Source organism: Bombina bombina, chromosome 7 (assembly GCF_027579735.1).
Source record: "Bombina bombina isolate aBomBom1 chromosome 7, aBomBom1.pri, whole genome shotgun sequence".
NCBI classification, from domain to species: domain Eukaryota; kingdom Metazoa; phylum Chordata; class Amphibia; order Anura; family Bombinatoridae; genus Bombina; species Bombina bombina.
The window spans coordinates 145,826,080-145,898,168 of record NC_069505.1 but is presented as its reverse complement, the minus strand read 5'-3'; positions in this window follow the sequence as shown (position 1 = coordinate 145,898,168).

The following is a 72,089-nucleotide window of genomic DNA, read 5'->3' as shown; positions in this document are numbered from 1 at the left end:
TCAATTTTGCATACATTAGTAACATTGGTTTCCTCTGATATTCTATTTTAAGCCTTAGCTACTCTTGTTGAAAATTGTTTATCATCATCAGTGAGCGTGTCTACCCCTCTTTGTAGATTATCTATTTTAGGAATAAATAGGATAGAGATTTGTTTGACAATCGGATGTGTATCAAGGGCATTTGCCTCTAGTAAAACCTCTGCAGCATGTCCCTGACTAGAGGATTCCCTTCCTGTTTTTGTTCTGCAGTCACTATTTTTGCTATGACTTGCCATTGGGCTGTTGGTTAAATATTTCTCCATACACATATAAAACAATAATTCTCGAGTGACAGCTATGGCATCACATATATCAAGCCCAGCTAGGCACCCAGAACCAAATAATGTGGTTAGATTACGTGATTTTGTGAAACACCTCTCTCTCACTCCCTTTCTTGTGTAACTAGGTTAAATAAGCGGCAGTATATTATTATATCACAGATTAATCAGACAGAATATAAAGAGATAATACAAAGAAATTTCTATAACACTGCATGGGAGCACTTCAGGGTGTATTTGTTGCTGCACTTTGAATTATTAGTCCCAGTTGTATTACTGAGAAGAGGAGAAAATAAAAAATATCTTAGCTTTAATCAGCAAAGTTCAGTTTGTGTCCACTATAAGCTCTAAGAGCAAGCAAAGGAGACGATTTCTTAGAGTCTGGTTTTGCCAAAAAGGGTTCCTATACAATGTCCAGTATTCAATATTCTGGAGAGCCCATGATGATGTTACTTGTATAAACTACTACCAAGGCAGAGAAATTGGGAGGTATGAGCTTTTTTGGAATATGGCAGCGTGTTCAGTGTTGTCAATCAGCTATTGTACTACATTACAAGTCCTGCGATATCGATTCGTTCCATGCGGTAGATTTTACCAGGTACACAGCATGGCTTTTAGGCAGCCTATCGGATCCTATGCTGACAATCCAGGCTTTCAAGATGGCGCTTACGATTTTGCGCCCTTTTCTCTTTCTCTTCCTCTCCCTGCTGTCCCGCAGGACCCTGCAATCCGGTGTCTGAAGAATAGATCTCACCAGTCTGTAGAAAGGGTTAAAAAAGTATATACTGTTAATACTGATAAATATGTTTTAAAAGGGTTAAAAAGGGATATGATATCAGGGCCTGATGATATAGCAATAGCCTACTTTTCAGACTCAATTAAGCATACCATACCCCCTCAACATTTAATCCAGGGCCGATGCAACATTTTTCAGAGCTTCAGATGCCCTACTGAATGGAATGTCTTTTTGGTAGGAGTAATTAATGGCAAACAGTTTTGAACACCATATAGAAGGGACTCTAGAGTTCTAAGTACACTGACTTACTTTTGCTTAGGGTTGTAAATCAATAATACCAGCCCATCCACATATCCTCCTCGCCTCTATAGCATGCCTAGTACTACATAACTTATGGAGCACACTTTAACCCCATGGCTGTCAAAAAAGGGCTACATTACACTGCATTGGAATACATTGCAGCCCTCTCTGATAGCTAAGGGGTTAAACTGTTAAGATGTTATCTTTTAGCTATCGGCAATAGCAGTTATTTATTTTCAGTCCTTTATTTCTTCAACTGTATGTGTTGGTCCCCACGATTAATAGCATCAAGCTTCTCATTGTGACAGAACCAATAGCAGCAGGGAGCGGTAAAAAAAATAGGCAGTAAATCCAGATGCCAACAAAGTAAATGACTTAGGAAAGGTGAGAACTATCAAAAACAATTACACAGTGTATATGCAGAAAAGTACCTGTATAGACTTGCAGCCTATCACTATACATATAAATTGGGTAGTTTTAAATGTGACAACTGACTTCTTTATCTTGAAGGCTTCTCCTCACAGTTACTTATAGCCCTCAGTAACTTCACACATGTGGAAAGCCAAACAAGACACTCTATTTGGCTGTGTGTGATTCCAGGACCGCCCCCCCCCCCATGCCAATGTTACAGATTCAATGACAGCTACTGCAGATGATTTTGACCTCATGTGGTACAAGATTTCTAGTGTGCACTTTTTTTTAATGAATTAGAAGAAAATGTAATTACTTGGGTTGCCAGCTGGTTGTGTGCACTGAAAATTAAACTATGCATTTTCAAAAAAGAAAAAGGTAAATAGATGGGCTTTCCTTAGAAGGAACAGTGCTCCTGGTGGTCCAGCAGTGGTGCAGCCATTAAAACGACCCTGTATGGTATATGGAAAAGTGTTTGACTAGAAGTATACATGTGTATTTTTGTGTTTATGTGTTTATGCTTAGGCAAGTACTGTCCACTACATTAAAATTTAACACCCATAGGTTCTTCCTCTCCTCCCTTGTACATCTGATTTATTTCACCCAAAGGCTTTCACAAATGATGCAGACCACTGTTCCGTCTGTGTTAAATACCATTTTTTCATCTATATAATTTCTTGCCTCACACGATTGGTTCAACTGAATGTCAATCAAATATTTTTGCTGTACCAATTATTGTAAATAAAATGCTATTTTTTTACATTATTGTAGTCATTTATTGTAGTCTGTTATAAGTGCTTACTCATCAAATAAACATGTGATCCTCATACATTAGTAAATAGTACAATATCCTGGTCAAGACAAATGTTATTAAAAATGGTATTTATAATTTTTCAAGGTATATAAAAATAAAGTGATGATCAGTGCAAACAAAAAAATTATGAAATGGAAAGAAATGTGTGTAACAATTTATTATATCTGAAAACATAAATAAATAAAATGATAATGAAATGATGTTGTGTGTGTGTAAGTAAAAAGATGACTATAAAATAGGAAAGTGTAAGAAATATGAAAGCCATATATAAAATATTGTTTTTATGAGAAGATTGGGGTCACTATGTAAAATTGTATTTAATTCAGTCATAGGGGCCCGTTTATCAAGCTCTGTGTTTCTGGCGAGTCTTCAGTCGCCAGAAACACAAGTTATGGAGCTGCGGTCTAAAGACTGCTGCTCCATAACCCTGTCCGCCTGCTCTGATGAGGCAGACAGGAATCGCTGGAAATACGAGTACGATCGGGTTGATTGATACCCCCTGCTGGCGGCCAATTGGCCACAAGTCTTCAGGGGGCAGCGTTGCACCAGCAGCTCACAAGACATATGATAAATTGGCCCCATAGTATTTTTATTAACTCTCTAATTGATATATATTTTCTTTAAAAGAAACAGTAATAATTGTATTCTGTTCATTCAATTCTTCAGGATAAACAGTGTTAAGTAGATATATCCACGTACATTCTTCCCTCAGGTGGCCTTGCTCTAAATGTCCTCCTCTGATACCTAAGTAAATTTTCTGTTTCCTTGGCGCTTAAGAGATTTAGTATCAGAATGATGATATTGTAAAGAATGTGAAGCTATCAAAGATAACATTTTCCCATGTTGTTTATCTTTTGGTGCATTTTTAATATTTCTTATGTGTCTGGCCCTCGGGTTTCTACTAGACATCGCCTACATAAAATCACGGACATCGCCTACATAAAATCACAAACACAGGATAGTAAATCCATTACTCCTTCTGTAGAGCAACTGATGTAGTTCTTGATTTTATGTTCTTTCCCAAATCTATCTTGTATTTTATATGTCTTTGTAAAATAATTACAAGTAGGACAACTGCCAGAAGAATGAGATCCTGGAGTAACGGAAGTTTTAGTTTTCCCTATTGTAAAATGACTGCTGGTCATCATATCTTTCAGATTTCTGTATCCTATTTGTATTCTATTAGCTTTGATGGATTTCAAGTCAGTATCTGATTGTACAATATTTTAGTGTTGGTTAAGAATCTCTCTATAGATTTGTGGAGTGTATGTCAATATTGGTCGTGTTTGGTTGGCATAACTTATTGCTTTTTTTTATACAAAAGATTATGGGCTAGATTACAAGTGGAGTGCTAATTTAACGTGCGCCCATAAAGAGGCCAATTTGCCCGTTTAAGGGTGCACTTTAAATAACTAGCAATTAACCAGAGGTCAGACCTTTGGTTAATTAAAAAAATGTGCCCCAATAGCCCCCCCAAATAAAGGGTACCGTTTCTTTTATTAATATACATATATATATATATTTAATTTGCTGCCCAACACTGCGTGACTTACCCCTTGCCCTCACTAGGTTCTTTGTCGTGTCTCACGTCATGAGAACAAGGCTCCCATTCGAGCCTATGGAAGCTTGCTCTCATGAGCGCAAGGCTTCCATGCAATGCAAACAATGCAAACTTGTAATACCAGCGCAAATATCGCGCTGGCGAAAGTGCAAGTTTGCGCTCCACTTGTAATTTAGGCCTATGTCAGTTCTTAAAGTTCAAGGCTTTGCTCTCTTGATACCTCTCTTACTATAATTTCTCTCTACTAATCTGTAATTCTTTAGCCTAGCTTACTTCATCACTACAATAGTGTCGGATCCTAAGAAATTATCCCATTGGTATGGATTTTATAGTAACTGGTGCATGAGCACTATTTTTGTGCAATAGGCTATCTGTAGCAGTTTTTTTTTCTGTATATATCTGTAGATATTATGTCATCAAGTTCTTTTTTAATTAAAAGGTCTGAGAATTGGTTTAAGATTGTAAAAAAGTTATACTATCCAAACAGTGTCCAAGTAAAATCTTTGAAAAGTCCTTCCTCTCAGTATGAGTTGTACCCACTCTGATTCATGTCCGATGTACATTTCACTGGACCCAGCCAGCTTGAAAAATATCATTGAACCCTGGAAGCTAAAGTAAAATAAGAACATTAGGATATTCCTTTACATAAGAAACCTTTAGGACTGTATATCCTTTTTTTGTGCAAAGCGTATCTAGTAATACATTTAATTTATTGACATGACAGATCCTTGTAAAATATTAGTGGACTAGGAATAAGTGATAGTATAAGTACTTGGATAAACCCCTGGGTGAAACAAAGGTAATTTGATTTGAGTAAATTAATAAGAGTGTTCCCTTAATGATCAGTATTGTGCCCAGTTCTTTTTAATACATTTTAAATTACCTGTAAGAAGGATTCAATAGTTACATCTGTCTTTGAGGATGATACTACTAAATTGTGTAAGTTCACTAGGTCTGAGCAAGATATAATTGTTCTTCTTTACAAAAGTATGACTATTACTGAAATGGGAAATGAGATTGGGAATCAAAAGGACTGTGGCATTCTTGTAAACAACTAAAGTAGCGTTTAAAGGGACAGTCTACACCAGAATTGTTATTGTTTTAAAAGATAGATAATCCCTTTATTACCCATTTCCCAGTTTTGCATAACCAACACAGTTATATTAATATACTTTTAACCTCTGTGATTATCTTGTATCTAAGCCTCTGCAAACTGCCCCTTTACTTCAGCTCTTTTGACAGACTTGCAGTTTAGCCAATCAGTGCCTGCTCCCAGATAACTTCACGTGCACGAGCACAGTGTTATCTATATGAAATACATGAACTAACACCCTCTAGTGGTGAAAAACTGTTAAAATGCATTCTGAAAAGAGGTGGCCTTCAAGGTCTAAAAACTTAGCATATGAACCTCCTAGGTTAAGCTTTCAACTAAGAATACCAAGAGAACAAAGCAAATTTGGTGATAAAAGTAAATTGGAAAATTGTTTAAAATTACATGCTCTATCTGAATCATGAAAGTTTATTTTGGCCTAGACTGTCCCTTTAATATAAGGCAGCAGGTTCAAAAGCAAGTACAAGTTTAGTATGTAAAAAATGTACGTGGATGCAAGATAATGAAATAAAATAAAATGTATATCTCTTGTAAAGGTTCATAGAAAGGCTAAAATAAATTAATAAGCTTGGAAGAGAGGTCACCAACATTGAGGCTGTTGACTGTACAAAGAGGTTGTAGGATTACTTTATAGAACTATATTCAGGTCCGTATATAGAGTTGGCCAGAGCACTGGCAAAATGGTTTGTGTCACATTTTATGGCTAAAGGAAAATGGGATTTTATCTTGGGCATCCAAATGCTATTTTCCACTGTCAGAGTTAATCAAACTGTGGAACTTTTTGAATGAGGAGATAGTGAGTTGTAATACCATAAATAACTTTTTTTTTTTTTTTTTGTAAATAGTATTTTTATTGAGGTTGTGCGAAAACAGTACAACTTAAATTAAACAACACATCAGGAAAACAAATATGGATGTTACATTTCAATTTAACAATTTCTATATATGTTGAAAGATAAGATTCTCAATATGAAGTATCCTATTAGGAAAGAAAAAAAAAAAGAACAGAAAACTGGAACCTCGTTTTCTTAGTTAGCAATGTGAATGATCATATTTAAACCAATGAACTCAAATTAGTTGAGCAATTGACATGTTAAGTATAAACACAAATGAAAATACAGTTCTACTATGTAGGTAATATGGTAAGATAGATAAATATAGATAGGTAGGTTGCGGCATAGACAAGAGAAGCCGCGCAGTTAGACCTCCTAAAGTAGGAGGTTCATTATGGGGAGGTGGGGGGGGAGGTGGGAAGTTGGATGCGATGGATAGGGTATGCAGCGAAGGAGGCATTTAAATTGTAGAATATCACAGGTAGGGCAGGCACACCTCAAGTAATGACTCATCAAACATTTTAGGTGAATATCAAGGCTAGTATCCTGATGTCTGGTGGGAGAGTTCTAACAATACCAGTGGCATATTATGGATTTTAGATCTATTATTACCTAAATAGACAATCAAGACCTTAATGGGTTTAATTATGAGCATGAGAACGTAATAAACAGCCTGTGCTGTCGAACCGAGAGAAGGAGCTAATTATACGTTGGGCTGATATCATACTTGGTATATTGAGGCAAAAAATCTAAGCTTAGAGGTTGGGCACTAGATATGCAACTCAGTTAAAATAATGCGGGTAAGGGAATTATAGATAATACTAGTAGTGTAGGTCCAAAAGATAAGAGCTTTACTTATAAGGTATGTCTGAAACTATGGAGCTATATATTTATAAACTATGAATATCCCGCTGCCCCGGCCGCTGGCAGCAAGATGTCGTGCTTAGAAATCATAATTAAACTCCAAACATGTGTAGGAAGTATAATAAGCTGAAGACATATAGATGTTATAAGATAAAGTGCTTAAATGCTATTTATATAACAATGGGTGTAAATAATCAGAGAGGGGCCTGTAAGTGTAAAGTAGTGTCTATACATGATAAGTAGAGAGATGATGATCTGGCCCCATTCAAATATACATCAACCACATAATACAGCAGGCCCCAAGTAGCTGGCTTTATAGCACATTAGGCAACACCGGAGTAATATATTTAACTTATAGTGAGCTGCTACTTTGGGATGAAGTAGTTCAGCTTTGGCAGTCATAACTGGATTAGAAGCCTGTAAATGGGCTGGTATAACAGTGTGCTCAACTTCTGTTATGGGAAAGAGGTTTCTCTATAGTGTATGATATCTTAGTAACAGAGAAATAGAATGGCGTATAGCATGTATGGTGCAGCTTTAAATAAAATGGCATCAGCATAAATATAGTTATAGTTATCACACCTCAATGGTGAGGTGGTTCTAGAAATAACCCATGGGAGATCCCAGAGCATATTGTAGAGTAGGGGTTAACAAATTGCATATAGACATAAAGATATAAGCACTTAAAACAGTGAAGAGAAGATGAGTAATAAACAGTTCCATAGTGACGTTCTTTAAATTTACCCCACACCAGTGGCTAATGATATATAACAGTCTCATAGCGTGAATTACCATAGGGAGAGCAAACAAAGCAAACATTAAAGTAATAGGCAGATTGAATTGACATCTTCAACAATCCAGAGCAATGTTATGCAATACATATTACAGCCAGGGTTCTGACAGACAAAGAGAAATATGAGCACAAAAAAGGCACATCCTTACATAGAGCCGGCATTCTCCATGCTGGGAAAAAAAAAAAAAAAAAAAAAAGAGTGTCTTTTCATACCCTGTCACCACAAGTATTTCTCATGTAATATAGGCGAAAAGATAGTTAGCAAATACTGTGCCCTATTCTTAAAGCACGGTGTGGTGACAAGATCTACTATAATTTGGGCTGTTCATGGAATGTCTCCAGCACTGCTCCAGGAGCCGTGAACTTGTTTAGGGCTAGCTTATTCCCCATCAAGGAAATTCCCACTGGGATGGGCAACCACTACCATATGTGTAAACTCCCTCAGCTCATAGCTTACCACCAGGGTCCCAATATCTCAGCAGGTAGTGGGTTGCGCAGAGTAGTGCACCGTCTTGTAACGGAGCCGGTGAGTACTGTCCTAAGGCGTGGAGGAGAGCATGTGGAGTCACCAGAGCTGTAGTTGGAGTTGCGCTGTGTAACTTCAGGGACTCGCTACAATGGCCGTGTGCCAAGATTGGTGCGAGAGCTTCAGGTGGGATGACATTGGCTTGAGGGAGACCATCCAAAGCTGTGGTAGTATGTGCTGCCCTTCGAGTCGCCAGATAGACAAGATGGTCTGACTCTTTTGTTGTGTCATCTCCCCGGCCCATCGTAGCTGTGTTGCAGGCAGGGGGTAATCGCCGGGGCCCCTCAGCGACACCCCCCCTCTGTTCATGCAAGGCGGGCTCAGTGATGTCGGGCTGCCGGAATAGACAGCCGCCATCTCCACTACACACCGCATATAGATGTTCAGCCAGAGAAGCGTGGTGTTTGTTAAGCAAGAGCCTCAACTCCTTTAAAAAGCAGGCCGAGGTTCTCATAGTGCAAGCTGGAGAGGGAACTGTGAGAGATAAGTTTTCAGGTGCCACGCTAGATAGAAAGTTATAAGTCGAAAGGGTAGCGTTTTCAATATGGCGGCTCCCCCTCTCAGCTCCGCAGCACAGGTCAGCTATAGAAACTAGGTGCAGACTCACCGGGTCCCCACAAAGTGAATAAGAGCTAAGTAACAGTTCCTGGGTCCATCCACACAGATTTAGGTAGTAAAAAGAGACTGTGAGACACAAATAAACCTCAGAATTAGGATCTTGGGCCCGGGAGCTGCACCAAGACACGTCCTGCTAGCACTGCAGTTGGCTCCGCCCCCCACCATAAATAACTTTAAAGGGGCAGTAAAGTCAACATTCAGATGATTATGAAATTATGATTCAGATACAGCATGCCATTTAAAAAAAAATTTCCTTACTACTCCTATTATCAAATTTTCTTCATGCTCTTGGTATTCTTTGTTGAAGAACATACCTAGGTAGGCCTGGAGCAGCAATACACAGCTGATTGGTGGCTGCACATATATGTTTTTGTCATTGACTTACAAGATGTGTTCAGTTAGCTCCCGGTAGTGCATTGCTACTCCATCAACAAAGGACCCCCTCTGAGGACGCGTTCTTTGTGAAACGCGCGTCAGGGGTCCGTCAGGAGTAGCTTTGTCTCTCCTAGTTGTCCACTTTTAAACTGCTTACTATGGTTAAAATAATAGTCTGTTGATATACTCTTACTTTTTATTTCAGCCTAACAGTTATAATACTATTACAATTATAAGCATAATTTAGCCCTCGGATTGTAAGGGCTTAGTTTATTTAATTTCATTGTTAACTGCTGGCTGTTAGGTATTATTCCAGAATATTTTTGCGACACATTTATATTTAAGATTAACCAGGTTCAAGTGTTTTTAATTAATTTAGCCCTAGCTATTGTATGACTGACTATTCCTAGTTGTGACTGAGATTTTTTTATTTTTTAATAAAGATTACAATGTGTGAATTAAATGAAACCACTATGGAATAATATTTTTCTACTTATCCAAACTAATTTTTGTTAAGTTAAGAGATATTTCATTTCATGGAGCTAATCCTTCTGTACTCAATTCTACCTTTCTTTACAATTAGTTTAGCTAGTTGTTCTGTTCTGTTTGATTAGTCTCCACGACAGGTAATAATTCTAATGGCACGTTACGTAATTACTATATAAGCATAGCTATATTAAGATATTACCTGCTATTATATAACTCCGCTACCCCCAATCCCTGTATGTTCTAAAGTGTTGTAATGTGTTAAACATTTTATAATTTTATTGTTGTTTACATTTTAACTATTTGGACACAATCATTTGGAAAAGTTTATTTAATGATTTTTGTACAAAATTCACTATTGAAGTTTTTGTCGATTTTTGCAGATAAATCATTAGATAAACTTTTCTAAAGGATTTTGATTGACCCCATCAGCTCCAGATAAACAATCTACTACTGGGAGCTAGCTGACCACATCTTGTGAGCCAATGACAAAAGGCATATGTGTGTAACCACCAACCAATAACTAGCTTCCAGCAGTGAATTGCTGCTCTATCTAGGTATCTTTTCCAACAAAGAATATAAAGAGAATGAACTAAATTTGATAACAGAAGTCATTTGAAAGGTCTCCTAAAATTGTATTATGTTATAGCAATAAAAATGACAAAAAAAAACTCATACACGAATGTCAAGGGTTAATAAAGGAAGTTAGTTTAAGTAATTTATTCAGAGAATTATTGTGTTGAAAAAAAATCACAGCATGATAAAAAAAAGGAGCCCAGTGGTATTTTTCCTCAAGATATTTCATTTATGAAATCACTTTGATGTGGAAAACAATTGATACATCAGTAAGCTTCTTTATTAAAAGCTTAACTTAATATTCTGTCTTGTAGCTGTGAAAGAATGAATCAAATATCTCTCTCTATGTATTTGGTTGTTCAGTACTTTTAAAAAAAAAAAATAATCCTAGATTTGAAATTGCAAACAATTCAGGGATAGGCACGAGCCAAGGCTGTGGCGGACATTTTCTAAAGTAAAGACCTTTAGTGAAAGACACCAAGGTACATTTACAATTAAAACTATTATTTTATAGTGCTGAATTTTATTATACTGATGCAGATACCACTGATCCTATAACCAGCCCTTGTCTGGCTATAGGCATGTGCCAGTGTCACTACTGAGTCTTTGTATAGAGCTGGGTGTTATTATACAGATGCAGATACACATCCAGTATATCACTCAGGCTTTATTTATTCCATAACTTATCACCCAATATTGCTAGCAGTCTCTTGACAAGCCACTAATTTTATTCTCACTAAATATTTTTCCTTTCCTATTATTTAATCAGAAAGAAAAGATATACTAAGGTTATGATTCACAACCTTACTATATCTTTTCTTTCTATTTAAATACTACTTATAATAAATCTCAGGTGCTGGTTAAAGTGCTTTACCTTTGCATATAAAGCTCCAGGGACTGCTTGGGCAGTGGGCAAAGCGCCTGGATAGTGCACCAATAGCTTCAAACAAAGGACGCCTAGCCGCCCAGAAAATTAGAGTAGGTAGTGAGTAGTGAGAAGCTCCAAAAGCAGGTGCAGTAAATCTATTCTATATTTAATTATATTAGCGATAAATGAGTGGAAAACATACAATGAATTGAATTTACACAATAAAATTACAATAAAAATACAATAAAAATACCAAACTGGTGGATCCACCTGGCTAACAAGAATAAATAAATAGTAGGACTAGTAGGAGTTGGCCTATCTTGTCTATGGTCTATGATGAGACCCTGGAGTGGGCCTGTGACCTAATACGAGGCCACACACTACCGGTTATTCACATTGCCACACTCTACCAGATGTGAGCCAGCCTCGTATTAGGTCACAGGTCTACTCCAGGGTCTCATCATAGCGCCTTTGGCGCTTCTCACTACTCACTACCTAAAGCTCCAGGGACACAGTGGCAGCTTGCTTCTTGAATCTTCCCTCTCTCTCTGTCTCACTCAGAATCATTTTCTGGTACTAAGCAGCATCATGTGTGAGTGGCCACAACGCTGCAAAACGTGGCGCCACATGTGTTAAGGAGGAGTCAGGACCAGTATTCATCTGTCTTACTCCTCCCTCCCCACAGCAAAATGGGTGGCGGACACTGCAAGGGCCAGTCAAGGACCCCAGTGTCCGTGTACGGACACCTTGCCTATCCCTGAAACAATTCACCTGCTCTTTACCATTAAGTGATGCACTAATGATTTTGCTACCATGATTTTTAAACAAAAAAAAAAAAATTTCAATGTGCAGGTCTTTTGTGCATTTAGTTATATTGTAGGTATAGTATGAGAATAAAGCACTACAAATATAGTTTAAATCCCTTAAAAACTCTAAGAGAATAAAAACAAATTAATCACATAGGGGTCGATTCATTAAAGGGACATTAAACACTTTGAGATGGTAATATAAAATGATAAATTGTATATAATAAAACAACTCTGCAATATGCTTTCATAATTTATTTTGTCCTCTTTGCCTGCAATTCCATTCTGAAATTGTGAGCTTTTCAGTTCCTGTTATAAATGGAAGTGCAGAACACTGTTATATCCAGCACAACCATTGGCTGCACACTCTAGTTACCTATTTATAACTGACCCTAATTGGTCACAGCAGAGAAGGTAACACAAGTTACAACATGGCAGCTCCCAGTGTTTTATAGACACTAAAACGTTACACTTATTTTGTCACTTTTTAAACAACTAATGAAACTTTAAAAAATACATCTACATGTTACTCATGGAATAATCTTTTCTTTGAATGCATCATTCTATCTAGCATGTATTTGGTGTTTAATGTCCCTTTAAGCTCCGAATGGAGCATAATGCAGATGCTTACGCGCGAGTCTTCAGGCTCGCCGGAAACAGGGGTTATGGAGCAGCGGTCTTAAAACAGCTGCTCCTTAACTTGTACGCCTCCTCTGAGGCTGCGGACATCAATCCGCCCGATCACATATGATCGAGTTGATTGACACCCCCCAGCTAGCGTCTTATTGGCTGCGAATCTGCAGGGGGCGGCATTGCACAAGCAGTTCACCAGAACTGCTTGTGCAATGTTAAATGCCTACAGCTTATACTGTCGGCATTCAACAATGTCGGGCGGACATTATCCGATACAGCGAATCATGTCCGTCCGACAGTTAGTAAATCGGCCCCATAGGGCCCCCTATCTACCCCCGTAGTTTCCGGCTCTCTGGAAACACAAGTTAAGAAGCTAGTGGACGATTGGCTGCGAATGTGCAGGGGGTGGCATTGCACAAGCATTTCACTAGAAATGCTTATGCAATGTTAAATGCTGACAGGGTATGCTGTCAGCATTTAGCGATGTCAGGTGGACATGATTCGCTACAGCAAATCATGTCTGCCCGACATGTGATAAATTGGCCCATAAGGGTCTGATTTTCTAAAGCTATCGGGATGTAGAGGGTTCTAAAGGCTTTTGGGTTTCTCTAAGAATGCTCACCTGTATTTCTTTTTCCCTGGTGGAAATCTCTAAAGCCACTTTTTACCCTGAAAATAATGGGAGTATATTGCATTTTCGTATGTGAAGGAGATGTATAAATTACAAAAGAATTCAAAATGAATAATTAAGCATTCACACAAAAATATGCAGGAAACATTTATATTGCATCAAAAATCATAAAAAAATTGTTCCCCATAAATCATATTTTATCAAAAACATAAAAATTGTATTTAAATTACTCAGGAATAAATCATATTAAATTTGCACAGCATATTTCAGTACACTGGATGTGCAAAAAACACTTGTACAGTACTTACAAAGCGTAAATGTTGTTTTTATTGAATATTGGGCTAAACATGGATGTTCCATGGGCGTGGGGCTGTGGCGGTTTAGAATTTAATAAAGTAGGCAGTTTATTGTGATGGGGTTTCTGGCAGTTTAGGGGTTAAGTAGTGTAGAGGGTTATTGCAATGGAGCTTTGGCAGTTTAAGAGTTAATAGTGTATTTTTTTTTATTGTGATGGGGGTTGTGAAGTATTAGTGTAGCTGATTTTTTTGCAAAGGGGGCTGTGGCAGTTTAGGGATTAAGTACTGTAGCCGGTTTTTGTAACGGGGGGTTGTGGCGGTTAAATCTGGTGGGTTTTTGCGATAAGGTAGTGGCGGTTTAGGGGTTAAGTAGTGTAGCGGGTTTTTGAAATGGGGCTTGTGGCAGTTTAGGGGTTAAGTAGTGTAGAGGGTTTTTGAAATGGGGCTTGTGGCAGTTTAGGGGTTAAGTAGTGTAGTGGGTTTTTGCAATGGGGCTTGTGGCGGTTTAGTGTAGTGTATTTTTGCAATGAGGGTTTAGGAGTAAATTGCGTAGGTTAGGTTGTTTTTTTTAATTACTAAAAGAATACCAAATTATCAAATATTAATTAATTTCATCAACATGTTAATTTGTTATTCCTTATATCCATGCAGGTTGCTGTGTGATCATTTGGTTCTGTGCCAAATGAACAAATTAGGCAATACTCTGACGAATACAGATTTGTCCAAATAAGAATGCACATGTCTAGTGAGCACAAAATATAGAAGCGCTATCAATGCCACTCAACCAATGTTAACACATAATAGAGTTAATATTATTGTGCTCCACTTGTAATCTAGTCCTACACAGTTAAATAACTAAATAAATGGAAAAAAAAACCTTCATGTTAGCTTTTTACAGTAATGAAACAGAAGAGTAATAAAATGTATCTCAGAATTTTTTTTTAGGTGATTAAAAAAGGACTAATCAATAGATATAGTATTTTACACCTCAGAGATTTTCTGTAAAAAGTGCAAGCTTGCATTTGATAACCTTTGGAAATTAATCAGCACTATCTGATATTGGGTGACAGGGATCGTTTTTATCAATATAAATAACTCAAGTTGAAACCAATAACTTGCTATGGAATTTCAGATATGAGAACTGAATAATTAAAATTTGGTTAACATGTATGTTAATATATCTAGGAGAGGTGTCTTATTTTAATTTCCTTTATATAATATTGTAGTTTGATTGTATTAAAGGTGTTTAATAGAAGCAGTGCTCACAAACAAGGACACAACCTAAAATACATTTTCTAAAACTTAAAGGGACAGTCAAGTCACAAAAAAACTTTCATGATATACATATGGAATGTAATTTTAAACAACTTTTAAAACAACTCTTAGTTGAAAGATAATTCTTGGAGGTTCATATGCTAATGTCTTAGACCTTGAAGACTGCCTCTAATCTAAATGCATTTTGACCACTAAAGGGCATTAGTTCATGTGTTTCATATAGATAACATTGAGCTCATGCACACTAAGTTACCCTGGAGTGAGCACTGATTGGCTAAAATGCAAGTCTGTCAAAAGAACTGAAATAATGGGGCAGTTTTCAGAGACGTAGATACAAGATAATCACAGAGGTAAAAAGTCTATTTTTATAAGTTTTGGTTATGCAAAACTGGGGAATGGGTAATAAAGGGATTATTTTTCTTTTAAAACAAGAAAAATTCTGGTGTTGACTGTCCCTTTATTACCAGCATTGGGCTAGATTACGAGTGGTGTGCTAACTGTTGCACGTGAGCAAAAACAGATTTACCACAGCTCTTTGCACGCCTTTTACAAGATGAAAATAAATGCGTTGGCTTAAGAGCAAATTAATTTAACGCGCATCAGAGTAGATCAGAGCTCTGGTTAACTGTTATGAAAGACAAAAAGTTACACAAACACGTCAAAAATACATTTAAAACTACAGTCGCACTCATAATAACACTGTCAAATAAAAAATATTTTTTTTAAAATGCATAAAAAAGTTATAAGGGGTCAAAGAGGTTTCTGGTGTTAAGAAAAAAAAGGACTGCAAAGACACATAGAGATACATACATACACATGTCTAAATATGTGTTTATATGTGTGTACATATGTATTTATGTATTTATATGTGTATATACACCTATAAATGCAATAATATCCATGTACACACATATAGATATGTATATATATATATATATATATATATACATACAGTATATATACACATGTACATTGTACATTGGAGCCCTTTGCAGTTAAGTAGCTTTTTATGCAACTCTCATTTTTAATAAAGTGTTTAACTATGTATTTATTTTAAATATTTCACATTCCAATGTTCTTCACATAGGGGAATATTTTCTAAGTATTTTTAAGTAGATATTCCTATATATATCTGTTTATAGCTATACCTACACTGTGTGCAGAATTATTAGGCAAATGAGTATTTTGACCACATCATCCTCTTTATGCATGTTGTCTTACTCCAAGCTGTATAGGCTCGAAAGCCTACTACCAATTAAGCATATTAGGTGATGTGCATCTCTGTAATGAGAAGGGGTGCGGTCTAATGACATCAACACCCTATATCAGGTGTGCATAATTATTAGGCAACTTCCTTTCCTTTGGCAAAATGGGTCAAAAGAAGGACTTGACAGGCTCAGAAAAGTCAAAAATAGTGAGATATCTTGCAGAGGGATGCAGCACTCTTAAAATTGCAAAGCTTCTGAAGCGTGATCATCGAACAATCAAGCGTTTCATTCAAAATAGTCAACAGGGTCGCAAGAAGCGTGTGGAAAAACCAAGGCGCAAAATAACTGCCCATGAACTGAGAAAAGTCAAGCGTGCAGCTGCCAAGATGCCACTTACCACGAGTTTGGCCATATTTCAGAGCTGCAACATCACTGGAGTGCCCAAAAGCACAAGGTGTGTAATACTCAGAGACATGGCCAAGGTAAGAAAGGCTGAAAGACGACCACCACTGAACAAAACACACAAGCTGAAACGTCAAGACTGGGCCAAGAAATATCTCAAGACTGATTTTTCTAAGGTTTTATGGACTGATGAAATGAGAGTGAGTCTTGATGGGCCAGATGGATGGGCCCGTGGCTGGATTGGTAAAGGGCAGAGAGCTCCAGTCCGACTCAGACGCCAGCAAGGTGGAGGTGGAGTACTGGTTTGGGCTGGTATCATCAAAGATGAGCTTGTGGGGCCTTTTCGGGTTGAGGATGGAGTCAAGCTCAACTCCCAGTCCTACTGCCAGTTTTTGGAAGACACCTTCTTCAAGCAGTGGTACAGGAAGAAGTCTGCATCCTTCAAGAAAAACATGATTTTCATGCATGACAATGCTCCATCACACGCGTCCAAGTACTCCACAGCGTGGCTGGCAAGAAAGGGTATAAAAGAAGAAAATCTAATGACATGGCCTCCTTGTTCACCTGACCTGAACCCCATTGAGAACCTGTGGTCCATCATCAAATGTGAAATTTAAAAGGAGGGAAAACAGTACACCTCTCTGAACAGTGTCTGGGAGGCTGTGGTTGCTGCTGCACGCAATGTTGATGGTGAACAGATCAAAACACTGACAGAATCCATGGATGGCAGGCTTTTGAGTGTCCTTGCAAAGAAAGGTGGCTATATTGGTCACTGATTTGTTTTTGTTTTGGTTTTGAATGTCAGAAATGTATATTTGTGAATGTTGAGATGTTATATTGGTTTCACTGGTAAAAATAAATAATTGAAATGGGTATATATTAGTTTTTTGTTAAGTTGAATAATAATTATGCACAGTAATAGTCACCTGCACACACAGATATCCCCCTAAAATAGCTATAACTAAAAACAAACTAAAAACTACTTCCAAAACTATTCAGCTTTGATATTGAGTTTTTTGGGTTCATTGAGAACATGGTTGTTGTTCAATAATAAAATTAATCCTCAAAAATACAACTTGCCTAATAATTCTGCACTCCCTGTATATGTAATCATATTGATATAAAAGTATAGATATATATTTCCCCCAAAAATCATATATATTTAAGAATAAATAGGACATATTCTTCTATCACGATCAGAATTGTGCACGAGTAAAGGTATTAGGTTTTTCTCCACTTGTCATGTTCCATGAAGTCTATGGAGGAATTCATTAACATGATCACAATATTTGAAGTTAAGATTTTTGCATGCATCGAGTTAGTGTTTGTGTAAAAACTTTGTAAACTTTTTCAATTTGTAATACACGTGCAACCTGACACTTGCAAAAGACTTACTTGTAGTGGAATTAACACATGAGCAGAAGTGCAAAATATTGCTCCACAAGTAATCTAGATCATAATTATGAATATTAAAATGTATTAATAAATGTCAGTACAAAATGTTTAATAGAAATTACATATAAAATCCTATATATACATATACTCTTAAGGATGTATCATTATATAACAAAGCTCAATGTTCTTGGCTATAGAACTTAAAATAATTATTGCAACTATTTTAAACGGCCTGTTTGAAATACAGTAAAGCTGTCCTTATGAACTCTGGACACTTTATAGTTCTTTTTAACTTTATAGGTATTATTCCTCTTTGGAGCAGCTTCTTCTATTACCTCATCTGTGTATTGTGCACTCATTTGAAACCACCCTCCATGATGTCCTTCTGTGGGTATACAAGCTTCATACTATTTAGGAAGCCCCCTGCTCAATCCTCAAAGCCTCCAATGCTGTTGAACATTACCAGCGTACGAAGGAAATTTCACAAAGGAATATCAATCATTTTTGTACTTCCAATCTGTGTACCTTCCTCCACCTGCGTACAGTGTGTGTGTGATAACCAATAGGGGTAAAGCAGTCCTGTCAACGCGTTTCACCTGGCTGGGGTTTTATCAAGACATCATTTATTAAACTTTTTCTGGTTTAAAAAGTCCCTTCTGTGTTCACATTGGTCCCCTTCTGACAGAATTTTAAAAGTGAAAGCCAAATGTTTTGTTTAATGATTTAGCTATAGTATATGATTTTAAAAAAACTTTCCAGTTTACTTCTATTATCAAATTTTCTTAATTTTCTTGGTATCCTTTGTTGTAAGTATAGCCATGCAAAAATAGGAGCTAGCTAAAAGACATCTGGTGAACCAATAAAAGGCATTTATGTGCACCCACCAATCAGCAGCTATCCCCCAGTAATGCATCACTGCTGTTCCTTGCCTAACTAGTTATGATTACCCAGAGAATGAAGCAAATTCAATAATAGAAGTAAAGATGAATAAAATCATGTTTTGTGAATGAATTGTAAAAGAACATTTTGGGTTTCATGCCCCTTTAATTGTACAGAATACTAAGAGATATTAGTTAATTTGGTGCTTACAACTTTGTGAGAACAGTTTAGGGAAGGCCCTTTCCTGTTCCAGAATGACTTTTCCTGTATGCAAAAAGCAAGGTCAAGAAAGACATGGTTTGACAAGTTTTGCGTGAAGGAAATCAAGTGGCCTGCACAGAGCTCTGACCTCAAACCATTCATTAGGATGCATTGGAACTCAGATTGTAAGACAGACCTTCTCGTCCAAGATCAGTGCCTGACCTCACAAATGCTGTTTTTGCTAAATGGGTACAAATTCACACAGACACACTTCATAATCTTGTGAAATGCCATTCCAAAAGAGTGGCAGCAGTTATGGCTGCAAAGGATGGAGATGACAACTCCATATTAATTGGAATGGGATGTCCAGCAAGTTCATATAGGTTTGATGTTCATGTGTCCACATACTTTTGGCCATATGGTATAGTTATATAAATAAGTCATGGAACCCATCAAGTGGCTATTTGGGGATTAAACAAGTTTCATTTTGGAAACCTCTACTGCCAATGATTTTTTAGTCTTTCTCTGAACCTTTACCAAAGAGTTATATAAATATTATGCTATAATTCTCCTGTATCCATGCTTATGTTGTACTTGCTTTTCAACCTGCTGCCTGAAATTTAACTCTACTTTTAGTGTTTAGTTTATTGTTTACAAAACCCCCAAAATCCTTTAAAACCTCTGATTCACAATATCTTATTCCATTAAAGAAATAGGTAAGATTCTCATTTTTGTTTGTAAAATCTAAAACAGATCAATTATATTCTTCTCATATCTAGTCAACTTACACAATGTCATTGTATTATATGCAAAGATAGAGATGTAACTATCTAATAATTCTTATAGGTCAATTATACAAGCATTAAGAGAACTGGCTGGGCCCGATACTGATCATTAAGTATTATTTTATTCAATCTAAGTATGATCCTTTTACAACAATTCTTTGTTGTCTGCCTTTCATCCCTGGAGTTTATCCAAGTGTTAATACTATCACTTATTCATAATCCATTAATATTAAACAGACGTCTTTTCAATATCCAAATATATCATGTTTATCTATCATGGAAGCTAATTAGATTGATTAGATTATTACCCATAACACCATTCAAAAACTTTACGTTAATTAATGTTCATGGTTTTGAAATGGGATGTCCAACAAGTTCATGTAGGTTTGATGATCAGGTATGCACATACTTTTGGCTCTATAGTATATTTGTGTGTGTGTGTGTGTGTGTGTATACATTGACACAAAATCTGTTCGGTTTTCTACCCAGAAAATATATGTTCAAATAGTTTTGGCCAGACTAAAAATGGAACTCTACTCACTGCACAATGCTTGTGTTTGAATACCCCCTGATATGCTTTATCAACATTTGTAGATTATTTGGATGTCCTAGATTTGGATTTGGATTGGTAAACATTTGAAAATGTTCAAAAGTTTTAGAACACCTCAACGTTTCCACTCTTTTTTTTTTTATTGAAGCAGTGCAAGTCCAGTAATTAACATGAAATGTTATGTTGGAAACAGAGGTTACAGTAAAAGGTTAGGTTACAAAAACTGAAAACTACTGTATGTAGACTATTAAAATATAATAAAATATTAACTGAATTTAATATTCAAACATCAATATATATGTTAATTTTTTTCTATTGATGTTGAGTCTTCAAGTTTTTAAGAAACCACATAAAAATGCTAAAATTGATTTTTATATGCTTTTAAATGCAATGTTACCATGAATGGCCCCATTCTAATCTATCAAAATTCAATGCAAGATGTTTTTCATGGGAATTTGATGGATTTAATGATTAAGATGAAACATTGATTGTTTTTCATTGGCTTTTCAACTCAGAGCTATTCTAATCCATTATGAAACTCTAAAATAATAAATGTTACAAGGTTTTCACATGCATTTGCGGTATGATAAACCCACTATATCTTATAGGGACTAAAGACAAATGCGTGCTCCTGAGCATACCTATTGATCATTGATAATAGGAATAAGTTGGAAATTTGTTTAAAACTTAATTCTTTATCCAATCCACTTAAATTTAATTTTGATTTTACTGTCCCTTTAACCAATGTTACTGCAATCCATCACAAAATACTCTTCTAGCAGCTTTTAGCCGTATGTTTTAACTTTCTCTATTAATCTGCCTTGACCTTTTGAATTATTCGGCTTGTGCTGAGTCAGTTTGTGGCTGCTTATACATATTATTTTTCAAACATTACCATTAGTAAATAATTTGTTTAATATAACGTTTTAAATATTGCCAAGGTGCATTTTTAAGTCATGAGAATTACTCAAATTAAATACAATAATTAGAATTTGTATTTATGGTGGCAATGAATTGATTGAAAGCAAAACAAAATGTTAGGTATAAATTTACCTACAATTATATGAATCATTTGTTGTGAGTGTTATGAACTGATATTGAGTAAATAAAAAGCTTTTAAACCCCATAGGTGGTAATCATCAAAATTGAATTAATTATCTGCCATGTTTTATTTTTGCTTTAGCAGCAAATCCTTTTCTTCTAGAAGGTCTGTGAAAATTTCTTTTGAAAAGTCTTTGATGTTCCTGTTTTTTATATGCCATTTTTTGTTTAGAAGCAAAAAGTCTGGAAGTATTAAATTAAAGAAAAGTAAATAATAACAGTTGTTTTCATTCAAGACCCATCCCCATTCCGCAACTTGTCTGGATTCTGATGCAGAGCATTTGCAGTTCACTCTCTGCTGAAGTCTATGGAGCCAATTTACCAAAGTGCGAGCAGACATGATAAGATGTAGCATATCATGTCCGCCGCACATCGATAAATGCTGACAGCGACTGCTTGTGCAATGCCACCCCCTGCAGATTCGCAGTTGGCCTCTAGCAGGGGGTGTCAATCAGCCCGATAGTTTAGAATCCAGCGGATTGATGTCTGAAACCTCAGAGGCAGCAGAAAAGTTATGGAGCATCGGTCTTTAGACCTCTGCTTCATAACTACTGTTTCCGGCGAGCCTGAAGGCTCACATTGAAACAGGGCCATCTTGATAATTCGGCCCCTATGGGACAAATTTTATGGGAGGGTTTATAAACATGTATACTGGGGGTGCTAGGATCAAGTTCAGAGTAATATTTAAATACTTTACAGGCATGTGTCGACATATTCAAAACACATAATTTATCATGCATTAAACAATGTTTCATTGTTAAATGTCCATTTAATTTAGAAAGTTTTTTTTAATTTAGCTATTAAATTTTATATAGTAATTAAAGGTTTTTCTAGCCTGGATTAATATTCATTACAAATATTTAAATCCTCCTCTCTTTGCACATTTATTTCTAGATGATAATAACATTTTATTTTTAGCAGTAGACAAATGCATATCATTTATACTTGTTTCCTGAAATGCATAATAATTGTGCCAAAGTGTGATATCAAATAAAAAAGTCTAATTTATTAAATTAGACATGTTAAAATTGTATATTATGATAGTCGGCATGGTCTGTATACAATTTGCATAAATCTGTCATAGAGGTCACACAAGTCAAATTGAAAACATCAACAGTGTGTAATTGTTAGAGAAAGAAGCAATGGTCTGCATAAATAAGCATTAAAAAGAAAGGATAAATTAAAATGAAACCCAACATATAAATAAGGCGCTACTCCAACCTGTTAGAAAAGTGAACTTGTCTATTTTAGTTTAGATAATTGTAGTTTATTTAGTTAATTTATTGATAGGGTAGGTGTAATGGTAACTTAGGTTAGGATTTATTTTACAGGTAATTTGGTAATTATTTTAACTAGGTAGCTATTAAATAGTTATTAACTATTTAATAGCTATTGTACCTAGTTAAAATAAATACCAAGTTACCTGTAAGATAAATATAAACCCTAAAATAGATACAATGTAATTATTAATTATATTGTAGCTATCTTAGGGTTTATTTTATAGGTAAGTATTTAGATTTAATTAGGAATAATTTAGTTAATATTATTAATATTATTTAGATTTATTTTAATAATAATTACGTTAGGGGGTGTTAGGGTTAGACTTAGGTTTAGTGGTTAATATATTTAATATAGGTGGCGGCGGTGTAGGGGGTTAGATTAGGGGTTAATAATTTTAAAATAGGTGGCGGCGGTGTAAGGGGGTTAGATTAGGAGTTAATCATTTTAATATAGGTGGCAGCGGTGTAGGGGGATTAGATTAGGGGTTAATAATTTTAAAATAGGTGGCGGCGGTGTAGGGGGATCATATTAGGGGTTAATCATTTTAATGTAGGTGGCGGCGGGGTAGGGGCTCACATTAGGGGCTTAACATTTTAATGTAGCTTGCAGTGGGGTAGGGGCTCACATTAGGGGCTTAACATTTTAATGTAGCTGGCAGCGGTGTAGGGGGCTCAGATTAGGGGGTAATGCAGTTAATATAGGTGGCGGCGGGGTAGCTGTGTTAGATTAGGGGTTAATAATTTTAAAATAGGTGGCGGCGGTGTAGGGGGGTTAGATTAGGGGTTAATCATTGTAATATAGGTGGCGGCGGAGTAGGGGGATTATATTAGGGGTTAATAATTTTAAAATAGGTGGCGGCGGTATAAGGGGATCATATTAGGGGCTTAACATTTTAATGTAGCTGGCGGCGGGGTAGGGGCTCACATTAGGGCTTAACATTTTAATGTAGCTGGCGACGGGGTAGGGGCTCACATTAGGGGCTTAACATTTTCATGTAGCTGGCGGCGGTGTAGGGGGCTCAGATTAGGTGGTAATACAGTTAATATAGGTGGCGGCGGGGTAGGGGGCTCACATTAGGGGGTAATGTAGTTAAAATAGGTGGCGGCGGGGTAGGGTGCTCACATTAGGGGGTAATAATTTTAAAATAGGTGGCGGCGGTGTAGGGGGGTCAGATTAGGGGGTTAGACATTTAATGTAGCTGGCGGCGGGGTCCGGGAGCAGCGGTTTAGGGGTTAAAAACTTTATTAGGGGTTGCGGCAGGGGATTGCGGTTGACAGGTAGATAGACATTGCACATGCGTTAGGTGTTAGGTTTTATTTTGCAGCCAGTTTAGGGAGTTACGGGGCTCCAATACTCAGCGTAAGGCTTACTACGCCTGCAATTTGTGGCAAGGTGAAAATGGAGTAAGATTTCTCCATTTTCGCCACGTAAGTCCTTACGCAGTATAATGGATACCAAACTACGCGGGTTTGGTATACCTGTCTATGGGCCAAAAAACTATGGCCGAAGGCAGTAATATATGAGCGTAACTTCTATGTTACACCGTATATGTGATACCAAACCTGCGCAAAATTTGGCGTTGTCGGCTTTTGCGGGCTACGCTGCATATCGGGTCGGGCCCCTGATGATCAAAAACTTGCAGATATGGAGAGAAATCACACAAATCTTTGGGGGCTTTTTAGCATTATATTGCAATGTATGTGCCTCTGCTTAAGATTTAGAACACTATGGGCCAGATTACAAGTGGAGTGCTAATTAAAGGGACAGTAAAGTAAAAAAAAATCTTTCATGTTTTAAATAGGGCATGTAATTTTAAACAACTTTCCAATTTACTTTTATTACCAATTTTGCTTGGATCTCTTGGTATTCTTAGTTTAAAGCTAAATCTAGGAGGTTCATGTGTTAATTTCTTAGACCTTGAAGACTACCTCTAAAAATGCATGTCTGTCAAAAGAACTGAAATAAGGGGGCAGTTTGCAGAGGCTTAGATACAAGGTAATCACAGCGGTAAAAAGTATATTATTATAACTGTGTTGGTTATGCAAAATTGGGGAATGGGTAATAGAGGGATTATCTTCCTTTTTAAACAACAAAAATTCTGATGTTTACTGTCCATTTAATGTTCCTGCTTGAGCGTTAACTGCGATAGAAATTCAGCATTTTGCACCGACAAATGCAAAAAGCTGAAGTTAGAATATCACGTTCACTTATATCCTTTAGTAGTCAATGGAGCAAAAAAGTTGAAAAGAAACCTAACATCCTGCTTGAGTGCAAACCTGATGGCATATTCTCATGTGCACTAACCTGGCATGAAAATAAGAATATTAACAACCAGTGACCGCACCAACTTACAACTTAATTGAAATATGCTCATGCACGGGATAGAGTATGGCCCCTTACTCTAAACTCATATTAAATCAATAAATCCCAGCAAACAAGTCTTAGAATTTTTTCACAAAAAAATTTGTTTGTTTTTATTGTGTCTATTACTCCACAGAATGTGTCAATCACTATATAGAAGAGTATCAATGTTCATCCATTCTCATTCACACATACCCCAACCACCATGCAAATCCGCTCAATTCAACTGAAAAAACAACTAAAAAAATGTTATAGCACATTATCATATAACAGAAAAATAATAAAATGTTCCTTCTATGTATTATATCCTTAACACCCCCAAGGCGTCCCCAGGGGGTGATGACCAGCACCACCTGCACCAAAAATAGAAAAAAGAGAGAGAAAAAAATCTCTCACCCTTAGCCCAAAAATAGTTCTATAAGGATTAATGACAGTCTTTCCAAACAATGCAGCTTATATGATCAGATCATCCTAATGACACTATGTAGATAATCTTGATCAGCTCTACTTATGCTAACGATGCAACTTAACTGATAGAATTGTCCTTATGCTACAGAATATAGATGATTCTGATTGGCTCTGCTTGCGTGACTCACAAGGAAACATATATATGCATAACTCTAATTGCGTGACTCGCAAGGAACCATATATATGCATAACAATACTTTACTCCTTTATTGCAAACTTGCGATTTTGTTGCATTTCCACATTTGCACCTTTCACATGTGTGCTGCACGTATGTGTAATCCTCAAATCGGCTGCCGTGTGTTAGCCACAATATTTGATCGTAATTGGCTATGACAGAGGGAGATTTTACATCAATAATAGTCCAACCTCACACAATTCAGACTTCACTCACAGTGTACATAACTACCAGCTTTATGCAATTTGAATTTCATGGTCTATACCTCGACCTGATAGAAAGTTCCCACTCCTAATGCATGGCGTAGCTCGGACCTTTTAAAGTCTTGTGTATAGCTCATTCCAGCAATTGGTACAATGTAACAATGTTACCTGAGTCTTCGTCCGCTTGCTACCAATTACTACTATGAGACTTAACACAGCTGTCCTCTTTGAGTGTGGAAATGGAGCACATCAGATCCCTCCGGTCTCATACCTCTTTGTCATGCCCCGCTTCAGCAGTTCGAATCTGTGGCTCAATCAACACAGGATAATGGCAGGTGATGGCGTCTAGTGATTCTGACGCGCGTTTCGGGACTCCGCCCTTTCTCAAGGAATATGCAGGTGTGTGTGTGTGCAAGGTGCTATTTGAACGGTCACTGCTTAATTTCAATTGGATACTTGTATACACACCTTCTATTACATCACACAACATTCTCACGTAACATCCATACTGTTAGACTCATATTTTACATACAATCGCGGATTTGTATAAAGCCCACAAATATTTCACAATAAACATATTTATACGTCTAACTGTGTCTTGATCTGTATATAGCAAATCTACTTACTCGCAGGATATATTGTATCTTCCCACCACTACATTAACTCTCAGATCAAAATCCCATCCTGAAACCTGCAAAGAGCTGCATCATATATTAGTTATGAGCTGTATCTATATTTTCACAGAAACCAGGATACCTCAAAGTCACCCACATATATATATATATAACAGATTTGATGTCACCGCTTACTGGTTTATATAAAGGACAATGAAAGTCTCAATGGGATGCAATAATAAATAATATTTAAAGAAACAGTACATAGTAATTTAAGCATATGTAGATATCCCAATGATATATTGTGAATTATAAGACTTTGAGAGGTCTATATCTTCATATAAGAACAGAGAGTGAATAACTTGAATCCGCTGAAAAAGACCTCATAGGATTTAAGTCTGCATATATTGTATTCTTTCTTAGCCTAACTCACACTGAAAAAAAAACTATGTATGAATATGTTGTGCAGAGGAAATATATAGAGATACCTAGATATGTATTTCAGCCGTCGTCTTGCAGCCAATTATTCATTGGAAACTAATCTCTGAGCACCCCTCAAGAATGGAGATCCCAGCATGTTTATTTGCCAAAACAGATTTATTGATAATGCTTGCATATAGATTGCATTTGTATGAAACTTTCTCTTAAAATACCAGTATAGCATGGCTTACCATATCATAAAACTAAAAAAACTGAACATCTCCACGCCCGTGGTCTCAGAGAGAAATTCCCAATTAGTCTTAAATAAATAAAGTTTATGGAAAACACGAAATTGAAGAACACATCCACTCTAGAGGATACCCCCATATGCTGCCAAGAAGTGTATATCAGATATTAACCTATCTCATTGGACTCTATCTAACAGACTCTTTAAATAAAGTTGCCCCAAGATATGTTTCTATTGAGACCCCTAGGTACCATAGTGTCTAGTCTCCTGATCCATTGTGCCTCTTTCCTGAATAGTAATCTCTGTCTATCTCCTCCACGACATAATGGGGATACCCCATCCACTATCTGAAACCTAAGTTGGCTTTTATTATGTGATGCTCTCGTGAAATGATGTGCCATGGGACATCTTCATCATCCTTACCTATTGCTGCCTTGTGTTGACGTATCCTATCCTTGACCATTGACCTACATATGCAAGACACACGGACATTTAATCACATAGATTACAAATTTGGAATTACAGCAGAATCTGCCTTTAATAGGGATCCTCTTTCCTGAATGTGGATGAGTAATAGAATCTCCTTGTTGCATCGAATGACACAAAGTGCAATTCATGCAAGCAAAAGAACCTTTGTTCATCATTTCACTAGGTTTCCTTTTGGGGCCCCAATCTGCTCGAATCAATTCATCTCTTAAATTCCTATTTCTCCTATATGAAAAAAGTGGAGTATCATTAAATATATTGCCAACTTGGGTATCGTCCTTTAGAAGGTGCCAATGTTTTAAAATCATTTTTTTTTAGATTTCTACTATGGAAACCATAGTGGCAAACAAAAGGTAAAGAGAAGTTCTTTGGATTCACAGATTTTTTTCATTAGAAGACTCTTCCTTTCAATGTTTGCTACCTTATTAAGGTTTTCAACTAGAATTTCTGTTGGATATCCTATTTCTACAAACTTCTTTGCCATCTCATCCAATCTTTTTAGACAGATCAGAGGGTCATCTACAATTCTTTTTGTTCTCAACAGCTGGCCCAATGGTAAATTCTTAATCAAAGAGGGCGGGTGAAAGCTGTCATAGAGTAATGTATTGTTCCTGTCTGTTTCTTTCATAAATAGATCACTTCTCAGTCTGTTGTCTACAACTGATATCATAGTGTCTAGGAAGCTCACATGTTTTGTACTCGATTCCTTGGTAAATTTAAGGAATCATGGGAAGAGTTCAAACGGGATATAAATTGTGTCTATATATCTATACCAGCCTTTTACAAAGTCTCTATACCCCTGATCCCTGAACACAACATCTTCTTCAAATTTGCCGACAAAAAAGGTTCGCATAAGTAGGTGCTACATTTGAGTCCATTGCCGTTCCCTTTTTCTGGACATCGAAAGTATCCTCAAATAGAAAGAAATTGTCGTATAAGATGATCTCAAAGAGTTCTTTCATGAATCTTCTTTCACTCTGGGAATATAGACTATCCTTGTCCAAAAAATAGAAAATACTTTCGATGCCTAAATGATGAGGGATAGAGGTATAGAGGCTTGCAATATCCATAGTAACCAACAAATTGTTGGGGGGAATAACCTGAGATGCAATCTTACATAAAAAGTCTGTTGTGTCCTGTAGATAAGACTCTAGGTACCCCAGTAGAGGTCTAATCAATTGATCAAGGAATATGGCAATCAGTTGAAAAATTGATTCAGTTCCTGCTACGATAGGGCGTCCTGGAGGATCATGTAGTTTCTTGTGTATTTTTGGTAATACATAAAAAACGGGCAAAATGGGATTCTCCTTAATCAGAAATTTAGCTTGTCTTTTAGTAATAATATCAGAGGCTCTAGCATCTTCAACAGTCTTTTGTATTTTACTTTTTAATCTAGTGGTAGGGTCCCCAACCACTTTTACATAATTGTCCACATCCTGGAGCTGTCGTAATACCTCCATCTCCATCTCCATCATCTATATTCTCTAGCATAAGGACAATTCAATCAGTTAAATTGCATCATTTGCATAAGCAGAGCTGATCAAGATTATCTACATAGTGTCATTAGGATGATCTGATCATATAAGCTGCATTGTTTGGAAAGACTGTCATTAATCCTTATAGAACTATTTTTGGGCTAAGGGTGAGAGATTTTTTTCATTTTTTGAGTGTTTTTTCTCTCTCTTTTTTTCTATTTTTGGTGCAGGTGGTGCTGGTCATTACCCCCTGGGGACGCATTGGGGGTGTTAAGGATATAATACATAGAAGGAACATTTTATTATTTTTCTGTTATATGATAATGTGCTATAACATTTTTTTAGTTGTTTTTTTCAGTTGAATTGAGCGGATTTGCATGGTGGTTAGGGTATGTGTGAATGAGAATGGATGAACATTGATACTCTTCTATATAGTGATTGACACATGCTGTGGAGTAATAGACACAATAAAAACAAAAAAAAAAGTTTTGTGAAAAAATTCTAACGCTCGTTTGCTGGGATTTATTGATTTAATATGAAAATAAGAATATTTCACATTCTCATGTTCTTCACATTGCAGAATATCTTCTATTTATTCATAAATTTATACTTCTATATATATCTGATGGTGTTTTGGTTCAATATATATTTAAACCTACATACATAGGGGCCTATTTATCAAGCCGTCAACCGCAAATACGCTGGAATTCCGCAGCGTAATTGTGGCGAGCCTGATTCGCCTCATTTATCAAAGGCTACAGACCAGCAAATGTAGAATTTTGTGACGTAACATACGATCCGCCGGTATCAGTCCGACACAGATCGATGCTTACGTCACTACAAATGTTCCGAATGCATATTCGGCACTATCTGACTACTTTTGCTACTTATCAGATAACTACCAGGTATGCTCGCCACTATTGCAGCCCAGTGTACCTTGTTTTCAATCCGCCACCCTGGAGGCGGAGGATGCCATAGGAATCAATGGGAGTCTGAAAGCAGCGAAAGCTCATGTTTGCTGCTGCCTGATATCCCATTGATTACTATGGAAGAATAAAATTTATGTTTACACCTAACACCCTAACATGTACCCCGAGTCTAAACACCCCTAATCTGCAGCCCCCTACACTGCCGCCACCTACATTATACTTATTAACCCCTAATCTGCCACCCCTACACCGCTGCTACCTACATTATACTTATTAACCCCTAATCTGCCGCCCGACACAGCCACCACCTACATTATACTTATTAACCCCTAATCTGCCGCCCCGACACCGCCGCCACCTACATAAAAGTATTAACCCTAAACCGCCAGCCCTCCACATCGCCATAAACTAAATTAAGCTATTAACCTCTAAACCTAACAACCCACTAACTTAATATTAAATATTAACTCATCCCTATCTTATAATATATTTAAACTTACCTTTAGATTTAAATTAAATCTATATTAAATTATTAATTAATCTACCCTAACTATTAGACTAAAATTACATTAAACTATATTAAATTAATAATTAACCTACCCTAACTGTTAGACTAAAATTACATTAAACTATATTAAATTAATAATTAATCTAACCTAACTTTTAAACTAAAATTACATTAAACTACAAATTAAATTAACTAAATTATATATTTAAACACCTAACCCTACTCAAATAATTTAAATCTACACTAAAAAAATTACAAGGTTACAAAAAACTAAGTTACAAAAAATAAACACTAAGTTACAAAAAAGAAAAAAGGAATGATCAAAGCTTAAAACAAATTACACCTAATCTAAGGGCCCTATGAAAATAAAAAATCCCCCCCCCTCCAAAAAAAAAAACCCTAGCCTACAATAAACTACAAATAGCCCTTAAAGGGGCCTTTTTCAGGGCATTGCCTCAAAGTAATTAGCTCTTTTACCTGAAATAAAAAATACAAATACCCCCGCAACAGTAAAACCCACCACCCACACAAACAACCACCCCAAATAAAAACCTAACTAAAAAAACCTAAGCTCCCCATTGCCCTGAAAAGAGCATTTGGATGGACATTGCCCTTAAAAGGGCATTTAGCTCTACTGCAGGCCCAAGTCCTAATCTAAAACTAAAACCCAACCAATACACCCTTAAAATAATCCTAACACTAACCCCAGAAGATTTACTTACAGTTTTGAAGATCCGACATCCATCCTCCAAGAAGCCGGGAGAAGTCCTCAATGAAGCGGCTGAAGTCTTCATCCAAGCCCGCAGAAGTCTTCACCCAGACGACATCTTCTATCTTCATCCATACGGCACAGAGAGGCTCCATCTTCCAGACATCCGAGGCAGAGTATCCTCTTCCATGCACCTTGAGACCTAATAAAGTACCCAATAGATAGATAGATAGATAGATAGATAGATAAATGATAGATAGATAGATCAACGTCTTCTTCAGAATGAATGTTCCTTTAAATGACGTCATCCAGGATGGCGTCCCTTAGATTCCGATTGACTGATAGAATTCTATCAGCCAATCAGAATTATGGTTGAAAAAATCCTATTGGCTGTTGCAATCAACCAATAGGATTGAGCTTCCATCCTATTGGCTGATTGGATCAGCCAATAGGATGAAAGATCAATCCTATTGGCTGATTGCAACAGCTAATAGGATTTTTTCAACCTTAATTCCAATTGGCTTATAGAATTCTATCAGCCAATCGGAATCTAAGGGACGCCATCTTGGATGTCGTCATTTAAAGGAACCTTCATTCATCGGTAGTCGTCGGAAGGAAAAGGATGCTCCGCGTCGGATGTCTTGAAGATGGAGAAGATAGAAGATGCCGTATGGGTGAAGACTTCTGCGGGCTTGAATGAAGACTTCGGCCGCTTCGTTGAGGACTTCTCCCGGCTTCTTGGAGGATGGATGTCGGACCTTCAAAACCATAAGTAAATCTTCTGGGGTTAGTGTTAGGATTTTTTTAAGGGTTTATTGGGTGGGTTTTAGTTTTAGATTAGGACTTGGGCCTGCAATAGAGCTAAATGTCCTTTTCAGGGCAATGGGGAGATTAGGTTTTTTAGTTAGGTGTTTATTTGGAGGGGTTATTTGTGTGGGAGGTGGGTTTTACTGTTGGGGGGGTATTTGTATTTTTTATTTCAGGTAAAAGAGCTGATTACTTTGGGGCAAAGCCCCGCAAAAGGCCCTTTTAAGGGCTATTTGTAGTTTATTGTAGGCTAGGTTTTTTTTATTTTGGGGGGGCTTTTTTATTTTCATAGGGCCCTTAGATTAGGCGTAATTTGTTTAAAGCTTTGATAATTTCTTTTTTGTAACTTAGTGTTTATTTTTTTGTGTAACTTAGTGTTTGTTATTTTTTGTAACTTAGTTAGTTTTTTGTAACTTTGTAATTTGTTAGTGTAGAATTAAATTATTTGAGTAGGGTTAGATGTTTAAATATATAATATAGTTATTTTAATTTGTAATTTTATGTAATTTTAGTATAAAAGTTAGGTTAGATTAATTATTAATTTATTATAGTTTAATGTAATTTTATTATAATAGTTAGAATAGATTAATTATTAGTTTAATATAGTTTAATGTAATTTTATTATAATAGTTAGAATAGATTAATTATTAGTTTAATATAGTTTAATGTAATTTTAGTCTAATAGTTAGGGTAGATTAATTAGTAGTTTAATATAGTTTAATTTTAATATAAAGGTAAGTTTAAATTTATTCTAAGATGGGGATGAGTTAATATTTAATGTACAGTTAGTGGGTTGTTAGGTTTAGGGGTTAATAAGTTAATTTAGTTTATGGCAATGTGGGGGGGCTGGCGGTTTAAGGGTTAATACATTTATTTAGTTGTGGTGGGCTCCGGGAGCGGCGAGATAGGGGTTAATAAATTTATGTAGCTGGCGGCGGTATAGGGGGTGGCAGATTAGGGGTTAATAAGTATAATGTAGGTGGCGGTAGAGTTGGTGGTGGCAGATTAGGGGTTAATAAGTATAATGTAGGTGGCGGCGTAATAGGGGGCGGCAGATTAGGGGTTAATAAGTATAATGTAGGTGGTGGTAGGTTTCAGGTGCGGCGGTTTAGGGTTTAATAACTTTATTTAGTTGTGGTGGGGTCTGGGAGCAGAGGGATAGGGGTTAAACAGTTTAGTATAGTGTGGGTGCTTATTGACAGTATATAAATAAAGCTGTGAAAAAGCCGAAGAGCAGCGAGATCGATGACTGTTAGTTATCAACAGTCCGCTGCTCTTCGCCCCGTACTTTTTGACAGCTTTTTGTTAAATAAGGAGAGCGTATTCAGGTCAGCGGCAGCGAAGTTAGGCGTTGTCAGGTGAGCATATTGGTGCCGGCGAATGCAGCACAGTTGACGGCTTGATAAATAGTCCCCATAGAATGAAGGTGCACGGAGATAGTATAATATAGTTATAAAAATAAAAAAAAGAAAGTATAAATCCCAAAAGGGAACCAAAAAGACTATCCTAAACCGGCACTGATTATATCAATAAATATTTATTAATTAACCCACGAGCTTCTGGGTTTTTAGTTAGCCTTAAGATATCCTTAATTTACTGTAGTTTATGTACCATCCATAATGGTAAATCTATTGTGGTAAATTTTGGTATAATCAACAAATTGGGTAACATGGTAATTCAAGATTTAATCTAAGCGTGTGTGCTCAGACTTAAAAGCTCTGTATAAGCTGGAACTTGTAGGTATATATATGCATGTTACTGATATAGAATGTATATAAAATATGTGTGTCTGTGTTTATGTGTAACAAAGGTCTACATTCAATGGAAGGATGTGATTATTGACACAGGTAGATAAAAGTAACATCAAAGAGACAAGGTCTTTACATATGCAAAGTACTTCACCCTTTCCAAGAAAGTCAGTTTGTCCAAAGTAAAGAAAGATCTCAGAATATAAGCAGGACAGCTGAGAGGGATAAGGGGAGTTGGGTTGAAAGGTTGGTAGGTATACACACACTGACAATTTACACTCTAACGCTCTCTCTCTGGTAAAGAACTGAGTGTCTGAAAATCATTTAGCCTGGAATTACTATGAGTACAGTATAGTGGCTATATTTCTGTAGAACTACACATACAATATTTACCTGGGATTGTTGGTAAAGTGAATAGTGTACAAGTGTGTAGTGAGGTGACACTCGGGGTTATTACAAGTATTATACAGTGCAGAGGATATTATCCAGAGCATATCCAAAGTGGATTTATTGAATGTAATCCTGGTGGATTCGAGGGATAATTGTGCAACAGAACTGTTGAACGGACAGACAATAAACACAAAACTTGCAAGTAGCAATTGCTATAAATGAATTGAAGTTAACCTGAACCTTAGAAATAACCATACAAACAAGTTAATTTATATTGTATATAAAAATTTGTTTCTACTTTTTGGGGGGTTCTAATATAAAAGGGACTACCATTAGCATCCACTGACAGAGATAATAGAAACTCTGCTAAATACTCTCACAACCAAACATTAAACAGGATGCAAACTGATTATCTGACTATATATACAGCTAATAAAGTCGCAGGATAAACTACATTTATACAACAAATGTTAAACACAAAAATTGAGTTAATCACAAACTCTATGTTATAGATATATTGAGAATTAACAAAAAAGAGGATGAGAGATTCCTTATTCCTGCATTCCTTATTTATATAAGCTAAACATATTAGTGTGAAGCAAATTGAATACATTGCTATATATACAGCTTAACACACAAAGCAGACTTATTAAATGATGTACATAATAAATGCTGCCATATAGCTTCAACAAAAGCAAGCAAATAAGAAAAGCTGTTATACAACCCAAAGCAGCATTATAAATCACACTGATATAACAACCGCTTATACGGAAAAAACTGAACCCCCACATTATATGCAGTTGGAGTTAATAAATAAGAGGACCTGTGATACACAATAATGAGTACGGATCACTTACTGTACCCCATATTGTAAGAGATTCATCCAGATCTCCAATAAATAAAGGTTTGTCTAAAGTACATTCATCTTGCAAGGGTAACACACATATATACCAACTAATAATCGTAAAATGGAGCGACTTATGGTTGGTCGGTAGTTAACTCTATATACTTTTAAGCTGTTTGTAACAGAGTACACTTCAAATATTTAGAAGGGTATTGGATAAACAGCACAGATCCTAGTTGCTCCTCAAATCTATAAGAGGATACATACTACATATAAACTACAAAATGCACAATACCAATATATATTGTAAATCCTACCTTTACATATATAACAGCTTAAAACTCTCACTACATGTCATAAGAGTCACTATTTAGTCACACTAGTACGTACAAATACATGTTCCAAATCCTTGTTTCCAAACTTGACCCCTAAGCTAAAATTGATACAACGGTACAAACTACCACAGGATACTTAAGTGTATTTTTAAGTTGTATCTTAGTTCAACAAGTTCAAGAAAAGCTGTTGTGTAAATTATATACTAGATATTGAAAATATAAACCTAGAGTGCTAATTTGTGTATTCTTGCTAAGAGTAGGTCTCTTCATACTCTATCTCAGATTATATATTGTCCCAATACACTAGCACCCATACCCCCAACAGAACACTTGATTATTCTCTACCAAAGGGGTTATAATAGAGGTTTACTACCAACATATTAGTAGTGCCATTGGTTCTTTGGTGTAATTGCACTTCTATATATGTGTACATATGTATTTATGTAAAAGTAGACAATACCTGCACACTCTCTATTTAGAGGACTCAGCAACAGTTAATATGTGAAGTCCCTTTCAAACGCCACAACTAAAGAATTGTTTACAACAAGTAAGAGGAAATTGTTGCACAAAAATTTATGTTGATGCCAAAAGTCCTTAAAATTTTATTTTTCTTATAAAAATATATGCATACACACTAAAAAGCGCTCATAAATATATACATTTATACAATAAAATATATCTAAAAATAATGGGAAAAAAAGAAAAGTCCTGGTCACGGAATTATAACAAAGTGAAGGTGTGAGAGGCATCTCATCCTGAAGGGTCTTTACAACTCCTATAAGAAGAGCCTCTTGTGACAATATAGAAAATAGTGGAGTTTGGATTTTCTGTATCCATCCGGACTTACATACAGTAATCACTCTAGCATAAATTGCGATTACACCTGAGCAATCTCGTTTACTTTCAACTCGTATTACCAGCAGTAAACCTGACGAGCGCAAACACCCACGATAAACCCATTATCAGTCGAGCGCAAACTTGTAATCTGGCCATATACAGCTAGGTAAACAGCTCACAGGCAAAAATTTGGTTTTCAGAAATTATTTGATGGAACTCGCCTTACTGACGAGACTTCTTCATCTTCAATCATCTCGCCAGACCAGAGAGCTTTAGATTATCATGCCCTAAGTGAGACATATTACAATTTTAGATCATTAGACATAACAGTACTCCAGGGGTCACTAGACCACTGGATAGTGATGAAGAATAATTTTAATGGATCAGCACTCCTCTATGTATAATTAGCATGAGTTAAAACTCATAAATAAACAGCACTATTCTACATTTAAATGGCAGGAGCTAAATGTCAACTATATATGGATTTCAAGGTTTTAACTGTACTCTATCTGAATACACCAGGGGTGCATAAACCCAAATGGAATACAGTTGGCCAGATTCAAATAAGTTGGTAAGTTGAAATCATGTTCAAAATTAATTGAGGCTTGCGTTACCTCTTTTCTAGTGTTTCTTAGTTGATGTTTCTAAAATATGTAGCTGTGTCAAGTGCCCCAGTACATGATATCTAAGACAGCAAATAAGAACTGTAATTTCCCTTTACCCCTGAAAAACTTTGTAGCACTTTTGTACATGAGAAGGAATGTACAATGTTCTGGAAGTTGTAGGCTGCACCCTCGTGGTCCTTGGGGTGCACTAAGAGCAAGAGCTACCTTACAATCAGCATGCAAATGGTTTGTGATTTTTTCCCCCCAAGTGTTTTACAAATATATATCCCTGAAATTAGATATGGTTGAATTTGACCTTGTAAGTCCTACCCACTCTGCCTTAAAAGTTACATTTGAAATTGTATGCATTACACAGATACCACATCAAAAGTGGTTTAGGGATTAAATGCCTGGATTTCCCAAGAGCAAAAAATAAAAGAAGTATATATCTGTATAGCACCCATTTAATTAATCTAATTATTCAATTAACTTTAAATTCTGCATTTATATTGTTTGAAGAAAAGAACTTACTTCAGTTTTCAGGAAGATAAATTAATTTACGTTTAAATAATAGATTTTTTTTTTATCTGTATTCTTCTGTTTGTCTGTCTACCAAGTGTCCTGAGTGTCCTTTAGTATGTTCTTTTTAAATGAGATAAATAAATTAACAAAGCTCCTTCTTTTATTACGTGTATCTAATAAAGCCAATAACTGCTTACTGAAACTAATGACATCCTTACAATAATTGTTCATAAACAAACATAGATTTAAGCGCTCACTTAATCCTCCACCTCATTTCCATTTTACAACTGCAACAATGTATCCAGTTCTCCGACACAATGGTGTATTCGGTCTTACTACACAATGAAGAGTGGTTGTGTATACTGGCCCAATAGTGTAAATGCTGCCGACAGGGTCACCATTAAAAAAGACACAAGTATACCAAGATCCATAAGTACCAGTGCATAATGCACAGAAAAATGGCTACTTGAGTAGGTTTCAACATATATTAAAAAATCTTTAAAAACAAAAGCAAACACAGTGACAAACCACATAAAAACAAAGTATTGAAGGGAAGCAGGGGAGCTGAGAGTCCAACGCAGATGCGTTTTGTGCGCTTGTGCACTGCTTGATTCTCAGTCTCAGACACTGTATATACTGATAATAAAAAGACATATGCATATTTTACAAATTTTGTAAACCAGTTCTATTATGTTTCCCTACCATGGACGGTGAGGAATAATTCATAACAATTGTAGATCTAAACTAATTTAATAATGATACTTAAACATTGCTCAAATATATAGTGACTAACAGTATTAAGATTTTAGCATATCAAGATACGAGTCACACAAAGAGATCCAAATATCTTTGTATATTAGGACCAAATGGGGCAACAGTTTGTAGAGAGAAGATGCAATATACCTCCCTCTTATTCAATATATCTTCTCTATTACCCCCTCTCTTCCAAACAGGAATATGATCAATACTTTGCACCATAAAAAAAGTCACATCAGAATCATGACATTATTTAAAATGTCTTGTTACTGGAATCCAGGTCTTCTATGGAGCTCACATGTTCCAAAAATGTATCCTTTAAAGGGCCATGATGCCCAAATGTTGAAACACTTGAAAGTGATGCAGCATAGCTGAAAAAAGAGGACTAGAAAATATCACCTGAACATCTCTATGTAAAAAAAGAAAGATATTTTACCTCTATATGTCCTAAGTATTCAAACCCCATTGCAAAGGACTTTAAGCAGCAAATCTGTATGTCTGTCCTGGGACAGGCAAGGGCATGAGCTTCGTGCACACTCATGTTATTTCCCTATTCAGTTTAACAAAGTTTACTATGAAATCTCATGAGAGTTAAGTCAAATCTCATGAGATCACAGTAAAAGAGTTGATGACCTCAGCACTGTTGATGCTGATTGGCTGCAGTTAATTTCTCCATTATTATTTTTTACCTGCAGCTTGACAACAGCTGAAGTATATTTGTTTACAAAGAACTTACTCTGGTGAGCTGAGGAAATTTTAAGGTAAAATATCTTCCTTGAGATGCTCAGGTGATATTTTCCTGTCAGCTTTTTTCAGTTATACTGCATTAGTTTCAAGTGATTTTGCATATGAGTATTATGTCCCTTTAAGGATCTTTTGGTTCTCCCAAAGTATTATTTTTGGCACCTCCTACAGGTCAATAAGTATAATTTTACTTGAGTAGCCCTTTTTCTGTGCATTATGTGCTGGTACTTGTGGATCTTGGCAATCGATTTCCATACCTTCAAACTTTGTAGATGATGGGAGTGTTTGACAAAGAGACAAATATTCTTCAGTGACTGATATAGTTTAAGATCTTTACTGCAGAGCATCAACTTAATAGTGTCTCTCTTAAGTGTTTAATTGTTCTATAGGTATATCTGCCGGAAAATCATATTCTGAGCTGGTCCAGAGTAAAACCTCCTGGCTTATATGTGTTCATAAAAAAGGTATAAATCTGTTTTGACATGTTACATTGTTGTTTCTAAGGTTAGGTTCAGTGTCACCTGAGGATTTTGGTTGTCCTGCATAATGTAGTTAGAACTTTAGTACAAGATGTTTGCAAGATTTTTAATTAAATAGTCTGTTTCATATTACTGACTGCTTGGATTAGATGTGGAATACTTCATTTTAATGCATATAAACATTCAATAGTCATCATTTGTAGTGTGTACCTATGAAATTTGTTATAGAAATAATAGAACAACATCTTGTGGACTTATTTCTTCTTTTTTGTTTTACTCAACAGGATACCTGATGGATAATGCATCTCCTGTATCCAAAAGAAAGCCACATCAAACACTGACGCCTAGATTTAGAGTTCTGTGTTAGCCATCAAAACCAGCGTTAGGGGCTCCTAACGCTGGTTTTGGCCGCCCGCTGGTATTTAGAGTCAGTTAGGAAAGGGTCTAACGCTCACTTTCCAGCCGCAACTTTTCCATACCGCAGATTCCCCTACGCCATTTACGTATCCTATCTTTTCAATGGGATCTTTCTAACGCTGGTATTTAGAGTCTTGGCTGAAGTGAGCGTTAGAACTCTAACGACAAGACTCCAGCCGCAGCAAAAAGCCAGGAGTTAAGAGCTTTCTGGGCTAACGCCGGTTCATAAAGCTCTTAACTACTGTGCTCTAAAGTACACTAACACCCATAAACTACCTATGTACTCCTAAACAGAGGTCCCCCCACATCGCCGCCACCCTAATACATTTTTTTAACCCCTAATCTGCCGACCGCACAACGCCGCAACCTACATTATCCCTATGTACCCCTAATCTACTGCCCCTAACACCGCCGACCCCTATATTATATTTATTAACCCCTAATCTGCTGCCCCCAATGTCGCCGCCACCTACCTACAATTATTAACCCCTAATCTGCTGACCGGACCTCATTGCTACTATAATAAAGTTATTAATCCCTAATTGGCCTCACTCCCGCCTCAATAACCCTATAATAAATAGTATTAACCTCTAATTTGCCCTCCCTAACATTGCTGACACCTAACTTCAAGTATTAACCCCTAATATGCCGACCGGACCTCACCGCTACTCAAATAAGTTTATTAACCCCTAAAGCTAAGTCTAACCCAAAAACTAACACCCCCCTAAGTTAAATATAATTTAAATCTAACGAAATAAATTAACTCTTATTAAATAAATTATTCCTATTTAAAGCTAAATACTTACCTGTAAAAAAAACCCTAATATAGGTACAATATAAATTATAATTTTAGGATTAATATTTATTTTACAGGTAACATTGTATTTATTTTAACCAGGTACAATAGCTATTAAATAGTTAATAACTATTTAATTGCTACCTAGTTAAAATAATTACAAAATTACCTGTAAAATAAATCCTAACCTAAGTTACAATTAAACCTAACACTACACTATCAATAAATTAATTAAATAATATACCTACAATTATCTACAATTAAACCTAACACTACACTATCAATAAATTAATTACATAAAATACCTACAAATAAATACAATTAAATAAACTAACTAAAGTACAAAAAATAAAAAAAGAACTAAGTTACAAAAAATAAAAAAATAATTTACAAACATTAGAAAAATATTACATCAATTTTAAGCTAATTACACCTACTCTAAGCCCCCTAATAAAATAACAAAGCCCCCCAAAATAAAAAAATGCACTACCCTATTCTAAAATAAAAATAGAAAAGCTCTTTTACTTTACCAGCCCTTAAAAGGGCCTTTTGCGGGGCATGCCCCAAAGAATACTGCTCTTTTGCCTGTAAAAAAAAACATACAATACCCCCCAACATTACAACCCACCACCCACATACCCCTAATCTAACCCAAACCCCCCTTAAATAAACCTAACACTAAGCCCCTGAAGATCTTCCTACCTTGTCTTCACCACGCCGGGTATCACCGATCAGTCCAGAAGAGGCTCCGAAATCTTCATCCAAGCCCAAGCGGGGGCTGAAGAGGTCCATCATCGGGCTGAAGTCTTGATCCAAGCGGGTGCTGAAGAGGTCCATCATCGGGCTGAAGTCTTGATCCAAGCGGGCGCTGAAGAGGGCCATCATCGGGCTGAAGTCTTAATCCATGCGGGAGCTGAAGAGGTCCATCATTGGGCTGAAGTCTTGATCCAAGCGGGCACTGAAGAGGTCCATCATCGGGCTGAAGTCTTCTATCAAGCGGCATCTTCAATCTTCCGGATCCATCTTCATCCCGCCGACGTGGAACATCCATCCTGGCCGACGACTTCCCGGTGAATGACGGTTCCTTTAAGGGACTTCATCCAAGATGGCGTCCCTCGAATTCCTATTGGCTGATAGGATTCTATCAGCCAATCGGAATTAAGGTAGGAAAATTCTGATTGGCTGATGGAATCAGCCAATCAGATTCAAGTTCAATCCGATTGGCTGATCCAATCAGCCAATCAGATTGAGCTTGCATTTTATTGGCTGATCGGAATCCTACCTTAATTCCGATTGGCTGATAGAATCCTATCAGCCAATCGGAATTCGAGGGACGCCATCTTGGATGACGTCCCTTAAAGGAAACGTCATTCGCTGGGAAGTCGTCGGCCAGGATGGATGTTCCGCGTCGGCGGGATGAAGATGGATCCGGAAGAAAGAAGTTTGAAGATGCCGCTTGATAGAAGACTTCAGCCCGATGATGGACCGCTTCAGCACCCGCTTGGATCAAGACTTCAGCCCGATGATGGACCTCTTCAGCGCCTGCTTGGATCAAGACTTCAGCCCGATGATGGACCTCTTCAGCCCCCGCCTGGGCTTGGATGAAGATTTCGGAGCCTCTTCTGGACTGATCGGTGATACCCGGCGTGGTGAAGACAAGGTAGGAAGATCTTCAGGGGCTTAGTGTTAGGTTTATTTAAGGGGGGTTTTGGTTAGTATAGGTGTATGTGGGTGGTGGGTTGTAATGTTGGGGGGGTATTGTATGTTTTTTTTTACAGGCAAAAGAGCAGAATTCTTTGGGGCATGCCCTGCAAAAGGCCCTTTTAAGGGCTGGTAAGGTAAAAGAGCTTTTCTAATTTTATTTTAGAATAGGGTAGGGCATCTTTTTATTTTGGGGGGCTTTGTTATTTTATTAGGGGGCTTAGAGTAGGTGTAATTAGCTTAAAATTGTTGTAATATTTTTTATTTTTTGTAACTTAGTTCTTTTTTTATTTTTTGTACTTTAGTTAGTTTATTTAATTGTATTTATTTGTAGGTATTTGTATGTAATTAATTTATTGATAGTGTAGTGTTAGGTTTAATTGTAACTTAGGTTAGGATTTATTTTACAGGTAATTTTGTAATTATTTTAACTAGGTAGCTATTAAATAGTTATTAACAATTTAATAGCTATTGTACCTGGTTAAAATAAATACAACATTACCTGTAAAATAAATATTAATCCTAAAATAGCTACAATATAATTATAATTTATATTGTAGCTATATTAGGGTTTATTTTACAGGTAAGTATTTAGCTTTAAATAGGATTAATTTATTTAATAAAAGTTAATTTATTTCGTTAGATAAAAATTATATTTTATTTAGGGGGGGTGTTAGGGTTAGGGTTAGACTTAGCTTTAGGGGTTTATACATTTATTAGAGTAGCGGTGAGGTCCGGTCGGCAGATTAGGGGTTACTACTTGAAGTTAGGTGTCAGCGATGTTAGGGAGGGCAGATTAGTGGTTAATACTATTCATTATAGGGTTATTGAGGCGGGAGTGAGGCGGATTAGGGGTTAATAACTTTATTATAGTAGCGGTGAGGTCCGGTCGGCAGATTAGGGGTTAATAATTGTAGGTAGTTGGCGGCGACGTTGGGATCGGCAGATTAGGGGTTAATAAATATAATATAGGGGTCGGCGGTGTTAGGGGCAGCAGATTAGGGGTACATAGGTATAATGTAGGTTGCGGCGGTGTACGGAGCGGCAGATTAGGGGTTAATAATAATATGCAGGGGTCAGCGATAGCGGGGGCAGCAGATTAGGGGTTAATAAGTGTAAGGTTAGGGGTGTTTAGACTCGGGGTACATGTTAGGGTGTTAGGTGCAGACTTAGAGAGTGTTTCCCCATAGGAAACAATGGGGCTGCGTTAGGAGCTGAACGCTGCTTTTTTGCAGGTGTTAGGTTTTTTTTTCAGCTCAAACTGCCCCATTGTTTCCTATGGGGGAATCGTGCACGAGAGCGTTTTTGAAGCTGGCCGCGTCCGTAAGCACCGCTGGTATTGAGAGTTGCAGTGGCGGTAAATATGCCTGTATGCTCCCTTTTTGGAGCCTAAAGCAGCCCTTCTGTGAACTCTAAATACCAGCGGTATTTAAAAGGTGCGGGGGAAAAAATACACGCGTAGCTAACACACCCCTTTGGCCGCAGAACTCTATATCTAGCGGTGAGTTTCTTAGTTTTCCATCCCACTAATTGAAGGTAATCACAACAGGAGATCTAATACCTGTTATCAAAGTTAACCTGGTTACAATGTCATTTAATTTCATAAAGAGACAGTAAACACATTGGGCCAGATAACGAGTGGAGCGCTATTTTTTGCATGTGAACAATATTCTCATCAGGCAATCCTTCTATCCAGGGGAATGGTCTCTCCCTCCCGAGGTGTTTGCAGAGATATGCAGCAAGTGGGGGACGCCGGAGATAGATCTCATGGTGTCCCGTCTCAATACCAAGCTCTAAATGGATCAGTTGTCTATTACTTACTTTTAGGCACACCGCAACTGGTTGCCGTGGCAACGGGCTGCGCCTGCACAGTGGTGTGGCTAGGATGCCATGGCACTTCCGGTTTTGCGGCTAAGGTGAATTGGTGATGGTATAAAGGAGTCAGGTTTGTGTTTTTTTCTTTGTATGGTCTGAAGTCGGGGATAATATCCCCGAAGCGTCACTGTTATGAAATAAATTTGATTGCCATTTTATAAGACCTGGCGAGTGCTTTCTACATTTGTTGTTTTATATATATATATATATATATATATATACTGTATATATATATATATGCTGCTCATATATATATATATATATATATATATATATGGCACTTTGACATTTGCGATCAAAGGGGGAAATGTAATGAGCAGCTTATTCTATTAGTACAGATTGCTAACAGCGCTCCCCTACTTCCTTCTAGCTCCTGGGTAATAGGGTATCTAGCCTACCCTGAGGGAAAGTTATTGGTACAAATAATAATGGTCCAAGAGCGCCTGTAAGTAGGCTAAGGAAGATATTATCAGATTCAATAAATTCAAATTTATTACAAATCATAAAACATATAACATAATTGTGAATAACATGGATCCATGTATACTATATACATCTAAAAACAATAAAAACAGTTGTTGATTATATCTTGCATACACTTGTCAAATATAACATTCAAACAGTTAAAATGATCACCAAAAGGGGGTATAGTTCCTAAGAGGTCTCCAAAAAATTATGGAGATAAACAAGTGGAAGTCATAGGAAGATCTTATAAACAATGAAAAATCCTTGATGACTAACCCAAAATTGTGCTTGGTTCAAAAAGTTCAGTGATAACGTCCAGTGAAATTATCTTAGTGATGTTATAAAAGAAAAATTTAAAATATAAAAATATAAAAATACTGAAAAATAGAAAAAATTTAAAAAATTGTGGTCAAGAAAGTCAGTGGTATGTGTAATCCAAATAAGTGGTCAGGTAATGGTAATTGTTAAAGGGTGCTCCTCCTAGTAATGGTGTTAAAAGGTGCTCCTCCTAGTAAAAGTGTTGAAAAGTAAATCTCAAGTGTCTTCGTGTAGGTGATGATGGTTTTTGATTAAATAACTGTGCTTTTCTTTTCAGTGATATCCTTAATGGTACCTGAAAATTAAAGAAATAACATAGTGCAATAACGCTTCACAACTTAAATAATATTAAAATAATGCTCACCAGTTTGTCAACGCGTTTCGGCCTCTTTATAGGCCTTTTTCAAGACTATATTGTGGTGAGTAATGGTGGCTCTATTTATGTGTGTAGGTAACCAATGGGTTGCTCTCATTTTGGCGCTAAAAATCACTTTGGCGCCAAAAATCTCTGTTCCTAACCCGGAAGTGTTTTTAACTATACACTTCCGTTTGTTGCTGTATTCCTGTTTAATATCGGTCTTTAATGTATTAGATTGGATTGGTTGTACCCAATAGGTCAATTTCGTAGGGATATTTATGTGAACCAATTTGTTTAAGGTCTATTTCTAATTGTCGTTTCGTGTTTGTGCATGTAAGCGTAAAACTGGAAGTCAACCGTTTGTTTACTTCGGCGTGTCATTGTTTAAAACCGGAAGTCACGTGGTATATGTTTACTTCCGGTTTCGATTACTTCCGGTTTCGGTTTCTTTGTTGTATGATCGATAGCGGTAAATATCTCTTGGGTGATCATATTTCGTAAGAGATATATGGACAGACAAATATATGAATGTGAGAAAATTATAAATGGCATAAAGGTTTAAAAAGTGTAAAAATAAAATAAAAAATATAAAAATATATTAAATATTCAAACCCTATTAACATTGAGATGAAAAATGGTATCCCGCAAGAGATACATAAATAAGCCAATAAAAAAATTATAAATTCCTTAAAAATAAGTCAATAAAAGAATTGTAAATTCCTTAAAAGTGTGTTATAAAACGAATTGTTTGCATGACATAAATTATTAAGACATAAAAGTACATAGCAATGCAACAATTATAACCTTTACATAAAACTGCGTTAATTATTAGCGCAGCGTAAAAATACATAAAAATACAAATACATAATAATACAAATTCATAAAAAATGCATCAAATGTAACTTTTGCATAAAAATGCATCAAATATAACCTTTAACAACGGGGTGTTTTAAATCTTTCCTAAAAGACTGCATAAACTCTAAAATAGGTAATTGGACTATCTCATAACAGAACACAATAAAATACATACATAAATTCATAAAAATGGATATTGCACCTAATATGTATCTGGGGGACTAAATGAAGTCGTATTAAAACAGGACTGGGTGCATGAGTAATTAACACTTAGCTATGGAAAGCTAGTATGATAATACATGCAAAACTTAACTAAGTGTGTCTGAGTCTCAGGTTTTTTTTGTACTTAATAGATGTGAGAGGTCCTCTCTGTTATTCAAACCTCTGGGGTGTAAGCAGTCTATATCAAAAATCCATTTGGATTCAGTAGTCAATAGGCGTCTCTCATAGTCACCCCCCCTCCAGTTGGGTATTACTCTTTGTATGCCTATATAATTGAAGTCTTTGTGACTAGCTCTATGATGGTTTGAAAAATGTCTATAAAGTGCTGTCTCCGTGCTCTCATGTTCGATCTTTAATAAATGTTCTCTGATACGATCCTTGAGGGTTCTGGACGTTTGACCTATGTATTGGAGTCCGCAACTGCACCATATTAAATAGACAACCCCTCTGTCACTACATCTTATAAGATCATTGATCCTATATTTCACCTTCGAGTTGAAAGAGGTGAATTCTTTAGTTGTAACACCCCTTTTACAAGCTTTGCAGGTTGGACACGGGAAAAACCCTTTGATCTCTCTGCCAAATACATCTCTTGTCCTATTGGATATTCTCTTAGGTATACTGGGGGACAGTTTGTTCTTAAGATTATCAGTCTTCCTATATATGAAGATTGGTCGTGTCTTCAATTTATCTCCTATTATGTCATCATTTTTGAGGAGTGACCAATGTTTCTCTATAATCTTTTCGACAATATGCCTATTTTCGTTGTATTGTGTTATGAATGGAATAGTGAGTGGATAGTCTTCAGAATGGCTGGTCACTTTCTTAGGTTTGTATGCCAAGAGATCTTTCCGATTCTTCTTCCTCACTTCTTCCATAGTTAGAGTTAAGGATTCTTCATCATAACCTCTTTCTAAAAATTTAGAATATCCAATAGGACAAGAGATGTATTTGGCAGAGAGATCAAAGGGTTTTTCCCGTGTCCAACCTGCAAAGCTTGTAAAAGGGGTGTTAAAACTAAAGAATTCACCTCTTTCAACTCGAAGGTGAAATATAGGATCAATGATCTTATAAGATGTAGTGACAGAGGGGTTGTCTATCTAATATGGTGCAGTTGCGGACTCCAATACATAGGTCAAACGTCCAGAACCCTCAAGGATCGTATCAGAGAACATTTATTAAAGATCGAACATGAGAGCACGGAGACAGCACTTTATAGACATTTTTCAAACCATCATAGAGCTAGTCACAAAGACTTCAATTATATAGGCATACAAAGAGTAATACCCAACTGGAGGGGGGTGACTATGAGAGACACCTATTGACTACTGAATCCAAATGGATTTTTGATATAGACTGCTTACACCCCAGAGGTTTGAATAACAGAGAGGACCTCTCACATCTATTAAGTACAAAAAAACCCTGAGATTCAGACACACTTAGTTAAGTTTTGCATGTATTATCATACTAGCTTTCCATAGCTAAGTGTTAATTACTCATGCACCCAGTCCTGTTTTAATACAACTTCATTTAGTCCCCCAGATACATATTAGGTGCAATATCCATTTTTATAAAGTTATGTATGTATTTTATTGTGTTCTGTTATGAGATAGTCCAATTACCTATTTTATAGTTTATGCAGTCTTTTAGGAAAGATTTAAAACACCCCATTGTTAAAGGTTATATTTGATGCATTTTTATGCAAAAGTTACATTTGATGCATTTTTTATGAATTTGTATTATTATGTATTTGTATTTTTATGTATTTTTACGCTGCGCTAATAATTAACGCAGTTTTATGTAAAGGTTATAATTGTTGCATTGTTATGTACTTTTATGTCTTAATAATTTATGTCATGCAAACAATTTGTTTTATAACACACTTTTAAGGAATTTACAATTCTTTTATTGGCTTATTTTTAAGGAATTTATAATTTTTTTATTGGCTTATTTATGTATCTCTTGCGGGATACCATTTTTCATCTCAATGTTAATAGGGTTTGAATATTTAATATATTTTTATATTTTTATATTTTTTATTTTATTTTTACACTTTTTAAACCTTTATGCCATTTATAATTTTCTCACATTCATATATTTGTCTGTCCATATATCTCTTACGAAATATGATCACCCAAGAGATATTTACCGCTATCGATCATACAACAAAGAAACCGAAACCGGAAGTAATCGAAACCGGAAGTAAACATATACCACGTGACTTCCGGTTTTAAACAATGACACGCCAAAGTAAACAAATGGTTGACTTCCGGTTTTACGCTTACATGCACAAACACGAAACGACAATTAGAAATAGACCTTAAACAAATTGGTTCACATAAATATCCCTACGAAATTGACCTATTGGGTACAACCAATCCAATCTAATACATTAAAGACTGATATTAAACAGGAATACAGCAACAAACGGAAGTGTATAGTTAAAAACACTTCCGGGTTAGGAACAGAGATTTTTGGCGCCAAATTGATTTTTAGCGCCAAAATGAGAGCAACCCATTGGTTACCTACACACATAAATAGAGCCACCATTACTCACCACAATATAGTCTTGAAAAAGGCCTATAAAGAGGCTGAAACGCGTTGACAAACTGGTGAGCATTATTTTAATATTATTTAAGTTGTGAAGCGTTATTGCACTATGTTATTTCTTTAATTTTCAGGTACCATTAAGGATATCACTGAAAAGAAAAGCACAGTTATTTAATCAAAAACCATCATCACCTACACGAAGACACTTGAGATTTACTTTTCAACACTTTTACTAGGAGGAGCACCTTTTAACACTATTACTAGGAGGAGCACCCTTTAACAATTACCATTACCTGACCACTTATTTGGATTACACATACCACTGACTTTCTTGACCACAATTTTTTAAATTTTTTCTATTTTTCAGTATTTTTATATTTTTATATTTTTAATTTTTCTTTTATAACATCACTAAGATAATTTCACTGGACGTTATCACTGAACTTTTTGAACCAAGCACAATTTTGGGTTAGTCATCAAGGATTTTTCATTGTTTATAAGATCTTCCTATGACTTCCACTTGTTTATCTCCATAATTTTTTGGAGACCTCTTAGGAACTATACCCCCTTTTGGTGATCATTTTAACTGTTTGAATGTTATATTTGACAAGTGTTTGCAAGATATAATCGACAACTGTTTTTATTGTTTTCAGCTTATTCTATTAACTTTTCCTTCTAAATCTCTCTATTATTCCTTATTTAACCAAACTTATTTTTTTACATTGTATCCTTACTGAATTCTTCTCCTGATATTAAAGGGTGAATTATTTTCCTTTCTTTTACATCTGTAATTTTCCAACTATTCACTCCTGACCTAATAAGTGATGTATCTGTAACAACTTACTTCTAACCTAATAAGTATGTATCAGTACAACTTAAGTTTTGGCTTTTTCCATACATTGTTTTCTAAACATCTTAAACTCAAGGTAAAATCCAAGGCTTCCCTGTTCAGTATTAACTTCTCAACCCAATTAGCCAACTAGACTCTGGCCATATTCCAAGAAAGCATATCTCCTTAATTTTAACATGGAGAACCTGTTTTGTTAGCAACCACTAATCACGTGAGATTTATTAGCCAATTATTATCTGCCAATTAGCTCTCTGCTTTGTAAGAAACTGTAAGAGTATAAAAATGCATGTACATGAAAATAGGCTAGTTCTGTGTTGCTGTGTTTATGTTGGGACACTGTTTGCAACAGTTTAATAAAGAACACCTCTCCTGAAGTGAGCCCTTGTTTGCTGAATACCTGGTCTGTTGCCTCTAATTACTTCACCTGATACGAACGCCCTCGCGACAGTGTGAAGGGGTTAAATTGTAGTGAAAACATTTTAGTTTGATATGTATTAGCTACAAACAGAGCTTTTATCAGTCCAAGGTGTTCTCATGTTACATTCACTCTCCCCTGTTAAATTTTGTATTCTAAAGAACCTCATTACTTTCTATGGAAGGTATCTTTCATCTCTCTGGGACTTCCATGTTCCACCCTTTTTCTTATAGAATTTAGTGAGTTCAGCCCCAGTGACGTCTACACTATCATTTCTCTACAATGTAGAGAATATTTGATCATTGGGCCTATAGAAAGTAATGAAACGCTCTGAGAAAACAGACAATTTCTTTTTCAGTTTTATTTTAAATAGAAGAAATATAAATCACAATGTCATTTTTAAAAGATATATATAAACATAAAAATGATTACCCGAGCTTGTTAAAGTTACACAGAAACTGTCAAAGCAAAATAGGAACTCGCAAAATCACAATTCTACATGGACTGCTGTATACAGAATCTATATGCATTCAAATATAAAACAGAAAGTGCAATGTTAAAATGTAATAAAACCTAATCTGAAGTCTAAGAATGCAGGAAATGCCCCTTGGAGAAGTATAGCAAAATCCGCATTTTAGAATCTCATGAGGAATTTTGCAGTGTTGGAGGATCATATTAGATAATCTCATCTGAGCAGAGAGCTTTATATAATCTGGCATGTTATATCTCCATTCCCATTGTATGATCTCCTTTCACTAACTCACTCTTCCTCCTCACGCTCTATCTGCCTTTCATCCCCTCTCTTGCTCGCCCTCTCTCTCCCAAAACATATATTTTTTTTTTTATAAAATTCTGGATTAGTAAAATACAGTTGTAATATGTATAATATCATGCAAATTATTTTCTGTTTGTATATGTAATTGTGTATCTAACAGAAAAATCTATCTTTTAAAAATACTATTTTTTTTCTCTTGAGCTCTAGACCGTATGTCTCTCCTTCTAGTATATATAAAAACAAAATATCCAAAATGTAAAGCATGTTCAGAAATTCAAATCCCCTGGGTACTCAAAACGTGTATCGAGAAACCCAATAGTGGGTATATTCAGGTCCCAACAGTATCCGTATGAGTTTAGGACCAAAAGTCAATGTTGTGAAAGTCACTCTGGGTAGTTCCAAGCACACTGTCCCAAGTTAAAGTCCCAAAGTATACCCCGCTTCTGCCTAATAGTCACGGGTGACCGGGCGTGTGTAGCCACTGTATTAAGTCTGCGATCAACTCTTACCCTCCACTAATCTGGTGGGGTGCCTGGGCACACTTCTGTACTTCACCTCGGATTGGCGATGAAAGCCTTCCGGGGGGGGGGGGGTGCAGTCTGTGTGTCCTTCTCGGCGTGCAACAGAGAGATCCGGCGTGGAGATGTTTCCTTGATGCGTCACCCGTGACTTTGCAAGGCTAGCCCAAGTGGTATGTCGTAGGGGGATCTGTAGGGACAGGAATCCGGCTCAGAATCCCAGGTGAAACTAGCAAGTGAGTGGAGCTATTATGCGGTATGCCCAACCGCTATGAAACAAAAAGTCATAAAGAAATGAACCAACTCAAACGTAGATTCTGCTGAAGGTAAACGATTTTTATTGTACAATCCAACAATGGTTAGGTAACAAGGTCACAGTTGAAAATTCCTGACGCGTTTCGTGCATGCATAGATGCGCTTCTTCTGAGACTTTCCTTTTATATTGTATTATTACTGGCTTTAATAATTCTACTGTTTTAGGTTCCTGGCATTGGAATTTTACTAGATATATCCAAAAATAAAACAAAACAAAAAACAAAACATAAAATACACTAAAACAGCCACTGAGTAATTTAATTTGAGAATACTCTGAGTGATACATTTATTAATTAAATCACACACACAGACACACACAAAATAAGTAATCATAGAACTCTAAAAGTGTTATAACATAAAGAAACTTCACACTGTAACACATAAGAAAGCCAAGTGAAACTATTTCAAATCCCTATAGAAATATACTCACAAACTGGGATCTATAAACCTCTCATAATATTTTTCAAAAGCAGAAGCATTCTGGAAGAAAATTAAACTACAACAAACAGGAATTTGGTGCATTGTTCTCATAAAGAACACATTTTAAAGTTGATGAAAACAATCATATGTTATAATAAAAAAGAGTCTCCTTACAGTAAAAATAAACTACAAAAATGTAGCAAAAATAGAAAGTTGAGTTGATAACTTTGAAACAATTTTTAAAAAATAAAAAACAAGATAAAACAATCCTTAGGGATTTAATTGGCCATATGGGTTGTTTCTGCTATCACCATATAGGATAACTTAACTTCACATTTATTTTGCTCTACTAGAAAATAAAAAAGGGTGGTATTGCACAGTGTATGCATTGTATAAATAGAAAAGTGTATAAGATAGCAGATATTACACACATTGCACCAATCAGCAAATGCTACCCAGGGTGCTGAGCCAAAAATAGGCTGGCCACAAAGCTTACATTTCTGCTTTTTCAAATAAAGATACCAAGAGAATGTAGAAAAATTGATAATATAAGTAAATTAGAAAGTTGCTTAAAATTGCATGTTTTATCTGAATCATAAAAGAAAAAAAATGGTTTTCATATCCCTTAAAATATAATTATTGCATAAATAGGACTCCAATACACTTATACATATGTCTATATATGTACACATATGTATTGATGTGTTTATATGTGTATACATTTCAGTAAATACATATATATATATATACACACATATAAATGCATATACAGTATATATACACACACACACACATATATATATATATATATATATATATATATGTGTGTGTGTGTGTGTGTGTGTAAGTATCTCTACGTTAAAGCCCTTCACCTGAGATGTCATATCTTTGACCATTTATAACTTTTTATGCAATGCAATTTAGTAGATGGTATTATTATGAGTGTAACTGTACTTTGTAATGTATTTTTGATGTATTTTGTGACACTTTTTTGTTTCACAGTTAACCAGAGCCCTGTGGTTGCGCTATCCCAACACACGTTAACTTCAATTGAGCTCAAGCAATGGCGTTTACTTTCAACTTGTAATACGAGCGCTACATACGACATGCGCAAACAGCGACGATAAACCCGATATCGCTCGCTCTAACTGTAAGTGCGTCACTCGTTATCCGGGCCTTAATGTCTCATTTCTACATTGAAAATGGTTAACTCATTTATTAATAAAATCACATATATTTGGATTTTCCACATTTAAAAACACTTTTTTATTTAAAAAGATGTTAGTGACTCTAAGGAGCCTAATGCTTGTATGCTGACAACAGTTGCTCTTTGAGTTTTTGGAGACTCCTATCTGGACCCTTACTGATAACACTACTTTTGGATTGTGTACAACCACAACACATGTTTTTCAATCGCTGCCTCCTATGGAAGACAAAACCTATGTTACCAGTTATTATTTTTCAGTTTCATCATTGTACCTCTATCTTATGCTGAAATGGAAAAACGTCTTTTTTGAAACTTGAATCCAAAGTAGTATTTCCTATTATTACATTTCTGAGAATTCAACATGCTCAGTGAATTTAGAGAAGACATCTGAGTGTTATCATTTGTGCATTTTTAACCCCAGTATTTGCCCTTTATAAGACATACCACACATAAGATGTAACATTCCACCTTTCAGTTATAAGTGCAAGATTTCTTACTAAATTGTCTTGGGTGAGCTTTTTTGTTATTAAATCTACAGGTACAGTCATTTAATTGATCATTTACAGATTCAGTTCTTCCAAATTTAAAATATTCACTACGCTAAAAAAAAGCAAAGCAAAATAAATGTAAAAATCAGCAACATGTACAAATCAGAATTTAACAGAAAGAAATTTCAGTAATGAAACATATTTCAATAACCGTACATTAAGAATGAATTGTAATGGGCTATGTATGTATCGTATACCCCCCTCACCCCCTCTCTCTGAGAAAGCATTTCTCACTAGGAGCCATATATCAACTTTGCATTGCAGACAACCAGGAATGGTCCCAAGTATTCTGGCTTAGGTGGTAATAGTTTTTATTTTACAAATTATCACAGTTCCAGGATATTTCTGAATAAAATGATTTTTTTAAATTAATGTCAGCTATATACAACGGCAGGCAAGAGTAATGCAACCTCATTATGGGACAACAGTGGGGGGGGGGGGGTACAAAAATTTGCATCATGAAGTAGAACAAGTTCTAGTTTCATGTATTTCAGCCGTTTCTATTTTGTATAATTTTGTATTGATAGGAACAGGTTTTAGGGCTAGATTTATCAAAGCCATTCTCCTTTAATCCCGCCCAAAATAGCGCATACGACCTGATCATCATATTCATCACAGCACTCTGCCCCTATAATTGTGCAAATCTGAAAGAAACTTCTTCGCACTCTGCTTGCATTCACCTAGGCGCACAGGCGCGCTCCCGCAACAATATGCATTAGTAATAGGCATAAATTTAAAAGCCCGACCTACAAATACGCCCAGTTTCTTATTTATCATTGCTTTGCGCCGATAGGGAACTGCAATTTCGGCTTCAATTGCATGTTGTATATTTCGACATACAGAGTGAGGCAAAAACCATTATAACACATGCTTTTACATCTTGTGATGCAGTACTTTCTTCTTTTACCTAATTTTTCAAAGGCTCAGTGCCCAGAAGAGACTGTTATTGCCAGAAATTTGCGCTTCCATTGGCGCTTATATGTACCAACAGTTTTATATATATATATCAATATATTGATATATTTATTTTTGCAATCTTAAATTATCAACATATGGCAAAAACAGCACAGAAACATTATATAATATAAATATAAGCTAAATATTAACTTAAAAAAAACGTTTTTTTTTAATAACCAAAACATGGCGGCGTAAATATTTATATGGATGTACTGTTATAAATAGGGAGTAAATAGGGAGTAAATGCTGTTTCCGACAGGCGAAATTTATCATTATTACACCCCAGCTCGCCTGCGCAAAGTTACGTCTATTTTTTTTTTAAATTCAGGCGCACATGTGCGCTTCTCCGGAGGCGAGCTGGGGCGCAGTTACAAGCGAGGCACATACAGAGCTTGCCTAGCCTTTGATAAATCTAGCCCTTAGTATGCAATGTATTTAATTATCAGTTTTGGCTGTGAGTTACCCACACACTGCACATGTTGCATTTTTAGCAGATAAAGCACTTTGTAGATACATTTTGAAACTACATGAAACTTTACTTGTTTTAGTATATGTGCTCCATCCTCTGTCCAAAATAATAAACAAACCTCCAAAATACTTTTCCATAAAATGTTATCTATTTTTTTTATTTATCCAGTTGTGCAGCTTATTTGTACACCTGGAAGCTAGTATTTGCTATAGAGATTTGTCATCAACACAAGAAAATTAGTCTGGTGGTTACTGCAAGTTAATTGTTATTAATATCACAATTACCTGGTTATATCTCCTATTTTTAATAAGGAGACATATGTTTTTCTATGGTGAGGAGGTACTAAAGAAGTCTGTAATAGCTAGCCAGATATCTAAAATAGGACCAGATGTATAAAGTATTTGTATTTGTTATGACAACCAACTTGCAGCTGGGAGGGCACATGACTATTTTATATGAAAAAAGGGTTTTCCTCTTTCAAATAAGAAGTCTCAAGTCCTTCTATGTGTGGGGAAGAGATTGTGCTCCACATGAATATAGTTCTATTAGGGGATCACTTTTGCTTTGGTGATAAACACTTGAGAATGTGACTTCTTTTTTGAGAGGACATCTCCTTTTTTCAAAAGAGAGGTAATGTGCCTCATAATATGTGCAAATGCTGGTACTGGAAGTTGGACTCCAGAGCAGCTTAAAAGTAATTTAATAATCTGTTGATTGCAATTCATATGGAAATTCAGTTACAACCTAAATGAACATGAAATTTCTTATTTAATAAAGGACAATCAATTTTTCATACAAGGGACAATTTATTTATGTGGTGTATACTCTACAGGGAATAGGGGCTATTTTGAAGAAAATATCCCTTCATGCAGTGAATACATGAGCTATGTAATCAACACTTTTTTTTTTAAATTGCATGCCAATAAAAGAAAAAAGGCCAAGGGTGAATTTTACACAGGGAGAGTTACCTATCAGGAGCCCTATTTCACCCCTAAGAAACTTCATTGCATGTGGTGGTCAAGTAAATCAGAAAGAGTGATAGGGGCTTCAGTATATTCCCCTCTCCAGCGACCTCTGGGGCAGGTGATCGCTGTTTATCATAGTAATCAACTGTATCCTAAGGAAGCACATTCACAAACATTAACAATATATGGAACACATTAGACAACCTTTACAAATAATATGTATATATCATTAGCCCCATAGCAAGAACTGCATGCAAATAGACAACATGTCATGAACTACAATAATTTTAAACTAAAAAAAAATATGTTTTCATAGCTTAAGTAACCCCGGATCAATTTTACTCATAAAAAATATATTTTCTAACGTCACAAACCATATGGAATTTTAAACTACAGAAAATAGCTTCATAAATGGAAACCAGGAAATCATTTCCCAAGATCTGAGCTTTTGCTTTTTTTTTTTTTTATATTGGGTAAGATTTCCTTTGTTGGTCCACTTCCCGTATTTATCATTACACACACAAGTGTGCAAGGCTGCCCTGCAAGGGCTCAAATGCAGCATACGCTGCATAGTACATTAAGCCCATAACATTTTTAAATTCTATTATAATATAATATACACATAATTTTTTTACTTGTTATTATTATTATTATTATTATTATTATTATTATACTTTATTTATGAAGAGCCAACATATTCCATGTTCCAGAGGGTAGATGCTGCATGACAGAAGTCATGCAGTCTATAATGAGAAGAGTTGATAGTCGTGGATGCAAGGATCAGGTCATTGTTGTATCTCAGTGAGTGGGCTGGAGTATACTTGTTTATTAGAGAGGATAGGTAGAGGGGAGCAGCGTTGTGAGAGCTTTGTATGTAAGGTTGAGAATTTTGAATTTAATTCTGCTGTGAATGGGAGCCAATGAAGGTACTCACAGAGAGGTGCAGCAGATACAGAGCAACGGGAAAGGTGGATCAGCCTGGCAGAGGCATTCAGTATGGATTGAAGGAGGGAGAGTTGGGAAAGAGGAAGGCCAGTAAGTAGGTTATTGCAGTAGTCAAGTTGGGAAATAACAAGGGAGTGGATTATTTGCTTTGTGATTTTGCTTTATGGTGTTAGCGCTCAGAAAAGGGTGAATCTTGGAAATATTGAGTAGATGGTTGCAGCAAGATGTAGAAAGCAATTGGATATGGGAGACAAAGGACAGATTTGAGTCTAGTGTACCTCTGAGGCAGCGGACTTGGGGCAATAGGGAAATGGTTATGCCGTCAACAGGGATAGCGAAGTCACAAGTCCGCGATGAGCTTGAGGAGGGGGGGATAAGAAGGAGCTCAGTCTTAAACATGTTAATCTTTAGGTGGTGAGAGGCAATCCAGGAAGAAATACCAAATAAGCAGTCACTGACATGATAAAGAACAGAGGGAGAGAGAGCAAGGGTGGAGAGGTAGATCTGGGTGTCATCAGAATAGAGGTGATATTTGAAGCCATACCTGTTGATAAGTTTAACCAGCGAAGAAGTATAAATGGAGAAGAGTAGAGGACCCAGAACAGATCCTTGAGGTACTCCAACAGACAGAGGCATTGGAGAGGAGGAGTCACCGGCAAATGACAAAGAAAAAGACCTGTGAGAAAGATAGGAGTGAATCCAGGAAAGAGGAGTGTCACAGAGGCCAAAAGAGCTAAGGGTATGTAGGAGGAGAGGGTGGTCAACTGTGTTGAATTCAGCTGAGAGGTCAAGTAAGATGAATATAGAGTAGTGGCCAATATTTTTAGCAGATCGTTAGTAACCTTGGTAAGGGCAGTCTCAGTTGAGTGTTTGGGGTGGAATCCAAATTGCAGGGGTTCAAGCAAGGAGTTGATGGACAGGAAGTGGATTAGGCGATTGTAAACTAGTTTTTCAAGGAGTTTTGATGTTAGTGGAAGCAGTGATATGGGGCGTTAGCTTTTAGGAGAATTAGGGTATAGGGAGGGTTTTCCGAGTATGGGAGTGACTTTTGCTTGTTTGAAAGAAGATGGGAATGAGCTGGTAGAGAGAGATAGGTTGAAGATGTGAGTAAGAGCAGGAGTGAGGGTGGAAGACAGGGAGGGTATTAGATGGGAAGGGATAGGGTCAAGCGGCAGGTAGTGAGGCATAAGGAATATAGTAAGGAAGAAACTTCATTCTCAGTGGCTGGATGGAAGATGCAGAGGGTGGCAGAGGGAGTAACTGGGCCTGTTGTTGGAATATTGCAGGTTGGTGTTGGGATGTTGCTTTGGATAGTTAGTGTTTTGTTTAAAAACTAGTCTGACAGGTCTTGAGCACTAAAGACAGACGGAGGCAGGCCCGGACTGGCCATAGGGCATACCGGGCATTTCCCCGGTGGGCCGTCGGTTACCTTAGCCCCGCCCACTATATTACTGCTGCTTGATTGCATTTAATGTTGCCCGGCCTGGCTGTCTGAGTTTTTGTTTGATGCCGGTGCGGCTGTTGGACTCCAGATTACAACACATATGTTACAGTCCTGACATGTGGGACTGGATTTCAGCAAGGCAGGGGTGTGTAGGAGCAGGCTGGCTGGGGCAGAGAGCATGACTGAGCTCTGAGGCAGTGAGGCTGGTTACCGGGTGGACACGGAACGTCCACAGTGTGTGTGACATCAAACTACCTGGTCCTGTTCCCTCAGCCTGAGTTGTCCCTTCTTACCCTGACCCTCCTCATTGAGAGAGAGGAACCAGCGTAAGTAAGGACCGTGCAGGCAGAATGATCTGCCCTCTGCTAAACTCTGCTGGGGGCCCCCTGTGGGACGAGGTTAAGACCTGGGTCTCACTCTGAGCATGAGTGAGACTGAGACCAGAGGCGGAGCAAAGGAAGTCAGAAAACCAAAGAGTCTTCTGCAGAGCGTGCCGGGCCCCAACCGCACCATAACCTGTACTGCTGTGCTGCTGCCTGGAGGCTGGATCTGTTAGAGACGAAGAGGTCAGAGGAGGACAGGAGGTAAATAGAGGGTGTGCTGGCCAGGGGCACTAGAGGGCAGGCTGGGCAGCTACCAACAAACAACCCAGTAAAGTAATGGGTTGTGTAAGTCTCCAGGATACCCAGGTGGAAGGGATGGGGCTGTCTCTGTTTGAATCCAGTTTTGCGCGCCCAGTCTTTTACCGCCGCGGCCTCAGTGTTTTTCCCATACTCTGTGCAGTGCACTACATAAAATGTGTTCCTCTTAAAATAACAAAATTAGAATCAGTTTTATTTCAGGAAATTTATGTTAATTAACTACAATTTCCAGGACTCTAGCAGCTTTTTGAAATTGTTTGCTCTCTCTGTTTCATTACATTACTACGCAGGCATTAATATATAGAAAACAACACGTTTGTAGAGATGTCTTGAAGTTTACCAGCCAAATTTTATTTCACAGACATGACATCTCTGCAAACGTATTGTTTTCTATATATTAATGCCTGCCTAGTAACGTAACGAAACACAGAGTAAACAAATTCAAAAAAGCTGCTAGAGTCCTGGAAATTGCAGTTAATTAACATAAATTTCCTGAAATAAAACTGATTCTAATATTGTTATTTTAAGAGGAACACATTTTGTTGCATTGAGTATGGGAAAAAAAAATCCCTATAAAAGACGTAATTAATACATGCTGCTGCTAGCCTGCTAGTTCTGATGTAACAGCGTATTTAAATTCTAAAGGTACATTTTCCCTTGACAGCTATGTATCTCACTAAGGGAAATAATTCCTCTATGCAACCCCTATGGAAAAAAACAGAAGTAATTTGTTTCAAAGCAGAAATTATTTGTGTGCTTGGGGCATCTGATGGGTGAGTAAAAAAACAGTGGCCACAACTCAAAGACCTCTCTGGACCTACTTGACATTTTTAGAAAATATTATTTGTTCAATAGACATTATTTTATTCACAACTCTTAAAGGGACTGTCAGTTCCAAAATAAACTTTCATGATTCAAATAAGGCATGTAATTTTTAACACCTTTCCAATTTACTTTTATCACCAATTTTGCTTTGTTTTCTTGGTATTCTTAGTCGAAAGCGAAATTTAGGTAGGCTCATATGCTAATTTCTTAGACCTTGAAGGCCGCCTCTTATGTGAATGCATTTTGACAGTTTTTCCAAACTAGAGGGCATTAATTCATGTGTGTCATATAGATAACATTGAGCTCATGCACATGAAGTTACCTAGGAGTAAGCACTGATTGGCTAACATTAAGTTCTGTCAAAAGAACTGAAATAAGGGGGCAGTCTGCAGAGGCTTAGATACAAGGTATTTTTTTAGGAAAAGGTGGCAACCCTATTAGCACTGCAGGCCGGGCTGGCCCAATGTTATAGTGAGGTTGTGTGAGTGTTGGAAATTTTAAATATTTTTCTCACTTAAACAAGTATTATACTTGCCATGTTTGGTATGCGGATAAATAAGAAATGATGAACGGGGGGGGGGAGGGGAGTGGGCCTCTTTGCCCTAAAATGCCTGGGGAACTTTTCGGTCCCAGTCTGGCCCTGGACAGGGGTGGTGGAGCAGATGGGTAGAGGAGAGAGTTAAAGGTGGAGAAGAGTCGTTTAGGGTTTGAGGAAAGAGTAGATATCATAAAAGAGAAGTAGGCTTGGCTAAGTGAAGGGCAGAAGTGTATGAACGAAGAATAAACTTATAGTGTATGAAATCATTGTTGCAGAAACATTCATGATAAACTCTCATCTTGTCTAATGCAATCTGTTATAGCTTGTTTTTTCCAGTGAGTTTTAAAATCACTTGTGTCTTGCAAACTTATTTGATGTATACATTTTATTTTGATACAAGTAGTTACAAATATGCTCTCTGTTTAAAGTGACTATAACACCAACTAATCATGCATTTTGAAAATTAGTTTGATAATGTATTGTATTAGCCTACAAACTATACAATGTGAAATTTACTATGAAATTCATATTTAAATCCACTTTTGCTCAGTTTATTACTCATGGAAAAAAAACTTTATAAAACTCTCAATGGATTTAAACTCTAAGCACTGTTAATTTCCTTAAAGGGATAGTCTACACCAGAAATTGTATTGTTCAAAAAGATAGATAATGCCTTTATAACCCATTCCCTATTTTTGCATAACCAACACAGTTATATTAATAAACTTTTTACCTCTGTAATTACCTTGTATCTGTGGGGCCGATTTATCAATGATTCAATTGAAAGTACGCTGGAACTCCATGTTAAATTCAAATCAAATTGCTTTATACTTGAGTCATTGATCACTCATCAGAACTTGTAAGTGCCATTTGTTACATTGTATATTATACTTTGAAAGTATGTATATGTGAAAATAGTATTACAGATAAACATTGATGATAACATTAGGCCACACAGTGTAATATTTTTGGCAATGATTTTAATAATCAAATTATTTTTGATTCAATATAATTTAAAACTGATAGCTCAAAGGGATAGTCTACCTAACATTAAACTGTCATGAATCAGATACAGATTTTTTTTTTTAAAAATAACCTCTTTACTATCATGCTATTTTCAGTGTTTTTCTTCCTTCTTTTGAATTTAATTTTCATTAAGAAATGTCATCTTGAAAATCTCCAGCGGAAGTCGTCATGTGAACAGGCGCGCAGCTCAGCGTCTGCAGAGAACCATAGCCAAGCTCTAGTATTTGAATCTCTAGGCGGTTGAGGCTATACGCCGAGACTAAACAGCAAGGAGCGGTACACCGGCAGAGGTCAGGTGCAAGACAGGAAAGTGCAGGAGGGGAGAGAGAGCACATAGCGGCATCAAACAGCAGCACACCGATCCAGAAGGCCCACTTGGACAACGTGGGCAGAGGATACCGGAGTATCTCTTGGCTATACCAAGCCATCTTGCCATATACAGGCGTCCCAGACAACAGCATCACTGGCAGTTCCCAGCAGGGAACCTGACAATCCGCCGTCAAGTAAAGGAAGTAACCGGAACAACAGTGCAGGTACATTGTTGCGCAGAGGGTAGAAGGGACAGACTGAGACTTCACGCAATGGAAATGGTGACCAGGAAAATAAGATAAGTACCTTGCTTTGTGTATGAACGGTATATGTAAATTAAAGGGCAACAGGTACCGACGTGGGAGAAAATATCACAGCAAACCAGGGAATATAAGTAAACGGGGTTAACTGGGTGCAGAATCCCTAGGTGTAGAGAGAGGGATTACCTGCTATATGTAGGGCCCAGGACCTGTGGCATAGTATCCAACATAAATACCCCCCATGCTATGGCCTAGGAAATGGACAGTATCAAGTTAACTTACTGTATGCTGATAATATCTTCTGTTAGTCTGTCCCTATTGTTACCCTAGCTGGACGAACATGACGGTGATATAAACCGCAGGAATCATATAAAGAGAGAGAAAACAGTTTTGGATTATACATCTAGAAGGGACTGGACTAGTATATTTAAAGGACTGTACAGAATAAAGATACCCTTCCCCTTCTTATTAAAAAAATAACATAAAGAAGCAAACAGCCCCCCCCCCTGCTATACACCCCACTGATACTTTTTACTCTGGGACCGTGGGGAAAAGGGGATAGAAGTGGATTAACACCCCTTGAAAGAGGAATTATAATTTAAGCCAAGTAACTCCTCCTCAGGAATTTATATAAGGGAAATAAGCGGTGCCCCAGTGCTGGATATTAAGAGGAGAAACTAAAAGAACTTTTGAGGGGCAATAACAATCCCTCCCTCAAAGCTATATTAAGAAGGGTGTCTAAGATATAACAGCAGCTATTTTGAAAGACCAGAAAGCACAATATATAGTGTATAGCTATAAGAATGATAATAATGTAATAATTTGTATGGGAAACTCTTATCTCTGGTTCTTCGTTTTGTTGCTTTTTTTTCCTTTTTTTTTTGTGTTTTACTTTTCTTTTTCTCTCTTTGATTGTTTTCTTTTGTTGTTCATATTGACTACGTATCTTGTCAATGATTAGATTCACTAGAATATAGTATGTACAGAAAGGTAAAGTTAAGGGGAAAAAAATCTTTCTGGTTGAATATATCTCTAAAAAATCTGTATCAGCACCTAGTAAATCCCTTTTGAACAATAGTGATACAAAGGCTGAGTTGGGGATAGATTATCTCAAGGCTGAAAACTGTTGTTGTACTTACTTTAATAGATAATGGTAATAACCTCCTTTTAGGTGCTAGAATCAATGATAAATATAAGTACTGCTCTTTAATTTTGTTTAATAAAGATCATATAAGGGAAAATAGACAAAATTCTTAAATTGAGAGGTCTGGTATTACAATTAAGTGTCTTTAAATTTGTTGAACATAGACATGAAATATGAGGAAAATAATTAAAACTGATAAACTCCCTACAAAACAGTAAATAGTCTAAATTAAAAGAAAAAAAGTACCTAGATTATAGAGATTTGATTGTTCTAAGCAAAATGGTTGATATATAATCTATAAGATTTACGGTTGGGTCTCTTTTTTTTTTTTTTTTTTTCTTCTCCTCACCCTTTTTTTCTTCACCCATTGGTGAAGATTATAATCTAACCAATCAACAGGTAATACTTAGTTAAACACACACACCTTTGGTATAGAGATAGAAGCACACATAAATTCATACACAGATATACATATGTATATATATATATATATATATACACACAGATGGACAAATATATGACTAAAAATAAGTTGAATTCACCCAATATGTCATCTAGAAATAGAAATCACGAAAAAAAAGTAATAAATCCGCCCCAGAGACCCTAGATGGGACGGAGGAAAGCACTACACAGGGCACAAATAATGAGGAATTAATTAGACAACTTAATGCACTTTTTTCACCAAAATTTGACTCAATACAAAGTAGTATAAAAGACTTATCTAATGAAGTCAAGCATTTTGCAACTAGGCTCACCCATATGGAACAGAGGGTTTCTGAAGTGGAAGATAGGGAAATACAAAGAGACCAATTAACTCAAAGCATGTCAAAACAGATAGAAGCAATTAAAGCAAAATTGGAAGACCTTGAAAACCGTAATAGACGGAATAATATCAGACTAATAGGCCTAACGGAAAGTATTACAGAAAGAGAACTCAAAAAGTTTGCAGAGGAGGACCTGTTACACCTACTGAAAATAGATAAAAATGAGACCACAATGAAGATAGAAAGAATCCATAGAATAGGCCCTGTAAGAATGACAGTTAAAGGAGAACAAGTCAATAGAGCAGTTATTATGAAAGTATTAAACTTTCAGGACAAAATCAAGATATTTAATGCATATAGAAAACTAAATAATGAACTAGTGTTTGAAGGGAAAAAACTATTATTATTTAACGACTACTCAATTGAAACTTCTAATAAAAGACGGATTATGGCACCACTATGTACAAAACTAATACAGGCAGGATGGAAAGCTAGGCTACTATACCCAGCTAAAATAAATATACAAATGAAGGAAGGAAATAAATTATTTACAGAAGAAGCAGAAGTCAAACTTTTCTTAGAGGGAGATAAAGATGCAAACAATAGACAGGGAGAAGAAGGACAGTAAGGGGGAGGGAACTCACAGGTACAGATTCTATCATCAAGATGTATATAATAGGAGGTTTTTACTTCTTGTACCCAAGAATTTTAGAATAAAATTTGCTGACACTCTCATGTTGGGAAATGGGAGGACAAAAAGGTCTTAGGAATTATACTCAGGCCTGTGTTTTAATATGAATAGAATAAAATGTCTCTTAAAATTATATCATGGAACATAGGGGGAATTACGTCCCCTATTAAAAGGAAAGCTATACTGAAACATGCAAGGAAACTAGGTGCCCAAATAATCTTTCTCCAAGAAACACACTTAAAAAAAGACGAAGCAATTAAATTAAAGGGGGGGGGGTGGATTAATGAAGTAATTTTTACCCCATGCAGTAAAAGGAAAAGGGGAGTTGCAATTTTATTTAATTAGTCCCTAGAATACACCATAAATAAAAGTATTATAGACTATGACGAAAGGTTTATCATTGTATCAGTGAGTATTAATACTAAAGAATACATTTTATGTAACGTATATGGACCTAATACTCAAGACCCAGGTTTCTGGAAGAAGATAAGAGACCACCTAATCCCATACGCCAATAATTTATTGATACTAGGAGGTAATTTCAACCTCACACCAAATACACTTTTAGATAGACAGAAAGAGATACAAATACAACAATCTAGAAACAAGTCAGTTGAAGGGAGTATGAGGGCCAAAAGGAAAAGGGAAAGCGAAATTCTTAAAAATCTGAAGAATGATCTGAATATTATAGATATATGGAGATTAATGAACCCTGATGATAGGGAGTTTACATGCCTCTCCAGGTCAGTACACTCTTTGTCAAGAATAGACTTATTTTTGACATCAGTTAAGTTGATTAATGTAGTTCAAGAAGTCAAAATTGAACAGATTACCCTATCTGATCATGCCCCCATAAGTATTATCCTTAACGCACTCCCAGTAAAACAACCAGGCGCATTCTTTTTCCCAAAATACCTCCTAAATAATCTTAAATTTATTCTTTTTTTAAAAGAAAAATGGAGAGAATATGAAAGATTCAATATTGAGTACAGAGATAAAACTAATATTTTTTGGAACGCTGCTAAAGCAGTACTACGGGGGGAAATCATTTCTTTTGTAAGCAATTTAAAGAAGAAGTTAAACCTTAGGAAACAGCAAATAAATAAAACTCTAATGAATGCATATTCAAAATTTTTGGATAATAGAACCAGGATCAACTGGGAGAAATATATTAAGGCAAAGCAGAGTAGAGATGATTTCCTCCCTGAGAATGAAGTCAAAGAAAATATGAAAAGGAATTAAAATTTTTATAGATTCGGCAATAGATAAAAACCAAAAGAATACTATATTTATCTCCAAAATAAGAGGGTGGTAGGGAGATAAACAATCTTGATGAGATTCAGAAATCATTTTATGAATACTTTTCTAATCTTTATTCACCATTCCCCATAGATGAAGAGAGAAAGAAGCGTTTCTGGGAAACTATAGAAGTTCCCAAAATTGAAATGGAACAATTGAATAAACTAAATGAAATTATCACAACAGAAGAGATTGTGCAAACAATTAAAAATCTAGCTAACAACAAAGCCGCTGGTCCTGATGGGCTCCCCTCAGAATTCTATAAAATATTAACAGAAGAAATTACACCAACATTAACAATTCTTTATAATAAATTCTGGACAGGTCAAAATATGCCACCTAAAGAATTTGCTGAATCTAATATAATAATTATACCAAAACCAGGGAAAGATCCCCAATTTTTAGAATCATATAGACCAATATCACTTCTGAATATTGACTATAAAATAATAACCAGCATTATAGCCAAAAGATTTCAACAAATACTAGAGGGGGTAGTCCATCAGGACCAAACAGGCTTTATGAAAGGGCGATCATCTAGTTTAAACCTGAGGAACCTATACCTAACAATAGCAGACGTATGGTACAATAAGAAATATACTAAAGAAGCAATAGAATCAGACTTGGCAATAATAGCACTTGATGCACATAAAGCATTTGACTCCATAGTCTGGGACCACATATTCACAACGTTAAGTAAATTTAGATTTCATGGAAATTGTTATAATATGATTGAGTTATTATATAAAAAATCACAAGCACCCCTAATTATAAATAAGAATAAAACAGCATGCTTCCCCTTTTGAGAGGAACACGACAAGGATGCCCTTTATCCCCCTTAATATTTAACCTAGCCCTCGAACCACTGCTTAAGATTTTTAGAACAAGGTTACCAGGAATAAGTATTCAGAATAAAGAAGTTAAAATAGCAGCATACGCAGATGACCTATTAATATTTACTAAACAATCACCAAAAACCTTTCAACAAATCTGCCAGATAGTAGAACAATTCGGATCATTTTCCGGTTACCAAATTAATAAAAACAAATCAGAGGTACTGTGGCTACATAAAAATAAAGACTCAGATAGACAAACTTTTAAAGAAATAAAACAGTCTTTCGTTTATCTTGGACTAAAATTCTCTGAGGACCCAGAAGATATATATTCTTTAAATTTGAAGGAAGCGGTCAGGAAATTCTCAGATACTCTTAAGAAGTGGGAGACTCTCCCCCTATCCTTATATGGCAAAATTAATTTACTAAAAATGATAGCACTACCCCGATTATTATATATCTTTCAAAATCTCCCTTTGTCATTGAAAAACTCAGAAAAAAAGAAAATCAACTTAGCTATTAAAACATTCTTGTGGGGCAAGAAGAAAGTGAAAATAAGCTTTAGGAAATTATCATTACCAAAAAAATTCCTGGGAATGGCCTTACCCGATATAGAGCTATATAATTTGGTGACTACAGGAAAAATAGCAATAGACTGGATGTTAGATATAGGACATTTCTCCATATTAGAGATTGAAAAGCAACTAGGTAAGCCCCTCTTTCTAAAAAATATACTACATATGGAAATTAATAAACTCCCTCTCTACTTTAGGAGAATAAAGGTATTTAAAGACTCAATAATAGCATGGCATAAAATTTGTAACAAATTAAATCTGAAATTTGCAGTATCTAAATATCTTACAATTAAGGGAAACCAAAATTTTCAATTAGGGTTCTCAACAGACGTTGGCTCAAGGTGGGAAGAACATGGACTAACTAGGGTGACACAAATGATAAATAGGGAATAAAATAGTCCAAAGGTTATAGACTTCGAGATGGCCCAAGAACAATTTCAATGCAGGAATACACACTTTTACGCATATATACAATTAAGAGACTATTGCTCAAAACTTATAAATCTGTATGGGACAGACTGGGACTACTCAGTCCTACTACCAGTTTTTAGCGCATATAAGAATAAGAAATATTCTATCTCACTTTTATATAATATTATAAAACAGAGAGAATATGAAGATCCAGTAGCTAAACTCACACTTAAATGGAAGGCCATTTCCTAATCTCACATCAGACACGATATTAAAAAGTATCAGGGTAGTAGAAAGAGCTACACTAGCAATGTCCCTACGTGAACAACATATTAAAATATTATGGATGACTTATATAACACCAGAAATAATGTCTAAATGGGGAAATGAGCACAATAAATATAAGTGTGAGAAATGCAAAAAGGATAAGGCTAATCTAATTCATTGCTTATGGCTGTGTCCCAAACTACAAAGATTCTGGAGAATGGTTTCATTTTGGGCTAACAAAATTTGTAAAATGCAGCTGTTACTACAAGCGGAACACGTTATATTCCTAAATTTTAAGAAAACAGAAGTAATAGAGTGTAAAACATTCCTAGTAATGCTTATAATTTTAAGTAGAAATTTGATTCTAAAAGGGTGGAAAAGTGAAAGGTCACCCTCACTCAAAATATTGAAAAATATAGTACAGAAGCAATTCTTGATTGAGAAAAATGATATTTGGGCTAATGTTGAGGTAAATGTTAGCAGGTTTTTTGAAAAATGGAAGTTTTGGATTAAGATAGAGAGTTCCAAAGAGAGCTTATTACAAGGTTTGAAAATACACTGTATATAATGGAAAGCAGACTCAGAGAAGAATGGGTATGAATGGATAAAGGGAAGGGGAAAGAGAGATAGGGAAAAGGAAGGAAAAGGTACCAACTTCCCTTATACAGAACTATTGTTTATTACCTGATTATTGATAATGTCCTTTTTTTTCTTTTTTCTGTATTATGTATATATTAATCTGTGAATGTGAACTTACTGTGAGAGTAAGTAATAGAACAATTGCCCCTGGCTAAATACTGTATGAGTTATGACAAAGTACATGTCTGTATAACTATGTTAAACCCCTAATAAAAATTAATAAAAAAAAAAAAAGAAATGTCATCTTATATGCCAGATGATTTTTTAACACCTGTGTAAGGGTAGTGTTTCAAACTTGACTGCAATCAGGAAGGTTTACATAGGTGCAGAGAGAAAACTGGCCCAGCTCTTAAAATATCCATTCCTGATTACGTTATATTCGCAATTATTCTTGCCCAGAATAATTATATATTTACACTATATAAATATAGATAAATATAGTGGTAATAATAAACACAGAGATATGAAAGACAACATTGTTTAGAACGAAAAAAGGAATTTAGGGACACGTAAATAAGTTTGAAAAAGATTTCTGACATAACATACATATATATATATATATATATATATATATATATTCAAGTATGTGCAAAGATATATGTACAAATTATAGCATTAATAATCATTTAAAAAAAGAAAAAAACATGAGATAGGCATATCATGATTTATAGAAATACAAATACACATTAATTTATGTGAAAATATCAGATTTTTTGTATTACAAATAAATAGAAAAATAACTTTTATGAGATATTATTGTTTGTTCAGGTATAAATCTAGCTATTTCTTGGACATTAACAGATGAAAAATAAAAGATTAGCTTTAGAGAAATGTGCTTGTTTATGGACAGTAATAAAATGGTATAAATAAAGTTGGAAAAAACAGAATATCTGCAACATCGATGACTCTTATTTATCAACAGTCCGATACTCATTGTGCTGTACTTGACGCACGTGTTTTTGACAGACTTTTTTATAAATAAGGCCGTCATATGTAGATTTGCGGCAGCGATGTTTGGCAATGTCTGGCTAGCTTATTGACTCCAGTGAATGTGTCAAGATTTATGAAATGATAAATCAGCCCCATAGCCTATACAGACTCCTTTATTTCAGTTATTTTGGCAGACTTGCATTTTAGCCAATAAGTGCTGACTCCTAGGTAACTCCACGTTCGTGAGAACAATGTTATTTATATGGCACACATGAACTAATGCCCTCTAGTGGTGGAAAAAATCAAAATGCCTTCAAGGGCTAAGAAATTTGCATATGAGTCGCCAATGTTTAGCTTTCAAATAAGAATACCAATAGAACAAAGCAAAATTGATGATACAAGTAAATTGTAAAGTTGTTTAACATGACATACCCTATCTGAATAATAAAAGCTTATTTTCGACTAGGCTGTCCCTTTAAACCTCGGATTTACCCTTTCACATGCATTCTCAGCATAAGATATATAGATTAACATGGCTTCTTTTGATGTGTTAGAATGATTTGTCAGATTAATTAACCTACTAGCATTATCAATTCTTTGTCTCAAGGAACAACGATGCAGTTAGCCTGTGTGAATCAGTTTAGGAAATATAATGGCTACTCTATTAACTAGGGTTTTTGCAAATATCTTTAAGCTCACATTTATAAGGTTTTTACTTTGCTCTTATTATTGAATTTGCATTATGTTTGGGAACTGCAGTAATGATTGTAACTATTACCTCTTCATGAAAAACGCTTAGACTGCATAGATTTAATAAAAATTATAACCATAAATAAAACTCGAAAATCTCAATATTTCATTCATAATAGCAATTTCTGAACCATAAGGCCCTTGCACTTTATAATTTTTCAAATCTTTAGTAATTTCTTCCTTATAGTTTCTATCTGGCAAATGGACTTTAATTTAAACATTTCCTGTATGACAATTACCTTTGATTATATTATGATTTTCTCTTAAATTTCCTATCTGCTCAGGCTCATATATTATTTTTCCTCATTCTGTATCTAATATATTTAGAAAACTGATTTTTTTTTCATGTAGATGTTTACAATTTCCTCAGTTTATTAGTATTAAATTAATAATAAAAAGGATAGAGATATTTGACTTCTTGAATAATTTTTATTAGAATATGGATCAAAGAAATGTCTATATGATCTTATCCACTAATCATGAATTTAATTTAAGAGGGAGTTTCTATAGTACATAAGGGTTAGTGCTAGGTTTTGTTGATCACAAATACTTACAGAGGGCTAGATTACATGTGGTGTTCTAACTTTTGCGCTTGTCAGAAATAGTCCACATATTATACAGTGGGGCAAAAAAGTATTTAGTCAGCCACCAATTGTGCAAGTTCTCCCACTTAAGAAGATGAGAGAGGCCTGTCATTTTCATCATAGGTATACCTCAACTATGAGAGACAAAATGTGGAAACAAATCCAGACAATCACATTGTCTGATTTGGAAAGAATTTATTTGCATATTATGGTAGAAAATAAGTATTTGGTCACCTACAAACAAGCAAGATTTCTTTTCAGACCTGTATCTTCTTCTTTAAGAGGCTCCTCTGTCCTCCACTCATTACCTGTATTAATGGCACCTGTTTGAACTTGTTATTAGTATAAAAGACACCTGTCCACAACCTCAAACAGTCACACTCCAAACTCCACTATGGTGAAGACCAAGAGCTGTCGAAGGACACCAGGAACAAAATTGTAGACCTGAACCAGGCTGGGAAGACTGAATCTGCAATAGGCAAGCAGCTTGGTGTAAAGAAATCAACTGCGGGTGCAATAATTAGAAAATGGAAGACAAGACCACTGATAATCTCCCTCAATCTGGGGCTCCATGCAAGATCTCACCCCGGTCAAAATGATCACAAGAACGGGGAGCAAACATCCCAGAACCACAAGAGGGGACCTAGTGATTGACCTGCAGAGAGCTGAGACCAACGTAACAAAGGCTACCATCAGTAACACACTACGCCACCAGAGAATCAGATCCTGCAGTGCCAGACGTGTCCCCCTGCTTAAGCCAGTACATGTCCAGGCCCGTCTGAAGTATGCTAGAGAGCATTTGGATGATCCAGAAGCGGATTGGGAGAATGTCATATGGTCAAATGAAACCAAATTAGAACTGTTTGGTAGAAACACAATTTGTTGTGTTTGGAGAGAGAACACCATACCTACTGTGAAGCACGG